Here is a 72,089-nt window from a genome sequence, read left to right as displayed (position 1 = left end):
AACCTCTTAGGTACTCATTCATGGTCGATTATGCATGTTGATGTTGAGGCCAATTATGTGTTTAATACCACACATGAATGGCACCCATTTTACTAGCTAATGCTTTACATATTGTAGCTCAATACACATCTATCATTTACTTCATAATCAAAACATAATCACATGAAAATACATACTTTGAGGTAGTATATATGTCATACCAATACATCATGTACAAACATGTATACACATATAGGTGCAAGGCCGAATCTCAAGGGTTCATACTCATCCAAACACAAATTTTACCAATCAAGTAACAAGCATAAATCATGCTCATGAATGCACCATGGCGAATACATCACAACCATACCCTTTCAACTTCGGTCATGGTTAAACAAAGAATTCAATGTCCTACTCAAGAATACTAAAAGAAATTTCAAGAGTAGTCAATCCATCATTACATGCATCATCAACAAGCTTCACATTTAGCATGCAATGGCTTTAACACAATATCACCCTTGGCCAAATACCATTTTCATGGCATAACAAGGATTTGAACCATGGCTAACATGCACATCAAGTTAGCAACCAAAACAAGCATGAATCTCATGACACAACCTCAAACATACCTTAATCTTGATGCAAGTATAGCCAAATCTCCTTCTAGTTCTCTTCTAAACCAAGCATGAAGCAAAAATCCTTCCTTTTTCCTTAGTATTTTCGGCCAAAGAAGAGAAAATGGATGAACAAAATTTTTTTCTTTCTTTCTCTACAACTCACGGCAATGGGGAGAAGATACCACACTCACACACATTTTTTTTTCATTCTTTTATCACCCATACACCATTGTTTATTATTTCTCCCTAATACACCAACAAAACATGTTTCATGACATGTTTAGCCCATACACACTTGTCATGGCGGCCACTTCATGTTGGGGAAATTTGACATGCAAATCCTTATTTTTGCATGCATTATCAACTAGTCATCACACATTTCCCCATCATACTTTCAAAGTTTACTACTAGATCCTTTCTAGTGAAATTCACATTTATAACTCTAAATCGAAACATTAAAAATGTCACACATGAATTAACACATATTATAGGCATCAAAATAAATTTTAAATTATTTTTATGCCTCGGTTTTGTGGTCCCGAAACCACATCCCGACTAGGGTCAATTTTGGGCTGTCACAACTCTCCCCCACTTAAGAAATTTTCGTCCCCGAAAGTTTTACCGGTAAATAGGGTTGGGTATCGCTCTTTCATAGAGTTCTCGGTTTCCCAAGTAGCTTCTTCTATCCCATGTTTGAGCCATAACACTTTCACTAGCGGAACCCGCTTGTTTCGCAACTCTTTCACTTCACGTGATAGGATACGAATCGGTTCTTCCTCATAACTCATATTGGCTTGAATTTCAACCTCTGATGGACTAATCACGTGCGATGGATTAGATCTATAGCGTCGAAGCATCGAAACATGAAAGACATCGTGAATCTTTTCGAGTTCAGGGGGCAAAATCAAACGATATACAACTGGACCGACTCGCTCGGATATCTCATATGGCCCAATGAACCTCGGGCTCAACTTGCCCTTACGGCCGAATCTGAGTATCTTTTTCCAAGGCGAAACCTTGAGAAACACTTTATCTCCCACCTGATACTCGATGTCTTTTCGTTTCAGATCCGCGTATGACTTCTGACGATCGGAGGCTATCTTCAGACTTTCACGGATCACTTTCTGTTCAACATCTTTAATCAAATCCACCCCGAAAATTTTGCTTTCACTGAGCTCAGTCCAAAACAATGGTGTACGGCATTTACGACCATACAAAGCCTCGTAAGGAGCCATCTTAATACTTGATTGAAAACTATTGTTGTAAGTGAATTCAATCAAAGGCAAATACTGTTCCCATGAACCACTGAACTCGAGGATGCAACATCTCAACATATCCTCAAGTATTTGAATTATCCGCTCGGATTGACCATCGGTTTGGGGGTGAAAGGCGGTGCTGAAATGCAAATTGGTACCCAAAGCTTCTTGCAACTTCTTCCAAAATCTCGAGGTAAATCTCGGATCTCTATCCGACACGATGGAAATAGGCACCCCGTGTAATCTCACAATCTGAGAAACGTACAATTCGGCTAGTTTGTCTATTGAAAAATCCGTACGTACGGGGACAAAGTGAGCCGACTTAGTCAATCTATCTACAACGACCCAAATCGCATCTTTCTTACTTGCTGACAATGGCGGTCCGGATACAAAGTCCATTGTGACTCGATCCCATTTCCACTCGGGTATCATGATCGGCTGAAGTAATCCTGAAGGCACTTGATGTTCCACTTTCACTTGTTGACATATTAAACATCTCGAAACAAAGTCGGAGATGTCTCGTTTCATACCATGTCACCAAAACCGACGTTTCAAATCGTTGTGCATCTTCGTACTCCCCGGGTGGATTGCCATTCGGCTTCAATGGGCTTCGTTCAGAATTATCGAAATAAGTTTCGAATTCTTTGGAACACACAGACGACTTTTGAACCTCAAACAATCGTCATCATCGATTTGAAACTCCGATTCCTTGTTCGGAACACACTCACCGTTTGCAACCAACTCATCGTCAACTTTCGAGCTTCACAAATTTGATGTATCAATAATGGTTTGGCTTTCAATTCAGCTACTAACACATTGTCGGATCGAACGGACAAGTGCACGTTCATCGCTCGTAAAGCGAATAATGATTTACGACTCAAGGCATCCGCAACCACATTCGCCTTACCCGGGTGATAGTCAATGACCAGCTCATAATCCTTTAACAGCTCGAGCCAACGTCTTTGTCGCAAATTTAAGTCTCTTTGAGTCATCAAATATTTGAGACTTTTGTGATCCGAATACACATGGCACTTCTCACCAAATAAGTAATGTCGCCATATCTTTAAGGCGAATACGATGGCAGCCAATTCGAGATCATGGGTCGGATAATTTTTCTCGTGTGGCTTTAATTGCCTCGACGCATAGGCCACAACTCGACCTTCTTGCATCAATACGCAACCTAACCCGAGTAGGGAGGCGTCACTATAGATGACAAACTCTTTGCCAGATTCGGGTTGCACTAGAATTGGGGCTTCAGTCAAATAAGTTTTCAGTTGATCGAAACTTTTCTCACCTTTCTCCGTCCATTCGAACTTAACATCCTTTTGGAGTAGCTTCGTCATTGGCGTGGCTATCGTTGAGAAACCTTTTACAAATCATCGGCAATAACCTAAGCAAGCCCCAAAAAGCTCCGAACCTCGAGAATATTTCTGAGGCTTCCAATTAAGTATGGCTGAAATTTTATTCGGTCGACTCGAATACCGTCACGAGATACCACATGACCCAAGAAGCTAACCTCCTCAACCGAACTCACACTTGCTGAACTTAGCATATAATCGCTTATCCGTAAAATTCGCAACACTATCCTCGGTGTTCGGCGTGTTCGGTCTCATTTTGCGAATAGACCAAAATGTCATCAATGAAGACAACTACGAACCGATCCAAATATGGTGCGAAGATCCGATTCATCAAATCCATAAATACCGCAGGGCATTAGTAAGCCCAAACGGCATCACTAGGAACTCGTAGTGACCATATCTCGCTCAAGGCGGTTTGGGTGCGTCTCAATCTCGAATTACAATCGATAATAGCCCGATCTCAAATCTATTTTCGAGAACACTGAGGCTCCCTTCAATTGATCGAACAATTAGTCGATACGCGGTAATGGATATTTGTTCTTTATCGTCACTTTATGAAGCTGACGATAGTCGATGCACAGCCTCATGGTTCCATCCTTCTTTTTCACAAACAACACTGGTGCACCCCAAGGTGAAAAACTCGGGCGAGCAAAACCTCTATCCACCAATTCTTGCAACTGAGCTTTCAATTCCTTTAATTCCGTTGGTGCCATACGATACGGAGCTATCGAAATTGGAGTGGTACCAGGTACCAATTCGATGCCAAACTCTATTTCCCGAACAGGTGGTAAACCCAGCAATTCTTCAGGGAAAACATCCGGGTATTCACAAACCACGGCCACAGATTCGGGTTTCTTTTCTGACTCCTTGTCATCGAACACATACGCAAGGTATGCTTCACACCCCTTTCTTACGTATTTCTGAGCCAACATTGCTGATATTACAGCTGGCAATCCCTTTAAGTCTGTAGACTCAACCCGAATTATCTCGTTATTCGTGCACCTCAGATCGATAGTCTTGCTTTTGCAATTTACAACCGCATCGTGCATGGTCAACCAATCCAAACCAAGAATAACGTCGAATTCGTTGAACGGCAAAGGCATCAAGTCCGCCGGAAAACAAGAACCTCGGAATACTAGGGGACTTTTCTTACACACTTTGTTGACAAGCACGTAATGACCCAAGGGTTTGACACCGAATTACAAACTCAAGAGACTCAATAGGCAAAGTCTTCTTCGGGCGCTAAGGTTTCACATATATAAGAATGAGTAGAACCGGGGTCAATCAAAGCAATCACATTAGTATCGAAAAGAGTGAAAGTACCGGTAATAACATCGGTGAGGCAAGATCCTCGGCGTGCGGCGTATGGCATAAGTCCTAGCAGAGCACGAGCCTCGATCGATGGTAGCATCTCTAGATCCTCTCGACCGCCACTAGCATTGCCCGTATTTCTAGGTGGCCTACCTCGGGTTGTGGTAGCACCCGGGTTCCCACTTTGATTTACGTTTTGTTCAGATAAGCTCGGGCAATCTTTAATGAAATGATCGACTGATCCGCACTTGTAACAGGAGCGGTCACGGAATCTACAACTCCCAGAATGTCATTTGCCACCATATTGGCACTCCGTTCTGTCTCGACGATCATTGCCAACACTGGCGATCGAAGTGACTCGCGTGCCCATAGGGGGTCGATCGCGGTCTCGTCTAGAAAAGCCCGAAGTGTCTCTAGACCGGCCTAAGCCATCTCTAAATTTCTTTGATGAATGTGGGAGGGCTTCCCGAAGACCTCTTACAAAACTCCCTTGCTCCCACTTCACTTTTCTTTTCTCCATCTTGAGCTCCTCGGCTTTACACGCCGCTCGACAAGAGCCACAAACTCTCGATTTCCAAAATGCCAACATACGACTTTATATCATCATTCATCCATCCTCGAAGCGTTTACACATAATAGCTTGGACGAAATACATTCGGCGTACCTACTAAGTCTAACAAATTTTCGCTCATAGTCGATGGCGACATAGAGCCTTGCTTGAGATCAAGAAATTCCTTTCGTTTTTGGTCGATGAATCTCGATCGATATACTTCTTTGAACTCGGTTAGAAAGAACTTCCAAGTTACTTGCTCTCTAGGCACAATGAAGTCGAGTACTCCACCAATAGTAAGCGAAATCGCGTAGCAAGGAGATAGTACACTTTAAACATTCATCGGGTGTACAAGATAGCTCATCGAGCACCGGATAGTGTTGTCCAACCAAAATTCAGCTTGCTCGGCATCGTCGCTATCCGTAGCTTTAAATTCAGTAGCCCCATGTTTACGAATTACATCATTGGGGCTTACTTGACCTTATTTGGTCGATTCTCGGAGGTATTGTAGGTCTTGGGGTTGCGTTAGTCGAGAATGGAGGTTGTGGAACAGTAGTGTTAGTTCGAATGTATTGGTTGAACCAATCATTCATCACACTATAAAAGGCTTGCTTAGCCTCATCATTCGGATTGCTAGCAATAGGTTGAGAGTCCGCCGGCACTGTCCCTTGCACGGGAGCAGGGGCCACACTCTCCTCATCATCAGCTATTGCTCGGTTGGGATTGGGATCCATTGCTATAAACAATCACAAATTCAGAATGTCAGAAATCACCACACTATCAATTTATCACTTAATGGCATGTATAGCTAGACCCCAAACATATCACGGTAGTCCTAAAATCGACTAAACCGTAGCTCTGATACCAATAAAATTGTAACACCCAGAACCCGAGACCATCGCCGGTGTCGGACACGAGGGGTTAATGAGCCAAGTCCTCTTAAAGCACCGACCAATTTGGCCTTTCCAGACAGGCTGGAAAACTGCGTCACTGTCGCCTTAAAAATCATATCTCGAGTTTCAAAACTCGGAAACTGATTCCGTAAATTTTCCCTGAATTTAGACTCATATATCCTTCCATGGATTTATTTCTATAATTTTTGGTCAGGCCAATTGGTACAGTTTATTAGTTAAAGTCACCCATGTTACAGAGGTCTACTACACTGACCTTCGCGCGTTACAACTTGAATATCTCTCTGTACAGGGCTTTAATACTGGTGCCGTTTGTTTCTAATGAAAATAGACTCAAAGGGGAATCTTCACATATAGGAAATAAATCCTAATTCATTCTGGATAATTTATAGTAAATTTTCAAAGTCGCGACAGGGGACCCAGAAACCTTTCTGGCCCTGTCTCACGAGAACTTTAATATCTCTCGGTATACTATTCATATGATCATTTCGTTACTTTCACATGAAAATAGACTCGTCAAGGTTCGATCACATAATTTATTCACTATTTAAAACCATTTCTACAAATTTTGGTGATTTTTCACATCCACGTCACTGCAGCTGGCAGCCTCTGTTTTTAAGGTAGGCTTTACCTATATTGTAGTTCCCATGGACCAACTATAGTCTAGTCATACTTAGGTCCACATATGATCATATTTAGCCATTCCAATGGCTGATCATGTGACCAACTCTCTCATTCCAAACCATAATCACATCATGAAACCAAATATAATTACAAACCACATATGGTCAAATTCCATACTCCACTTTTACGAACCATTTTCGCATGGCCGCACATATACATCACAAAGTACTTAAAACAACCGAGGGTAGTCCTATACATGCCATATCCAAAACCCAACTAAAGGAGTACCAAAAAGGGCTTTGATAGTGTGGTTGACTTCAACTTCTATGATCCCGAATCCGATTGCTAATGAGCAAAATCTATAAACAGAGAAACAAAGAAACGGAGTAAGCAATTTATGCTTAGTAAGTTTCGAGCCATAATATACACACAACCAAAGCATAGCATTCAAGTAGCTAAACAATAATTCATATGCACAATTTCTCAAAGACATGCTTACTTCACAATCCCAACTCTTATATTCATACACTAATAACGGCTTAGTCAAGGCCGATAACTCATTTATCATTGGAGCGAATACGCACATACACTTACTCATAGTGTGCAAAGCACACACGAAACGTACCTTGTTGTTGGGAATTTCACAAGCGTATTAACTGAAAATTTTTACAGCAAGTTCAAAGTTCTCGAATCACATACCTTCGAGTTTATCCGGATATAGCTACTTGTTCAAACACCTTGGGACATAGCCGGTTATGATAACCCGCACAAATGCCTTGGGACTTAACCCGGATATCACAACTCGCACAATTGCCTTGGGCTTAGCCCGATATCACAACTCGCACAATTGCCTTCGGGCTTAGCCCGGATATCACAATTCGCACATTCATACACATCTTTGTTTCAATTTCATAACAAACTTTTGTGCACAATTTACTTAATCAAGAATATCATTTCGGCTCAATGGCCACATACAAGGGCACAATTTCGATTGCTTATTACTTCATTCAATCGAATCAAAATCTAAGTTTCGATACTCGAAAACTTACCTCGGATGTTGTCGAATGATTCCGATGGCTATTCGACTACTTTTTCCTTCCCTTTATCAGATTTGGTCCCTCTTTGCTCTTGAGCTTAATTTAACAATTAAATTGATTCAATCATTTGAGTATCAAAAAGAGGAACTCAAGGCACTTAGCCCACATATATTCACTAGACATTAAAGTCACATAAGTACGAATTCATGAATCGACTCAACACACAAAGCCTTCAACATGCTTACTCATGGCGAACAACACAACCTCTTAGGTACTCATTCATGGTCGATTATGCATGTTGATGTTGAGGCCAATTATGTGTTTAATACCACACATGAATGGCACACATTTTACTAGCTAATGCTTTACATATTGTAGCTCAATACACATCTATCATTTACTTCATAATCAAAACATAATCACATGAAAATACATACTTTGAGGTAGTATATATGTCATACCAATACATCATGTACAAACATGTATACACATATAGGTGCAAGGTCAATCTCAAGGGTTCATACCCATCCAAACACAAATTTTACCAATCAAGTAACAAGCATAAATCATGCTCATGAGTGCACCATGGCGAATACATCACAACCATACCCTTTCAACTTCGGTCATGGTTAAACAAAGAATTCAATGTCCTACTCAAGAATACTAAAAGAAATTTCAAGAGTAGTCAATCCATCATTACATGCATCATCAACAAGCTTCACATTTAGCATGCAATGGCTTTAACACAATATCACCCTTGGCCAAATACCATATTCATGGCATAACAAGGATTTGAACCATGGCTAACATGCACATCAAGTTAGCAACCAAAACAAGCATGAATCTCATGACACAACCTCAAACATACCTTAATCTTGATGCAAGTATAGCCAAATCTCCTTCTAGTTCTCTTCTAAACCAAGCCTGAAGCAAAAATCCTTCCTTTTTCCTTAGTATTTTCGGCCAAAGAAGAGAAAAATGGATGAACAAAATTTTTTTCTTTCTTTCTCTACAACTCACGGCAATGGATGAGCAAAATGGATGACAGTCTAGGGATTTGGCATGAAAGAATTTATGATGTTTGCTGAGTTTTTATGAAATAAAATGAATCTTAGTTGTGTTGTAAACAACTTTTGTGAAAGAACTTCTCATGAAAACCCTAATAGGACCATTTTGTAAAGTTTGTAAAATGGATAGTAATGTTGAGAAATAATGGAAATTTTGGGTCACTATAAGAGTAAAAAGGGTTCATCTAGGCTTAAGATTCGAAGAAATTTAATAAAAATTAATATTTGAACCTAGGGGTAAAGTGGTCAATTTATGAAAGTTTAGGGGGAAAATGGTTATTTTGCCAAAAATGTGGGTTTTTGATTATATAAATTTATTCAGTGATTAAATGAGTGAATTCTTATTATTTTAGATTAAGAAATACAAAATTTGAACCTAGATCGGGGGAAGGCCAAGCAAGTAGATTAAATCTTCTAGTCGGCTACATTTTGTAATCCGAGGTAAGTTGTGTGTTAATAATACAACTATATTGCTATGATGTATGGATGAATTGACATTGCATAAATTGTTTGATTGTGATTATGAGAAATTGTAGTAAAGACTTCCGGTTGGAATAGACTTAGATATTCGTACCATAACATTGGGTGGTATGTGAGCCAGTGTAAGACATGTCTAGGACATGCATCGACATTGAGACGAGAGCTAGTGTAAGACATGTTTGGGACATGCATCAACCTCGGGATATACAAGCTAGTGTAAGACTTGACTGGGACATGGCGTCAGCTTGTTGCGTGTTAGTGTAAGACCTGTCTAGTACATGGCATCAACACCGATAGATGAGAGCCAGTGTAAGACCTGTTTGGGACATGGCATCAGCCTCGATATATGAAAGTCAGTGTAAGACCTATCTAGGACACGGCATCGACTTTAACATGCTAGCCAGTGTAAGACCATGTCTGGGACATGGCTCGGCATCTTATCCCATGTTCGGGGTTATTAAGTATCTGATAATATTTCAAATGGTTCAACGAAAGATTTATGATTTATATCAAAATGAGAAAAGTTATGACCACGTGGCGAGTGATACATGTACCTAATTGAAATGTATGAGAGATGGGCTCAATATATGCCATATGAATTGTATTGGATGGTGATGAGTAAGTTGTACTTATGTCTATTTATTGTATACATGGACAAGCTATTAAATGTTACGAGCATATTGTTGTATGATAATTAGTTGATGTTTATTTTCATGCAACTTACTAAGCTTTATGCTTACCTCTTTTCCTTTCTATTTTCTTATAGAGCCAGCAAAGTAGCTCGAGAATCATTGCCTACCTCGGAGAAGCCAGTCACACTATCACTTAAAGCACTCAGTATAGTTAGTTGTTTTGTTTTGATTATGACATGTATAGGATCTTGACTTTTGAGTTTTGTGTCATTTTTAATTGGTCAAATGTGTTGGCTTAATTTTATACTTGACTCATTTTGTATAAGGCCATGAAAAATGGCCAATATTGAAAGTTATTATGCGAATGCAAGAAAACCTTTCGTGAATGTGAAATTGTTGGCATGGTTGAATATGTATGAAAGATATATAGGCCTTAGTTATGGTTGCTTGGTTGAGAAATCTTGTTGTGATAGACTTGGTATGATAGATTGTGTTTCAGAGTGGCAATGGGCTTGGTAGATAGCCTTATATCATCCACACAGGTAGACACACGGGCGTATGTCTAAGCCGAGTGTGATACACGGTCAGCACCATAGGCGTGTTGTTTGACCGTGTGTCCCCTGCACCTCAAATTTGAAAGTCAGTATGCATGGTAGTAAATACACGGACAGAGACACGACTGTGTGTCTTAGCCGTGTGGAAGACACGGCCTATGGCCTCGGGTGTGTTGCTTGACCATGTGCTCGTAAATTATTGTTAATGTCAGAAATAGAATGTTGAGGTTTTTAGACACGAGCTAAGACACGGGCGTGTCATGGCCGTGTGAGGGAAACAGGCGTGTGTCAGGCCATGTGAAAACCCCTATAGGTTCAAATTTAGAATTTAATTCACATAGGCTTGGGGCACAAGCGTGTCCCATTATGCTTAGGTCGTCTGAACCACACGGGCTTTTGGCACGGCCAGGTTAACAAGGCTACACGGGCGTGCTGCCCTTCCATATAGGCGTGTGCCCTATTTTAAGTGACATTTTTCAAAGTTTTCAAAGGTGTTCAAATTAATTATAGATAGTTTCAAAAGCTCAATTTGGGCCTCGTAGACCCATATTAAGAATTTCTAGACTAAGATTGAAGAGTTTTAAATTCGACCAAATTTTATGATTTGAGATGATTATATGCATGAGTTTAAGTTAAGTAATGCCTTGTGCCCAGTCCCGACCTCGGACTCTGGTAAGGGGTGTTACATTTAGTACATAAGTTTGTTTGAGTAGGTTTAAAAGATTAGATAAGTAGGACAAGCTATAATTAAATTATATGCCATGTGATATATGCTATATGTATGTACGCTTTATGTTTATGAGTATGATACGCATAAGTTTGGGGTGGGCTATGTTATGATGGATGAAGTGTATATGGCAATTTGTATTGCAAATATGGTAGCTAGGCCGCAAATTAAATGTATGGCAGATCAGCTGCAAATATATGTGAGTGGCACTGATCAACTATTTAATGTCACAGTAATAATGTGCAAGTGTACATTGTCGATGCAAGTATACTAGACAAATATGAGTTTGTCGGATATCAATCCCACGAGGATGGTTGTCTTTTGTTTATCAATGTCAGTGCAATAAATGGATGGAAACGAGACAAATTGTGAGAGTAGCTATCGAAACAATAACTTGAAAACAACAGGTTAAAATATGATAATGATAAACTGGGATCCTTGTGACAGTCCGAAGTAGACCCTAGTCGAAAAGTGGTTTCGGGACCACGAAACCGAGTTTTATAAATAATTGAAAGTTATATTCTATGTTCATGATGTGAGTAAATGCATTAATTTTGCCATTTGTATGTGAAATTTTGAAACGGGACTTATGTGAAACATTGGTAAAATAGGTTAGGTAAATGTATAAAGTGATCTAATAGAACATGTATTCAAAAATGGGGGCTTGCATGTCAAATTCCCCACTTTAGAGGAAGTGGCCGGCCATGATGGTATGGGATACAAAACATATGCATTTTGTATTAATATTATAATGACTACATGGTTTTATAATAGGAAATAAGTATTAGAAAAAAAAAGATGTTAGATAATAATTAGTGGGAGGAGAAACCAAAGTTGTTCATCCTTGTCCTCCATTGCCGTAGCCTAAAGGGAGGGAGAAGAAAGTTTGGTTGCTTTGATTTTTGGCTTAGAAGATGGCTAGAATGAGGTATGTATTGAATGATTCTTGAAAATCTATGCATGTTTGAGATGATTAGTTCAAACTCTACTTATCCCATAGATTAAACTTAGAATTTTGAGGTTTGAGATTCGGTCAATAAGCTTGAAACTCATAGTAGTTTGTTTTGGTAAGCTTGGTATACGGATGATAGATGTGTTTTGGTTTTGGTTTGATAACGATGTTAATGATGGTGATTTTCGGTCATGCATTAACTTAAATTGTAAGTATGATTTATGGTATAATTTGTGTGATGGAATGGTCTTGAGATTTGGCTTGATTAAATGGGTAAAATGCTAAGTGTTTTAAAGATGATGTAATGGTTATTTGGTTTATGTGAAGTAAATATAGATGATGGTTATAAGTTGTTTTATGATTTGATAATGGTGATTAAATCTTGTAGTTAAGTGTTTAGATATATATATATATTAATAACGAATTTAGTTGTACTTGCTATGTGAGAAATGTGCAATGCTATAGGTATTTGATTATTAGATATGGTTATTTTAAGTTGATTTGTAATGGTATGATTGCATTGATGAATTGGTTTGGAAATGGTGGGAAGAATTGGCTATTATGCTTGATACTAATGCCGAATATGAGAATGTTGTACTTGAAAAATGTAGGTGAACATGACAAGTGTATTCGGCTTAGGGCATAAAGGATATGAAAATTTGGTATTTATTTTTGATTGTGTGTGTATGACCATGGATAATTGGCTGCACAAATATTATGAATACATAATGTATGTTAAATTTATTAAGCTACAAAACATTGCCAAGGTAAATTATTTGAGTAAAGTATATCTTGATGGTACATTTCGGCTAGTATAAAATGTATATGGATGTCGTATGACTATGTTTAATTTGGGAAGTAAATTGTTTGATTTAGCTCAAGAGCCTAGAGGATCAAAATTGGATAAAGGAAAGGAAAAAGTGATCGAATAGCCGTCGTAATCGTTCGGAAACTTCCGAGGTAAGTTTTAAGTGATTAAACGTTGAGTAAATTCAATCATAATAGGACATAATGAGTTGATTTAATAAGATATGATGTGGCCATGATATGTCTTAAACTCAAATGGTAAGTTCATAAGTGTTTGGACTTGGAAATTTAAGAGCAAATTGTAATAATTTGTTTAGGACAGCAGCAGTAACGTGATTTTAGAAAATCACTATAAATTGTTGGTGTGGAATTATAGGCTGAATAAAATATGTATTCAAAGCTTAATTAGTCTAGTTTCTTATAAAAGAGACCGTGTAAGCAAAGAAATTTCCTATAAAGAGATATTTAAAGTTGTGTGAGATAGTGTTAGAATGACTTCGAAATCCCCTGTTCTGTATTTAGAAAATCATTATAATTTGTAAAAAATTATTTATAAGATAAAATTTATATGTTAGACTCCTTAATGAGTCTAGTTTCAAATGAAATCAAATAGAACATATTTTGAATTCTGTACAATGAGAAATTTGATTCGTAGTGAAGAGTAGTCAGATTAGTCAAATAGTGAAACAGGGGAAATTTTAAGAAAAATCTGGTATTGATTGGCCACACCTAAAATTCTGAAAATTTTATGGGTGGAAGATATATGAGTCTATATTCAGATAAAATTAACGGAAATTGATTTTGAGTTTTGTAGCTCCAGTTATAAATAATTTAGTGAATATTGCTCAAGAAAACAGCTTGTAGTGAATATGTGAAGTTGTTGTAAACATTGATGAAACTATTTGAGTTGCTTATAAGCTATTGCTGAAATTGATATATGAGATATGTATCTGTGGTAAAGCCGAATGGCTAATGTAAAATATGTATGAGATATGTATATGTGGTAAAGCCGAATGGCAAGTGTGAAATATTTATGAGATATGTATATGTGGTAAAGTCGAATGGCTAGTGTGAAATATATATGAGATATGTATATGTGGTAAAGCCGAATGGCTAATGTGAAATATATATGAGATATGTATATGTGGTAAAGCCGAATGGCTAATGTGAAATATATATGAGATATGTATATGTGGTAAAGCCGAATGGCTAATGTGAAATATATATGAGATATGTATATGTGGTAAAGCCGAATGGCTAGTGTGAAATATGTATGAGATATGTATATGTGGTAAAGCCGAATGGCTAGTGTGAAATATGTAGGAGATGTGTGTATATTGTGGCCAAATGACCAAATGTGAAAGGTGTGTATTATTAGATATTTGATGAGGCAAATGAATTACAAATATGACAGTCGACGTGAATGTTGTAACATGTGATTAAATGTACATGAAACTTGGAAATATATTCCGGGTAAGACCCGATGACTACGTGTGGAGATTTTGTCCGGGTAAGACCCGATAACTACTTGTGGGGACTATTCGAGCTAAAGGTTTCGCTGAAGATTCGAGTAAAGCATAAGATTATCGACTTCACAAAGAGCAATTGGTAATAAATACGTTCAATGCGTTAAGTTGGTCAGGTATGTATTTTGAGATTATATTTAAGCTTGATTTGGACTAAATCACAAGGTCGTTATGTGATGCATATGTGAGTAAAGCAATAAGACTGTTCTATGATTATTGTGCGTTTGGTCAATGTGGAAAGTTAGGTGAAAATATGTAATGTACCTATGTTTATAAGAGATCACTATCAAGTGAGAATTTATCTGGCTATTATATATGATGAGATGTGCATATTCGGTAAAGGGATGGTATGCTCGAAGGAAGAGTGAAATAAAAATATGAACAACTATGTTATAATTTGATTGTTATCTGTTGACATTGCTTAAAACTTACTAAGCATTGTAATGCTTACTCCGTTTACTTTGTTTCCTCTATTTTATAGATCTCATTTGGAAGCTACAGTTCTCGGGGATCGTCGACAACTAGTCACACTATCACTATCCAACGCTTATTCTTGTTATGTTTTGAATTATTTTATGGCATGTAAAGAATAGACCAGTGGCCGAAGAATATTTTGGTTAATGTATATAAGCCATATGAAAATGGCATCTTTTGAATGTGTACTTATAGAAGTTAAATCGTATCCCTGACTGTCTTTAGCATTTACCTAAAGGAACGTTCTTTATAAAAAAATGTAAAAATAAAATAAAATATTCAAAATTTTTACTGTTCGGATATGAGTTTCAAGTCCGGTAATGCCCCTTTACCTATTCCGGCGACGGATACGGGATAGGGGTGTTACAATCCCTGACATGAATATCCAATATAATGCAAAGTGCTCACAAGGTATAAAAGGACAGCTGATTTGTAACATCCCGTTTTAGGGTCAAATTAGAACAGTGGTTTCAGGACCACGAATCCAAGAAATATTTGTTTTATTATTTCTTTAAGGTCTACAGTATGATTGAATGATTGTGTGAAAACTTCGTTAAGAAATTTTATCGATAGAGTGTCCAATCTGACTAATAGGGCTAAATTGCAATAGGTGCAAAATATGTGTTCTAGAATCTAAAGGTGTCTAATTGCTATGAAATTTTAAATTGGAGGTCCTTAAATGGTTATTAGACCATTATACTTTAAGTTGGACAAAAATGGACATGGTTAGATAAAATTTCAAAGTTTTAAGTGAAGAGCATTTTGGTCATTTGGTAAATAAAGATAAAAATAACTAATAAAAAGATGTCATCTTCCTCAATTTAGTCCCCCATGGCCGGAAATCACTAAGTGAGACATAGCTAGGGTTTGGCCAACTTCCAAGCTCGATTGTAAGCCCGTCTTTATCCTGTTTTTAATGATTTTTACGTTTTTGAGAATGTTGTAACTTAATTTAGCTATTCTAAGGACTAATTTGTCAAAGTCTAAAATTTTACCCATGTTGAATATTTGTGTATTTTGATGTTTAATGGTAGAAAATGTATGTTTGATGTTAGATAAACAACATTTACCAAGTGATTTTTGATGAAAATGTCAAATTGGGACTTATTTGTAAAAGTTGTAAAATGTATGTAAAAATGTGAAAAATGAAAAAATTGGGCTGATATGAGTACTAATAATATTCGGCTAGGCTTGGGTAATGAAGAAATCGAATGAAAATCATTTTACGAGCCTAAGGACTAAAATGTAAAAAGTTGGGCAAAAATGTAATTTCTTCCATAAGGTGTTTCTGGATTAAATTGAATAATGTGATGATTGAATGAGCTAAATGTGGTATAATAGATCAAGAAAGATAAGGTTCTGACGTAGACCGGGGAACGAATAATGTTGTGGGCTAAATCGAACTGTTAGAAATTTTATACCGAGGTAAGTTCGTATGTTAAAAATAAGCTTTAGAATAATTGTATTTAAATGCTTAAATATTGGATGAATTGTATGTTTGATTATATGAATGAGTATAACTCTACAAACGAGTTTGACGACGAATCGATAAGCAAAAAATCCTATTTGAACCTTAGGAATAGGGTAGGATATAAGTGACATGTCACTAGGGTCATTATGTGTTATGTGATTATGTGATCCGAGTGCTGGTCTTGTACGTCCTACCAGTGGTTGAGTATACCAGCATATGTTGCGGATACTTGACAGCTTGTGTGAGCAGGCTCATTGATAGCTCGAGAGTGAGCAACTATGTGATATGAGACTTGGGTAGCTTTGGCTACATATGAGGCACTTAGTGTGTAAAATTTCCCAAGTATCCGACATTATTATTCCGAGTGGTTCACGAGTACGTCAAAGATGAGAATATGTGTAAGTTCATTTTGAGATGGTTCAGGTATGTGTGTAAAGCTCATGTTTATTAAATGCTTGAAATGAGGTAAGTTTTGTGATGAAATGAATTATAAATGAGGAAAATGTGGTAAGCTCTGTGATAAAATGAATTATGATACTATGGTAAATTTACATTTAATTATGTTGTATTATTTGAATGTTATATGCATAGTAAGGTTACTTATTTCTTGCATACGAGCTTACTAAGCATATAGCTTACTCTGTTTATTTTCCATGTTTTTATAGTGTGCCAAGCTAGCTCGGACCGGAGTTCGTCGGAGTTTCGAATCACACAATCAAACTCTCATTTTGGGTATTGATGATCTTAGTATTTTGGAAGTATGGCATGTATAGGGACTTGGTCATTTTGTTATATGTGTCATTATGATTTTAGCTAATGTATTGGCTTATAAATTGTCAAAGGCTTGATTTTATATTTGACCATGTAAATTGGCTTATTTTGGTTAACATGGTTGTAAGCCTAAGTATATTCATATATATGCCAATATCTTGGGTGATATGGTCATGGTATGCTTGGTGAATGATGGAATGTGATTCATAGCATGAATATGAAATGTTTGGGAATGTGATATGTTGATAAGATGATAAATTGTGCACAATTAGGTGTCTTAAAAGTAGTAAATTGAGGCTTAATGAATGTGAAGTTGCATGATTGATTTAGGGCAGTATAAATGTTGTGAGCATGATAGATGTTGCTATTGTATTGGCATGTGTTGGTCATAATTGTGGGTGTTTTGGTTGCCTAAGTATATTAGTTTCATGCCATTGAATTGGTGTATGTGTATGTGTGAATGAGGGTGGCAAATGGCTTGGTAAATAGCCTTTATTTTGTCCACACGGGTAGACACATAGGTATGTGTCCCCTGAACCTTAATTTTGAGAAACAGAATGCTCAAAATTGAGTACACAGGTAGAGAACGGGCTTGTGTCTCAGCCGTGTGGATGACACGGCCCCAAACACGGGCGTGTGTCCTTGCCATGTAAAGTCTGCACCTATTTTATGAAAATTAATTTTCCACACGGCCTAGCACGAGGGCATGTGACTTGGCCGTGTGACCTCAATTTGTTTATGGGTTACAAATCAGAGAGTTACATGGGGTCGAGACACAGGTGTGTATGACAGCACAGTCTGCCCACACGGGTGTGTCCCATATCCACATGGGGGTGTGACCTCTGTTTAGTGGAAAAATTTTCTAAGTTTTGTAAAAATTACTAAAGTCCTCAGTTTAGTCTTGAACCATTCCCAAAACATGTTTAGGGCCTCGTAGGCTCGTATTAGGGACTTTATGGTTGAATGTAAAAGATTTTATTTTGGTTGAATGCGAAAGATTTTATTTTGGACGCAAATTTATGGCTCGAAATTGTATGATTATTTGTGTTGTAAGTTTGGTGATGCCTCATACCCTGTTTCGGTATTGAATACGGGTAAGGGGTGTTACATTTAATGGTATCAGAGCTATAGTTTAGTCGATTCTCAGACTAATGTAGCAAGTGTGAGAGTCTAGCTATACATGCCATATAAAAATTTTGATAGTGTGACGACTCCTGACAATTTAAACTATGTTTTCATTTAGTAAATGGATCCCGATCGAGAAGTGGCTGATGACGTTGAGAGTAATGCATCGGCTTCTACTCAAGGGACCGTGCCATCTGAAAGTAGACCATTTACGATTAGTCAAAGAGGAGAGGCTAGAGAAGCCTTCTTCCAAAGGATGAATGAGTGGTTAGCTGAGTTTGTTTGGACAAATCCAGCTGCCCAACATCCTCCGCCCCTACCTAACCCTCAACCGGTTCCTGTAGCTCCCCAATGTATGGATTTGGTAAGACTGAACAAGTCTCCAGTCGATAAGATTTGAAAGCAAGGGGTTAAAGAATTTAGAGCCAATGTCGATGATGATCCCAAGAGAGTAGAATTCTGGTTTGAGAACACTATCCGAGTATTTGATAAACTTTCTTGCACCCCAGATGAGTGCTTGAAATGTGCTATATCACTTCTGAGGGATACAGCATATTAGTGGTGGAATGCTCTCATATCTGTGGTACCGACAGAAAGAGTTACTTGGGATTTCTTCCAAGAGGAATTCAAAAAGAAGTACATCAGTCAGCGATTTATTGATCAGAAACACAAAGAGTTCCTAGAGCTGAAACAGGGTCGTATTTTTGTGACTGAGTACGACTGAGAGTTTGTTAAGCTCAGTAAGTATGCTCGGGAATGTGTTTCTTCTGAGACTATCATGTGCAAGAGATTCGAAGATGGGCTAAATGAGGTTATCAGACTGTTAGTTTGAATTTTAGAGTTGAAGGAATTTTTATTGCTGGTTGATCGAGCTTGCAAAACCGAAGAGTTGAGCAAAGAAAATAGAAAGGATGAGTTTGAGGCTAGAGACTCAAAAAAAAGTTCGATGAATAAGTCATTTCAATCTCCGTCAAAGAAATCGAGGGATTTGTATACTCGATCGAGTGTTTCAGCTAGGTATCCCAACAGAGATCGTGGGAAGCAATATTCAAGTTCTAAGGTCCAGACTACGTCAATAGCGAGCTTTGGTAACGCTAGGTCTAATAAGACTGAATGCCAACACTACAGTAGATGACATCCCAGTGAATGTAGGATGAATAATCGGGCTTTCTTTAAATGTGGCTCCTAAGATCATTTTATTTGAGATTGCCTTGAAATGGCTGAAAAGATTGCCTTGAAATGGCTGAAAAGGATAATTTTCAAAATGGAAGATCGAGTAATATTGCTGTTAGAGGCAGGCCAGTGAGAAATACGAGAAATGGGACTAGTAGTAGAGGTGTGTCCAAAGATTCAGCTGTGAGATCTGAAGCTAGAGCACCTATGTGAGCTTATGCTATTCGTGCTCGCGAGGATGCGTCCTCCCTTAATGTGATCATTGGTATATTTTCTCTTTATGATACCAATGTAGTTGCATTAATTAATCTTGGATTGACTTATTTCTATATTTGAATGAATTTGGTATCTAGTAAGAATTTGTCTGTTGAGTCTACTAAGTTTGAGATTAAGGTGTCGAACCCCTTAAGCAAACATTTTTTAGTTAACAAAGTTTGCAAGAGTTGTCCTTTAATCATTCGGGGTCACTATTTTCCCTTTGACTTAATGCTTTTTCCATTTGATGAGTTTGATGTAATACTTGGAATAGATTGGTTGATTCTGCATGATGTCGTAGTGAATTGTAGGCAAAAGGTTATTAAGTTGAAATGTCAAAACAATAAAACTCTTTGGGTTGAATCGGATGAATGGGGTGAATTTCCTATTGTGATTTCGTCAATGTCGACTCAGAGGTATGTAAGAAAGGGTTGTGAAGCATTTCTCACGTATGTACTGAATATTAAGTCTTCGAACTGAAGATTGAATATCTGCCGATAGTTTGTGAATATTCAAATGTGTTCCCAAAAGAGTTGCCGGCGTTACCACCGGTCAGAGAGGTGGAGTTTGCTATTGATTTAGTACTGAGGACTGCACCAATATTGATAGCTCTATATAGAATGGCTCCAACTGAGTTAAAAGAATTGAAGTCTTAGTTACAAGAGTTGACAGATAAGGGTTTTGCGAGATCGAGTTTTTCGCCCTAGGGTGCACTGGTATTATTCGTCAAGAATAAAGATGGATCCATGAGACTTTGTATCGATTATTTTCAACTTAACAAGGTTACGATAAAGAACAAGTATCCTTTACTGAGGATTGATGATTTATTTGACCAGTTGAAAGGGGCAACAGTGTTTTCGAAGATAGATTTGAGATCTAGCTACTATCAGCTAAGAGTTAAAGACTCAGATGCGCCGAAAACCGCATTTAAAATGAGGTATGGGCATTATGAATTTCTTGTTATGCCTTTTGGATTAACTAATGCTCCTGTTGCTTTTATGGATTTGATGAATAGGATCTTTTGACCGTATTTAGACAAGTTTTGTAGTTGTGTTCATTGATGGCATTTTGATTTCTTCCCAAGATGAGTCTGAGCATGTTGAATAGTTAAGAATTGTATTGCAGACTTTGAAAGATAAGAAATTGTTTGCTAAGTTCAGCAAAAGTGAGTTTTGGCTCCGAAAATTAATTTTTTGGGACATATTGTCTCTGCGGAAGGTATAAGGGTTGATCCGAGTAAGATTTCGACAATTGTTGATTGGAAATAGCTGAGGAATGTATCTGAGGTTAGAAGGTTTTTGGGCTTGGCTGGGTATTATCGACGTTTTGTTAAGGGATTCTTGATAATTGCTACACCTATGAAAAAATTGTTACAGAAAAATGTTAAGTTCAATTGGTTAGAGAAATGCCAAAAGAGTTTTGAATAGTTGAAAACCTTGTCAACTGAGGCACCTATATTAGTGCAACCTAAGTCGAAAAAGAGTTTGTGATTTTCTGTGGCGCATCATTGAATGGTCTTAGATGTGTGTTGATGCAAGAAGGCAAAGTGATAGCTTATGCCTCAAGACAGTTGAAACTACATGAAAAGAATTATCCGACGCATGACTTAGAATTGGCTATCATTGTGTTTGCTTTAAAGATTTGGAGACACCATTTATTCGGTGATAAGTGCCACATCTTTATCGACCAGAAAAGTGTAAACTACTTGATGACTTAAAAGGATTTGAATTTGCGACAACAGAGGTGGCTCGAGTTGTTGAAAGACTATGAGTTAATAATCGATTATCATCCGGGAAAGGCAAATGCGTCGCTGCTGCTTTGAGTAGGAAATCTTTGTTTGCTTTGAGAGCAATGAATATGCGATTGACTTTATCTGATGATGGTTCAATTCTAGTTGAGTTGAAAGCTAGGCCAGTATTTCTTCAACAAATTTACGAAGCTCAGAAAAGTGACAAAGAACTTTGAAGCTAAAAGAGTTTAGTGCAAATCGACTAGTGATTTAGATTTTCAAATTGGAGCCGAAGATTGTTTGATGTTTTGAGGTAGGATTTGTGTACCGAGTGACACCGACCTTATTCAGAAAATTCTTCACGAGGCACGCAGTGGTTTTCTGTCTGTTCACCCAGGAAGCATGAAGATGTACAATGATTTGAAGCAACTGTATTGGTGGTCAGGTATGAAAAGAAATATTTCTGATTTTGTATCGAGATGTTTGATTTGTCAACAAGTAAAGGCCGAACACCAAGTACCTTCAGGATTACTTCAGTCTGTAATGATTCCCGAGTGGAAATGGGACAGAATTATGATGGATTTTGTAACTGGATAACCTCTGACTTCAAAGAAGAAAGATTCTATTTGGATAGTTGTTGATAGATTGACGAAATTGGCTCATTTTATTCTGATATGTACCGACTATTCACTTGATAAGCTAGCTGAGTTGTACAGAGCTGAAATTTTTAGATTGCACTGAGTGCCTATTTCTATTATTTCAGATAGAGATCTAAGTTTTACATCTCTATTTTAGAAGAAGTTGCAAGAAGCTTTGGGCACAAATTTGAATTTTAGTATTGTATTTCATTGGTAGACTGACGGTCAATTGAAAAGAACGATTCAGGTTCTCGAAGATATGCTTTGTTGTTGTGTACTAGAGTTCGAAGGTAGTTGGGAAAAATATCTACCTTTAGTCGAATTTGCTTACAGCAACAGTTTTCAGTCGAGTAAAAAGATGGCACTATATGAGGCATTATATGGCCGTAAGTGTCGAACCCCATTGTAATGGACAGAGCTCAGTGAGAGATAGATTTACAAGGTTGATTTGGTTAGAGAAACCGAAGAAAAAGTGAAAATAATTCGTGATTGTTTGAAAGCAACTTTGGATAGACAGAAATCGTATGCGAATCCAAAATGAAAGGAAATTGAATTTCAAGTTGGTGATAAGGTATTTCTAAAAGTGTCTCTGTGGAAGAAAATCCTTAGATTCGGTCGCAAGGGTAAACTAAGCTCACGCTTTATTGGTCTGTATGAGATTATTGAAAGGATAGGGCCAGTGGCATATCAATTAGCCTTTCCATCAGAGTTAGAGAGGATCCAAAATGTGTTTCATGTGTCTATGTTGCGCTATTATTGATCAGATCCTTCACACATGATTTCACCAACTGAGGTTGAGATTCGACCCAATATGACTTTTAGTGAAGAACCGATCAAGTTTTTAGCTCAGGTAGTTAAACAGTTGAGAAATAAAAATATAGCCTTAGTGAAAGTTTTATGGCAAAGAATTGGGGTCGAAGAGGCTATGCGGGAACCTGAGGAAGCTTTGAGAAAATTGTACCCAAACCTCTTTTTCGGTAAGATTTTCGGGGACGAAAATACCTAAAGGAGGGACAATTATAACATCCCATTTTAGGGTTAAATTAAAACAGTGGTTTTGAGACCACAAATCTGAGGTAGAAATATTTATTTTATTATTTCTTTAAAGTCTACAGTATGATTGAATGATTGTTTGAAAACTTTGTTAAGAAATTTTATCGATAGAGTGTCCAATTTGACTAATAGGACTAAATTGCAATAGGTGCAAATATGTGTTCTAGAATCTAGAGGTGTCCAATTATATGAAATTTTAAATTGGAGGTTGGTAAGTGGTAATTAGACCATTATACTTTAAGTTGGACAAAAAAGGGCGTGGTTAGATAAAATTTCAAAGTTTTAAGTGAAGAGCATTTTGGTCATTTGGTAAATAACGATAAAAATAACTAATAAAAAGATGTCATCTTCCTCAATTTAGTCCCCCATGGCCGGAAATCACTAAGTGAGACATAGCTAGGGTTTGGCCAACTTCCAAGCTCGATTGTAAGCCCGTCTTTATCCTGTTTTTAATGATTTTTACGTTTTTGTGAATGTTATAACTTAATTTAACTATTCTAAGGACTAATTTGAAAGAAAATCAATGTCTAAAATTTTACCCATGTTGAATACTTGTGTATTTTGATGTTTAATGGTAGAAAATGTATGTTTCGTGTTAGATAAACAACATTTACCAAATGATTTTTGATGAAAATGTCAAATTGGGACTTATTTGTAAAATTTGTAAAATGTATGTAAAAATGTGAATAAATGAAAAAAGTGGGCTGATATGAGTACTAATAATATTTGGCTAGGCTTGGGTAATGAAGAAATCGAATGAAAATCATTTTACGAGCCTAAGGACTAAAATGTAAAAAGTTGGAAAAAATGTAATTTCTTCCATAAGGTGTTTCTGGATTAAATTGAATAATGTGATGATTGAATAAGTTGAATATGGTATTATAGATCAAGAAAGACGAGGTTCTGACCTAGACCGGAGAAAGAACAAAGTTGTGGACTAAATCGAACTATTAACCATTTTGTACCGAGGTAAGTACGTATGTTCAAAATAAGCTTAAGAATAATTTTAGTTAAATGCTTTAATATTGAATGAATTGTATGTTTGATTATGTGAATGAGTATAACTCTACGAAGGAGTTCAACAACGAATCGACAAGCAAGAAATCCCATTTGAGCCATAGGAATAGGGTAGGATACAAGTGACATGTCACTAGGCTAACTATGTGTTGTGATTATGTAATCCGGGTGCTGGTCTTATATGTCCTACTTGTGGCTGAGTATACCGGCATATGTTGCAGATACTTGACAGCTTGTGTGAGCAACATCGCGTAGCTACGTCTTGACTGACAGCTTGTGTGAGCAGGCCTGGTGATAGCTCGAGAGCGAGCAACTATGTGATATGAGACTTGGGTAGCTTTGGCTACATTTGAGGCACTTAGTGAGCAAAATTTTCCTAGTATCCAACATTATTATTCCAAGTGGTTCACAGGTACGTCAAAGATGAGAATATGTGAAAGTTCATTTTGAGATGGTTCAGGTATGTATGTAAAGCTTATGTTTATTAAATGCTTGAAATGAGGTAAGTTTTGTGATGAAATGAATTATAAATGAGGAAAATGTGGTAAGCTCTGTGATAAAATGAATTATGATACTATGGTAAATTTACATTTAATTATGTTGTATTATTTGAATGTTATATGCATGGTAAGGTTACTTATTTCTTGCATACGAGCTTACTAAGCATATAGCTTACTCTGTTTATTTTCCATGTTTTTATAGTGTCGCCAAGCTAGCTCAGACCGGAGTTCATCAGAGATTCGAATCAAACTATCAAACTCTCATTTTTGGGTTTTGATGACTTTAGTATTTTGGAAGTATGGCATGTATAGGGACTTGGTCATTTTGTTATATGTGTCATTATGATTTTAGCCAATGTATTGGCTTGTAAATTGTCAAAGGCTTGATTTGATATTTGGCCATGTAAATTGGCTTATTTTGGCTAACATGGTTGTAAGCCTAAGTATATTCATATATATGCTAATGTCTCGGGTGATATGGTTATGGTATGCTTGGTGAATGTTGGAATGTGATTCATAGCATGAATATGAAATGTTTGGGAATGTGATATGTTGATGAGATGATAAATTGTGCACAATTAGGTGTCTTAAAAGTAGTAAATTGAGGCTTAATGAATGTGAAGTTGCATGATTGATTAGGGCATTATAAATATTGTGAGCATGATAGATGTTGCTATCGTATTGGCATGTGTTGGTCATAATTGTAGGTGTTTTGGTTGCCTAAGTATATTATGTTTTGTGCCATTGAATTGGTGTATGTGTATGTGTGAATGAGGGTGGCAAATGGCTTGGTAAATAGCCTTTATTTTGTCCACCTGGGTAGACACACGGGCATTTGTGACCACACGACCTGCCCACACAGGCATGTCCCATATCCACATGGGTGTATGACCCCTATTTAATGGAAAAAATTTTTAAGTTTTGTAAAAATTACTAATGTAACAGCCCATTTTAGGGACAAATTGGAATGGTGGTTTCGCGACCACGAATCCGACGAAGAAAGATTTATTTTTATTATATTTCTATGGTCTACAGTTTCATGGAATTGTTTCGTGAAAATTTCGTTCAAAAATTTTATCGATTGGGCACTTAATTTAGCTAAAAGGACTAAATTGCAATATGTGAAAAATGTGTGTTCTAGAAGCTAGAGGTGTCTAATTACTATGAAATTTTAAATTGAAGGTCCTAAGATGGTAATTAGATCATTTGTTAATTAGATGGACAACAATGGACATGATTAGGTGAAAGTTTAAGGTTATACATTAAGGGAATTTTGGTCATTTGCCAAATAAAGCCAAAATAACTAAATAAAAGTCTTCATCTTCATCAATTTATTCCCTCTTGGCCGAAAATTACAAGAGGAAGATATAGCTAGGATTTGTCAAGCTTCGAAGCTCAATTGTAAGTCGGTTCTAGCCCCGTTTTTAATGATTTTCATGTTTTTAAGATCCTTGTAACCTAATCTAGCTACTTCAAGGACTAATTTGAAAGAAAAATGAAGTTTAAAATTTTACCCATATATATTTGTGTATTTTGATGTATAATGGTAGAAAATGCATATTTGGTGTTAGATAATCTTTTGATAAGTGATTTCTGTAAAAATGTCAAAAAGGACTTATTTGTAAAAGTTATAAAATAAGTAGTAAAAGTGTGATTAAGTGGAAAATGTGGGCTAGTATAAGTATGAAAATGGTTCGGCTAGGCTTGGGTTTTTAAGTAATTGAATACATTTCAATTTAGAAGTCTAGGGACTAAATTGTAAAAATGTGAAACATTAGAGGCAAAAATGTAATTTTCCCATAATTTGATTTCTTGGACCAAATTGAATAATGTGAATATTAAATGAGTTAAATTTTTTATTATAGATTAAGAAAAATGAGGTTCAGACCTAGATCGTGGGAAAAATAAAGTCTTTGACGATTAGGTCCAATTCTACTATTTTTTTATTGAGGTAAGTTCATATGTAAATAATGCATTGTTATGTTTATGTTTTGAATACTTTAATATTGTATGAATTGTGATTGACTCTTTGGATGTATTCAAAAAAGTTTTGACAAGCAAGAAACTGTTGGTTGAACCTTAGGAATAGAATAGGATACGAGTGACATGTCACTAGGAACCCATGTGTATATGTGATTATGTAATCTGAGTGTTTGGCTGGGTAGTCCGACATGTGTTGCGGATACCTGACAGCTTGTCTGAGTAGCATTGTGTAGCTACATCCTGACTGACAGCTTGTGTTAGCAAGCCCGTTAATAGCTCAAAAATAAGCCCATATGTATTATGAGATATGAGGTAGCTTCGGCTACATATATGGAACTTGTGTGCAAAATTTCTGAGTATCCGTTAATATTCCGAGTGTTTAAAGGATATGGTTATTTTGCAAGTTGGTCCAGGTATGTACGCAAAACTCATAAGTAATGAGCTCAATATGCGATGAACTCTTGGTAGGATTATGATTGAGTAAGTTATGATTATGAGATTTTGATAACGTTCATGCTAATCTTTATCATGTTAATTGTATGTTAAATTTGTGGTTATGATGCTAATTATTTGCATAGGAACTTACTAAGCTATATAACTTACTCATCCTCCTTTCATTGTCTTGTAGTGTCACCAAGTTATCTTAGGGTTCGAAGATCGTCGGAGACCCACTCACACTATCAACAACTATGATGTTGGATTATGGCCATTTAAGTTGCTTGAATTATATGTTTGATGAATGATATATGTGATGTATATAATGTCCCAAGTGTTGGCTTGCTTGAAATGGTTGTATCGATGCTCTTTTGGTTAGTTATTAGTTGATGTATTAATGCTTGAGGAATGGTAAATTTTGGTATGATTCGTGGATGATGAATTGGTATGTTTGAGAAGTATAATTTGGTTGATAGAAAGGTGAGAAAATGCATTTAGAAGTTATGTTAGTTGTGATGAATTGGTATGTTTTTTAATATGGAATTGAGTAGTTGAAATGGTTGTGGATAGATGGCATAATATATGTATAAATTGGCATGTTTTGGTTGCTAAAATATGTGTTGAAATGGTACCAATTTGGTTTCTATGTGTGCATGATTGGCTTTGCAAATGGCCTATTTTTGTCCACACGGGCAGAGACACGGGCGTGTGTCTCATCTGTGTGCAACACACGGTCTTGTTACACGGCCATGTGTCTCCTGGGGTACCCTTTGAATTAAAGTCAGTATACCCTACAAGTTTGGCACGGCCTAGACACACAGGCGTGTCTACTGGACGTGTGTGGCACACGAGCTGGCACATAGCCGTGTTGTGACAGCCCTAAAGTGACCCTAGTCGGAAAGCGGTTTTGGGACCGCTAAATCGAGTCACCAAATTATTTGAATATAATAATTATTGTCTAAAATATGTGAATATGAATGTGTGAAAGTTTTAAGCTTCGATTTAGTTAATTGCATGTGAATTTAGTCAATAGGACTTATGTGTGACACTTTTGAAATGTGATAGGTTAATCTATAAGGATCCATTAATGCATGTAATCAAAGGGGTGGACTTGCATGTCAATTTCCCCATTTAATTAGTAGTGGCCGGCCATGACAATAAGGGTGGACAAAATGTGATGGGTAAAACATGTCATAAACATGTTGTGTTAATGCTTTATGTTGGAAATGATAAAATAAGGAGCATGGTAATAAAATAATGAAAAGGAAAATGATGAAGAAAAAAAAAAGAAAAAGTTCTCATGTTGTTGAACTTGGCCGAATAGAAGAAAGAAAAAGAAGGGAAATAGCTTGGAGAAAATCGGCTATGGTGGTTCACTAGACTAAAGTATGTTGATGTTGTTCCATGAGATTCATGCATAGTTTTAGTTGTTAGCTTGAGTTCTACCTAGCCTATGGTTTAAATCTTTGCTATGAGATGGAGATGATATTCGGCCATGGGTGTTGTCTTCTTGGTTGGTGTTTGATGTTGTGGTGATGAGGCTTGAAGATGAGCTAAGTTTCGGCTAAGGTGGACTTGTGTTGATGTCATTTGCATGCTAAGTGTGAAGCTTTGTAGTGATACATGTAATGGTGATTGATAACTCTTGGATTTTCTTTTTAGCATTTTGAGTTAGACATTAAGTTCTTTGTTTAACCCATGACCAAAATTGAAATGGTATGGTGTCTTGATGCATTCGGCCATGGTAGGAAGTGGATGAGAATTGGTAGTAAGGTGAAGTGCAAATGTTAGTATTTGATTACTAGTGTATATATGTGTATTAGCCGAGTTTTGAACTTGAAACAAAATGGTATGTAGTCAATACAAGTAACCATATTTGTAGGAAGTATTAAGCATATAATCGGCCTCAACATGGACATTCATATTCGGCCACATGAGGTAGATGTGTTGCATGTATTCGGTTAGAGGCAAGCATATTGATGCTTTTATCTTGGCTTAGATAATCGGCTAAAAGAGAGTGTGGGCTAAAATGTTGAGTTGATTCATGATTTCGTATATATGTGACTCTAATGTCTAATGTATATATGGGTTAAGTACCTTGAGTTTCTCTTTTTGATGTTCAAATGATTAAATCAATTTATTTGTTAAATTAAGCTCAAGAGCAAAGGGGAACTAAATCCGATAAAGGGAAGGAAAAAGTGATCGAATAGCCGTCGAAATCGTTCGAAAACATCCGAGGTAAGTTTTCGAGTAATGAAACTTAGTTTACGATTTGATTAAGTCATGACGTATAATCATAAAAAATATACGGTGATATAATGACTCTACTTGAATTATATGTTGAGTTAATTAGTCTATACGTATGATGGGTAGCCGTATGTGCATAGAGATCATGTCATAAAGCAAACCAAATCATGCTGTTTGTATGTGGCTATTGAGCCGAAAATGGGAATGCTTAATAATTGACTTGTGTTTGAATTCTAGTTATGAAAATGAAATAAAGATGTATCATGATTTACTGATATGTGCATGAATATTCGAATGATAATTCCGGGCTAAGTCTCGAAGGCATTTGTTCTAGTGACTAATTCAGGGCTAAGTCCCGAAGGCATTTGTGCTAGTGACTAATTCCGGGCTAAGTCCCGAAGGCATTTGTGCGAGTTACTATATCCGGGCTAAGTCCCGAAGGCATTTGTGCGAGTTACTATATCCGGGCTAAGTCCCGAAGACATTTGTGCGAACTACTATATTCGGGCTAAGTCCCAAAGGCATTTGAGCGAGTGGCTATATCCGGTTAAAGCCCGAAGGTACTTGGTTTGGGAATGAGCGATCTTGCTGTAATAATTTCAATTAATATGCTCGTAAAATCCCAACGATGAGGTATGTTTCAGATATGCATTGGATTAGTTGATTCCTTTTAAATAGTATTCGCCGATCGATTAATGAGCTTCCGACTTTTGGTTAAGTTGATCTCTTATGTATGAATATAAGGGTTGGTAATGTGAAGTAGGTATGATTTTGAGAATGTGTGTATATGAAATTATCCGTTTAGTCATATGAATGCTATACTTCAATTGTGCCTAATTTCATTGCTCAAAACTTACTAAGCATTAAATGCTTACTCCGTTTCTCGATTTTCTGCTTTTATAGATTTTGGTTCGTCACCATCGGACTCGGGATTGTCGAAGTCGAAGTCGTCCACACTATCAAAGCCCTTTTGGTACACTTTTGGTTGAACTCGAAAATGGCATGTATAGGACTACCCTTTTGTTGTTGGTCATGTACCCTTTGGTTTTGTATAAATTTGGATAGCCATGCGAAAATGGCTTATATATACTTTGAGCATAGCATTATAATCGTTTTGTATGTTGTTCATTGAGAGGTATGGAAACGTTTGGTAACGATTAGCCATTGGAATGGTTAATCATGATCATTTTGGTGCTTTGTATGACAAATTCTAGTTGATTCATGGAAAACCATGAAATAGGTAAAGTTTACCTTCAAAATGATCTTGACAAATAGTGGTGTGGATTTGAAAAATCATTAAAAATAGTAGGAATGGAATTAAATAGTGAATAAATTATGTAATCGAACCTTGATGAATCTACTTTCACATCGAAGAAAACGAAACGATCATATGAGTATTATTTTGAGAGATATTTAAGTTTTCGTGGAATAGGGCCAGAGCGATTTCTGGATCCCCTGATCTAACTTTGGAAATTCACTATAAATTAACCAGAGATAATTAGAGGTCACTCCATATATGTATAGATTTTTGAGTCTAGTTTCATTAGAAACAAACGGCATAAGTAATGAAGCCTCATGCAGAAGATATATAAGTTGTAATGCATGAAGATCGAGCGGTGAACCACAAAGCAGGGAGACTTTAACTAATAAACTGTACTAATTGGCTTAACCAAAATTCTAGAAAACAATTTTTAGATGGATATATGAGTCTAGTTGCAGGTAAAATTTACTGAAACTGGTTTTCGAGTTTTGGAACTCAAGATATGATTTTTAAGGTAACAAGGACGCAGCTTAGCCGACTTTGTCCGAAATTTTAAAATGGACTGTGAAAATAAATGAAATAAGTCCGTAAATACCTCGTGTTCGACTCGGCAATGGTCTCTGCACGGGTGTTACAATTTTATTGGTATCGAGCTACGGTTTAGTCGATTCTAGGACTACCGTAATACGTTTGGGTCTAGCTATACATGCCATTTTGCGATTATTTGATAGTGTGGTGATTTCGACAATTGAAAATGTGTTTATTTATAGTAATGGATTCCAATCCCAACCGAAGCGGTAGTGATGATCTTGAGAGTGTAGCGCTTTGCTCAGCGCGCAAGGGACAAAGACCGCGAACTCTTAACCTATTGCTAGTAATCCGAACGATGAAGCTAGACAAGCTTTTTATAGCGTGATGAATGATTGGTTCAACCAATACATTCGAACTAATACTACTGTTCCACAACCTCCATTCCCGACTAATACCACCCCAAGACCTACAATACCTCCAAGAATCGACCAAATAAGGTCAAATAAGCCCCAGCTGATGAATTCAAAACACGGGCTCTTGAATTTAAAGTTACGGACAGCGATGATGGCGAGCAAGCTGAATTTTGGTTGGACAACACTATTCGGTACTCGATGAGCTATCTTGCACACCGATGAGTGCCTAAAGTGTACTATCTCCTTGCTACGTGATTACGCCTACTATTGGTGGAATACGTTGACTTCACAGCCCAGAGAGCAAGTAACTTGGGAGTTTTTCCAAACCGAGTTTGGAAAAAGTATATCGTCCGAGATTCATGGATCAAAACGGAAGGAATTTCTTGAACTTAAACAAGGTTCCATGTCGGTTACCGATTATGAACGAAAGTTTGTAAGGCTTAGCCGATGCACGCCGAGAATGCATTTCTTCGAAGCCGTGATGTGTAAACGTTTCGAGGATGGACTGAATGATGATATAAAGTTGTATGTTAGCATTTTGGAAATCCGAGAATTTGTGGTACTTGTCGAGCGAGCTTGCAAAGCCGAGGAGCTCAGTATGGAGAAAAGAAAAGCTGATATGGGAGCAAAGGAGTTTCGTAAGACGTCTTCGGGGAGGCCCTTTCAACAATCATCGAAGAAATTTAGAGATGATTTAGGCCGATCTAGAGACATTTCGAGTTTTTCTAGACGAGATCGTGATCGACCCCCTGTGAGTGCACGAGTCACTTCGGTCGCCAGTGTTGGAAATGATCGTCGAGACGAACGAGTGTCGATATTGTGGTAAATGGCATTCGGGAGTTGTAGATTCTATGACCGCCTGTTACAAGTGCGGATCGGCTGACCACTTTATTAAAGATTGCCCGAGATTGTCTGAACAGAACGTAAATCAGAGTGGGAAACTTGGTGCTACTACTGCTCGGGGTAGACCATCTAGGAATACGGGCAATACTAGTGGCGGTCAGAGAGGATCTAGTGATGCTACAACAAGATCTGAGGCTCGTGCTCCTGCTAGAGCTTACGCTATACGCGCACGCGAGGATGCTTCCTCGCCAGATGTTATTACCGGTACTTTTACTCTCTTTGATACTAATGTGATTGCTTTGATTGACCCGGTTCTACTCATTCTTATATATGTGAAACCTTAGCATCCAAAGAAGACTCTACCGTTGAGTCTCTCGAGTTTGTAATTCGGTGTCAAATCCTTTGGGTCGTTACGTGCTTGTCGACAAAGTGTGCAAGAAATGTCCCCTAATAACTGAGGTTCTGCTTTCTACCGATTTGATGCTTTTACCGTTTTACGAATTTGATGTTATCCTCGGAATGGATTGGTTGACCGTACATGATGCAATTGTAAATTACAAAGGAAAAACCATCGATTTAAGGTTTGTAAATAACGAGGTGATCCGAGTTGAGTCTACTGACTTGAATAGGTTGCCAGCTGTAATATCATCGATGTTGGCTCAGAAATATGTAAGAAAGGGGTGTGAAGCGTACCTTGCGTATGTACTTGATGACAAGGAGTTAGAAAAGAAGCTGAATCGTGCGATGGTTTGTGAATACCGGATGTTTTTCCCAAGAATTAGCGGGTTTACCACTGCTCGGAGGTAGAGTTTGGTATTGAGCTTGTACACGGGCTACACCGATTTCGATAGCTCCGTGTCGTATGGCACCAATGAATTAAAGGAATTGAAAGCTCGATTGCAAGAGTTGACGGATAGAGGTTTCGCTCGACCAAGTTTCTCACCTTAGGGTGCACCAAGTATTGTTTGTGAAAAAGAAGGACGAACCATGAGGTTGTGCATCGACTATCGTCACCGAATAAGGTGACAATAAAGAATAAATACCGATACCGCGCATTGACGATTTGTTTGATCAACTAAAGGGAGCCTCGGTGTTTTCAAAGATAGATTTGAGATCGAGTTATTATCGATTCATAATTCGAGATTCGGATATACCCAAAACAAACTTTCGAGCGAGATACGGTCACTACGAGTTCTTAGTGATGTCATTTGGGCTCACTAATGCCCCTGCGATATTTATGGATCTGATGAATCGGGTCTTCAGACAGTATCTGGACCGGTTTGTAGTTGTGTTTATTGATGATATCTTGGTCTACTCAAGAGATGAAATCGAGCATACTGAGCACCTGAGATTAGTGTTGCAGATTTTACAAGATAAGCAGTTATATGCTAAGTTCAGTAAGTGTGAGTTCTGGTTAAGAGAGGTAAGCTTCTTGGGTCATGTGGTATCCGCATCGGGTATTCGAGTTGATCCGAGCAAAATTTCAGCCATACTTAACTGGAAGCCTCCGAGAAATATTACTGAGGTTCGGAGCTTTTTGGGACTTGCTAGTTACTATCGACGGTTTGTAAAAGGTTTCTCGATGATAGCCACACCAATGACGAAACTACTTCAGAAAGATGTTAAGTTTGAATGGACAGAAAAGTGTCAGAAAAGTTTCGATCAATTGTAAACTCATTTGACGGAAGCTCCAGTACTAGTGCAGCCCGAATCAGGCAAGGAGTTCGTCATTTACAGTGATGCATCCTTACTTGGTTTAGGTTGTGTATTGATGCAAGAAGGTCGAGTTGTAGCTTATGCGTCGAGGCAACTAAAGCCACATGAGAAAAATTATCCAACCCATGATCTCGAACTGGCTGCCATTGTATTCGCTTTGAAAATATGGCGACATTACTTATTTGGTGAGAAGTGACATGTATATTCGGATCACAAAAGTCTCAAATATTTGATGACTCAAAGAGACTTAAATCTCCGACAAAGACGTTGGCTTGAGTTGTTAAAAGATTATGAGCTTGTCATTGACTATCACCCGGGAAAGGCTAATGTGGTTGCGGATGCTTTGAGTCGTAAATCACTGTTTGCTTTACGAGCGATGAATGTACACTTGTCTGTTCTATCCGACAATGTGTTAGTGGCAGAAGTAAAGGCCAAACCATTGTTGATTCATCAAATTCGTGAAGCTCAGAAAGTCGATGATGAACTGGTTGCAAAACGGGCTGAATACGTTTCGAAAATGGAATCAGAGTTTCAAATTGATGATGACGATTGTTTGAGGTTCAGAAGTCGTTTGTGTGTTCCAAGAAATTCGAACTTATTTCGATGATTCGAACGAAGCTCATTGTAGCCGAATGTCAATTCACCGGAGTACGAAAATGTACAACGACACGAGACGTCGCTTTGGTGGCATGGTATGAAACGAGACATTTCCGATTTTGTTTCGAAGTGCTTAGTATGTCAGCAAGTGAAGGTGGAACATCAAGTGCCTACGGGTTTACTTCAGCCAATCATGATACCTGAATGGAAATGGGATTGAGTCACGATGGATTTTGTGTCTGGGTTGCCATTGTCGACAAGTAAGAAAGATGGGATTTGGGTTGTTGTTGATAGACTGACTAAGTCAGCTCATTTTATTCCCGTACGTACGGATTATTCACTGGATAGACTAGCTGAATTGTATGTTTCTTAGATTGTGAGATTACACAGGGTACCCATTTCTATTGTGTCAGATAGAAATCCGAGATTCACCTCGCGATTTTGGAAGAAATTGCAATAAGCTTTGGGAACCAAGTTGCATTTTAGCACCGCTTTTCATCCCCAAACTGATGGTCAATCCAAGCGGATAATTCAGATACTCGAGGATATGTTAAGATGTTGCATCCTTGAGTTTAGTGGTTCATGGGAACGGTATTTACCTTTGATTGAATTCGCTTACAATAATAGTTTTCAATCAAGTATTAAGATGGCACCTTACGAGGCTTTATACGGTCGTAAATGCCGTACACCATTGTTTTGGACCGAGCTCTGTGAAAGTAAAATTTTCGGAGTTGATTTGATTAAATATGCTGAGCAGAAAGTAAAAATAATTCGTGAAAGTCTAAAGGCAGCATCCGATCGTCAGAAGTCGTACGCGGATTTAAAACGAAGAGATATTGAGTATCAGGTGGGAGACAAAGTGTTTCTTAAGGTTTCACCTTGGAAAAAGATACTCAGATTTGGCCGTAAGGGCAAACTGAGTCCGAGATTCATTGGGTCGTATGAAATATCCGAACCAGTTGGTCCAGTTGCATATAGGTTACTTTTACCCCCTGAACTTGAAAGGATTCACAATGTTTTTCACGTTTCGATGCTTCGACGTTACAGATCTGATCCTTCGCACATAATTAGTCCATCAGAGGTTGAAATTCAATCTGACTTGAGTTATGAAGAAGAACCGATTCGTATCCTAGCTCGTGAAATGAAAGAGTTGCGAAACAAAAGGGTTCCATTAGTAAAGGTGTTATGGCTCAAACACGGAATCGAAGAAGCTACTTGGGAAATCGAGAACTCTATGAAAGAACGATACCCAAACCTATTTGCCGGTAAGATTTTCGGGGACGAAAATTTCTTAAGTGGGGGAGAGTTGTGACAGCCCTAAAGTGACCCTAGTCGGAAAGCGGTTTCGGGACCGGTAAACCGAGTCACCAAATTATTTGAATATGATAATTATTGTCTAAAATATGTGAATATGAATGTGTGAAAGTTTTAAGCTTCGATTTAGTTAATTGCATGTGAATTTAGTCAATAGGACTTATGTGTGACACTTTTGAAATGTGATAGGTTAATCTATAAGGATCCATTAGTGCATGTAATCAAAGGGGTGGACTTGCATGTCAATTTCCCCATTTAATTAGTAGTGGCCGGCCATGGCAATAAGGGTGGACAAAATGTGATGGGTAAAACATGTCATAAACATGTTGTGTTAATGCTTTATGTTAGAAATGATAAAATAAGGAGCATGGTAATAAAATAATGAAAAGGAAAATGATGAAGAAAAAAAAAAGGAAAAGTTCTCATATTGTTGAACTTGGCCGAATAGAAGAAAGAAAAAGAAGGTAGACTTTTTAATTCTATTCCAACTATTTTTAGTGATTTTTCAAATTCACATCACTGCTGCTGTCGGCATCTGTTTTTAAGGTAGACTTTACCTATTTCATAATTTCCATGATTCAGCAAGCCCTTTAACATACATAGCACAAAAATATGAACGTGATTAACCATTCCAATGGCTAATCATTGCCAAGCATTTCCACACCTCTCAATAACCATATATATACAAAATGATTATAACGCTATGCTCAAAATATATAAGCCATTTTCGCATGGCTATCCAAATATATACAATACCAAAGTACTTGACTAACAACAAAAGGGCAGCCCTATACATGCCATTACCGAGTTCAACTAAAAGAGTACCAAAAGGGCTTTGATAGTGTGGGCGACTTCGACTTTGACACTCCAAGTCCGATGGTGACGAACCAAAATCTATAAAACAGAGAATCAAAGAAACGGAATAAGCATTTAATGCTTAGTAAGTTTTGAGCAATGAAATTAGACACAACTGAAGTATAGCATTCATATGACTAGTCGGATAATTTCATATACACATATTCTCAAAATCATACCTACTTCACACTTCCAACCCTTATATTCATATATAAGGGATCAACTTAACCAAAGGCCGGAAGCTTATTAATCGACTGAGCGAATACTATTTAAAAGGAATCAACTATTCCAATGCATATACGAAACATACCTCATCGTTGGGATTTTACGAGCGTATTAATTGAAATTATTACAGCAAGATCGCTCATTCCCAAACCCAAGTATCTTCGAGATTTAGCCGGATATAACCACTCGCACAAGGCCTTCGTGTCTTAGCCGGATATGGTCACTAGCATAAATGCCTTCGGACTTAGCCGGATATAGTCGCTAGCACAAATGCCTTCGGTCTTAGCCCTGGATATAGCAACTCGCACAAATGCCTTCGGATCTTAGTCCGGATATAGTCACTAGCATAAAAGCCTTCGGGACTTAGCCCGGATATAGTTCGAATAACCATGCACATATATCAATAAATCATGACACATCCATATTTCATTTTCATTACCAAAGCTCAAACACAAGACACTTATCACACTTACTAATTTCGGCTCAATAGCCACATACAAAGAGCATGATTTTGATTGGCTTTATAACATGATCTCTATACACATTCGGCTACCCGTCATAGGTATAAACTAATCACCTCAATATATAATTCAAGTAGAATCATTATATCACCGTTTATTTGTCATATTTATATGTCATGACCTAATCGAATCATAATCTAAGTTCCATTACTCGAAAACTTACCTCGGATGTTGTTGAACGATTTCAACGTCTATTCGATCACCTTTTCCTTTCCTTTATCGGATTTAGTTCCCCTTTTCTCTTGAGCTTAATTTAACAAATAAATTGATTTAATCATTTTTAACATCAAAGAGAAATTCAAGGTACTTAGCCCATGTATATTAGGCATTAGAGTCATATATGTATGAAATCATGAATCAAATTCAACATATTAGCCAATATTCTCCTTTAGCCGATTTTCTAAGTCAAGATAAAGCCATCAATATGCTTACCTATAGCCGAACATACAACATCAATCTATGTATTCATTCATGTGGCTGAATATGCATGTCTATGTTGAGGCCGATTGTATACTTAATACATTCTACAAGTATGGTCACTTGTATTGACTAAACACCATTTTGTTTCAAGTTCAAAACTCAGCTAATACACATATATACACTAGTAATCAAATACTAACATTTGCACTTCACCTTAATAGCTAGCTTAGCAAACCTTAATTTAACATATAATTGTTCATAACATAATTAAAGCATCCCTCCATTCCATCAATTCAACACATGCATTACTCAATAATATTCAAAATCATATTCGCCTTAGTACACAACTTGCTAGCCGATTTTTCTCCATCTAGCAACTAATGCACATATGTGCTCATTTGTTAGACTCTACTTCATCTAACTACTAACCCCTTTTTTTCATCCAAATAACATGAACAACAACCATATTTCTCTTCTACTTCCTACCATGGTCGAATGCTCAAGACACCATACCATGATTTTCATAATTTTGACATGGGTTACTAAAATAACTTGATACCTCATCAACACAACATCAACACCAACCAAGAATGACAACATCCATGGCCGAGTATCATCTCCATCAAGTATCAAAAAGAATTTAAACCATGGGCTAGGTAGAATTCAAACTAACATCTAAAAATATGCATGAATTTCATGGAATAACATCAAACATACCTTCTTCAAGACTAAAAGGAGTGGCCGAATATTTTACTTCCCCTTCCCCCTTCTTCTTAGCATTTTCGGCCAAGGATGTTAAAAGATGAACACATTTTTTTTCTTTGTTTTCTTCCTTCAATTCACGACAATGGAGGAGCAACCACACAAATTTTTTTTTGTTTCTCCTCCTACTAACCACTATTATTTTATTACCCATGTTCTTTATTTTATTATTCCTAACATAAAACACTAACATAAAATGTTTATAATACATTTTAACCCATAGCATGGCCGGCCACCATCCTAAGTTTTGGGTAATTTGACATGCAAGGACAACATTTTCTAACATGCATCAATAGGCCACTTTAACATTTGCCTAGCACATTTCTAAATTTTCTCACACAAGTCCTATTTAGCAAAATTCACTTACAATTAACAAAATTCAAACATGAAATTTTCACACATGCCTATATACATATAATAAGCATCAAATATAACAGTTAATTATTTTTATGACTCGGTTTTGTGGTCTCGAAACCATTTTCCGACTAAGGTCAATTTAGGGCTGTCACACCCACTATGGTTGGGGCTTTCCTGCAGAGATGAGAATAAAGGGTGAGTTCGGTAAACTTAGTGTGTAACATAACCCAACCATAGCCTAAAACAGATCAAACCTCAGAGTCAGACTTATCTGGGCCTTGGCCCAGTACAGAAATCAGAATGAAACCCATAGGCCCATAGCAGATACAGAACAAATATATCATGAATGCAGAAATCCCAACCCAGAGCCATCCATAACACCCCCGTACTAGCCTTACACCATGTGGGGAGACTACTCGACCCACTCAACTGCTACACACCACAGAAATTGCAGCGAGGCTGCCAGATATTGTGACGAAGTCACCCGATACATGATATTGTGGCTAGGCCACCGAGCGATATATATATGTGGCGGCTACAGATTGCAAATGAGGTCGCCGGATATTGTGACGAAGTCACCAAAATAGATATATGTGGCGAGGCCACCAGATTGCAGTGAGGCTGCCAAAACCTTCCTCCATCAATATAAACCCATGTCCCATGTAACAGAAATAATATGTCATGGCATACGTATACAGAAACAGAACATCATGCTTTTCAGAAAAAAATAACCTTAGGGGTAAAATCGTAATTTTGCATGCATAAGGGTATTTCAGTAATTATGACCTATTGCTAAGGTTTCATGCTCATTCTAACATTTACCAAGTAATCAGAAGTACTTACCTCGTCTTTTTACCAAAGTGGGCCTGTTGGCCCATTGGCCCATTGGCCTGTTTTCGGCCTATTAAGCCCAAAAATACCGTTGTGCACGAAAATGCACACTTTGCACTCTAATCATCCAAATGCACCATATTCATTAACAACTGTCTCATGAGCGCTCGCACGCTCGTGAGTTCACAAAATACCAACGTTTCAGTATTTTAGCTTTTACCGATTCAGTCTAAGGGAGGGTGTCGTTTACACACCTGGTTGATGACTATTGATAACGATATCTCCCACGCGATAATCCTACAATCGATCGCTAACATATTAGACTTGCGAATTAACGATAACTAACATAAATCCACGTCAACTAACCCAATCATCACACAAGTTAGTCATTTACGCACGAGGGGCAAAATAGTCATTTTACCGTCTAGGGGTAAATCGGTAGTCCTACCCTACAGGGGTATTTTAGTAATTCTACAACTTATCCACTTGGGCCTACGGACCCATTGGCACCACATGGACCATTTCAGCCCATCGCGGCCCAGAATAGCCGTCCTACTGCTAGAGTAATGAGAAATACACACCTGTTAAGAGACTGCAGTTAATTCGCGCTCCAAACACTCTTAGCTAACGCCCAACCCAAACAAGCACGTCACAAAGCGAAAGGGATCAGCCAAGAAGGGTATGCCTACTATCCTCATGGTTTGCTCTATTTAAAGCCAGCTCTCCATCTACTCTTATGTTAGCTTCCCGATGTGGGATCCCTCCATCACTAGAGTTTAAAACCAACACCAACTCTTGTCGTCCCAACATAGCAAAATAATCAACCTTTGCGTGCCAAGGGATTCGAACCAAAGTCCTCTCACATGCCAACTAACGCCACCACCACTAGGCCATCAACTCATTTGTGTCATAAATCCAACACATTAAACTTTAAAGTGCACCTACTTGCTTCCAGATTTATTGAAAAGAAAAACCAAAATATATTGCAAGAGCCATGACTTGAACCTTGGACCCCTTGCTTCCTCTATGGCATCACTTCCTTGTCCCCTAAGTGGCGCCACTTTGCCACTACACCACACTCCTTTTTGTGTCATCTTTTACCCCTTTACTCTTAAAAGCCTAAACGCCAATTGCATCACCTGTTTATAAAATTAAAATTCCGAAGACTACCACGGATTTAACTTAAGTTTGGGCCTTCCAAAGGCCCACTAACCTACTAAAATATATATTTTAACCAACCAGAACACACACAAATTTTAAAAATCACAGAAACACAAAAAACCTGAAAAATGAGGCGTTACAACTCTACCCTCCTTAAAGAAATTTCGTCCTCAAAATTTTACCTGAATCAAACAGATGAGGATATTGTTGACGCATCGCCATTTCTGGCTCCCAAGTAGCTTCCTCTCTGCCATGATTACGCCACAGCACCTTTACTAGCGGAACTGATTTCCTCCTCAAAATTTTAACATCTCGATCCAAAATCTGCACAGGTTCTTCCTCAAAAGTCAAGTCTTTTGGACCTCGATCTCTGCAACGGCAGAATATGAGTAGGGCCAGAACGATACCGCCTTAACATGGAGACGTGAAAGACATCATGAATCCTATTCATCTCTGGAGGTATCTCCAACTGATAAGCCACTGGACCCACTCGCTTAAGAATCCGATAAGGCCCAATGAACTGCGGACTTAACTTGCCTTTCATCCCAAACCTTAATATTTTCTTCCAATGCGAAACCTTCAAGAAGACCATATCACGCACAGGGTACTCAATTTCCTTACGCTTCAAATCTGCATATGACTTCTGTCTATCAGATGCTTCCTTCAACCGGTCTTTAATCAACTTGACCTTATCCTCAGTATCTGCCACCAACTCAGGTCCAAGAACCTGTCGTTCACCCAACTCGGTCCAACAACTAGGTGTACGACATCTTCGCCCATACAATACCTCATAAGGAGCCATTCAAATACTTTCCTAATAACTGTTGTTGCATGCAAACTCTGTCAATGATAAGTAATCCTCCCAACTGCCTCGAAAGTCGATAACACATCCCCTCAACATGTCTTCCAGAATCTGAATAACCCTTTCCGACTGACCATCAGTCTAAGGATGAAAGGCTGTACTAAAATTCAATCGCGTACCCAACGCCTCATGCAACTTTTGCCAAAACCGAGATGTGAATCTAGGATCTCGATCAGAAATAATCGATATTGGCACTCTGTGAAGTCACACTATTTCTGGCACATACAATTTGACTAACTTCTAAAGTGAATAATCAATGCAGACAGGTATGAAATGAGCAGATTTGGTCAACCTGTCCACAATTACCCAAATCGAGCCCTTCGACGGTGTCAAGGGTAACCCACTCACAAAATCCATGGTTACCCTTTCCCACTTCCAAAGTGGTACTTTCACTGGCTGCAAAAGTCCGGAAGGTAATTGATGTTCAGCTTTCACTTGCTGACAAGTTAGACATTTTCCCACAACTTCCGTTACCTCTCGCTTTAATCCAGGCCACCAATACAACTCCTTTAAGTCACGATACATTTTACTCCCTTCAGGATGCATAGCACACATACCTCCATGAGCTTCTTTCAGAATTGCTTGCCTCAAGTCAGAGTCCTTCGGAATTCAAACTCGATCTCGGTAACATAAAACTCCCTCACTGTTCAGTCCTGTAACACCCCGAATCCGTGACCATCACCGGAGTTGAACACGAGGTGTTACCGGGCTTACTTCACTTATTTCCCCCTTTATATTTTTTTTTCTGTTCTAGGCAGGCTAGCTAACTGCGTCACTGTCACCTTAAAAATCATATCTCGAGTTCCAGAACTCGAAAACCAGTTCCGTAAATTTTTCCTGAAACTAGACTCATAATTACATTTACACATTTGTTTCTAGAATTTTTGGTCAAGCCAATTAGTACAGTTTATTAGTTAAAGTCTCCCCTGTTTCAGGGTTCGACTACACTGACCTTTGCACATTACGACTTGGATATCTTCCTGTACAGGGCTCCAACACTTATGCCGTTTGTTTCTAAAGAAACTAGACTCACAAAGAAATCTGTACATATAGAGCATAACTTCTAATTCTCTCTGGTTAATTTATAGTGAATTTTCAAAGTCGAAACAGGGGATCCAGAAACCGTTCTGGCCCTATTTCGCGAAAACTTGAATATCTCTTAAAAATCCGACTCATGTGACCGTTTCGTTTCTTCCATATAAAATTAGATTCATCAAGGTTAAATTAAATAATTTATTCACTATTTAATTCCACTTCTACTATTTTTAGTGATTTTTCAATCTCACATCACTGCTGCTGTCAGCATCTGTTACTAAAGCAAACAATGCCTATTTCATAATTCTTCCATGACCTAACTAATAATTCATCATACACAACACAAATTATGACCACCTTATCAAAATTAAGATTTCTAAGACTCGCGACTATAGGTTTTAGAACCACACTCAACCGACCACATAGGCCATTTTCGCATGGCTTAAAGTTTACAACCCAAAGTTCAACAAAACAAAAGAGCCTATACATGCCAAATGTTCTCCTAGATCGACTAAGAAGACAATACCCAAAGATTGCTAGCCGGTGTGATGACTTCGATGATGGTCCCGAGCATGCAAAAAGAGACGAGTCCAAGAGACCTAAAATAGGTGACAAGCAAAGACCGAATGAGTATATAACTCAGTAAGTCATAAGCATTCTACAACCATCCATTAACAAAATTATCACAAAATGAAACAATGAAACGAGGCTAAGTACTCCATCCATACCGAACTATACCATAGTTCCTTGGACCTTTCGGTTCAATCTCATACCAATTCACCCAATGACATTTCATATACTATTCAATAGGGTAATTGAGGCATTTCCATACATCATCTCATTTCCGCAACAATCATGCAAACAAATGAACTTTCATCTATTCCACGATACCTTATTTATGTGACTGCAATTGTAATCATCACATAGATTTAAAACTTACCAAGCTCCACCCCGAGCATGAACATAGCGCCTATCCGCCATGAGCTCAAGGTACTTACTCTTTCCGCTGTCCATGATCAACTCGATAAAGTCACACCCTCCATATAAAATAATCGATCGAAGATATGTATTGAGTTCGCACACATAGTGCTTAATAATCGATCACGCACACTTAGTGCCATGTGATTTAAGCTCGCACACATAGTGCCATATAATTTAAGCTCGCACACTTAGTGCCATACATTTCAAGCTTGCACACTTAGTGCCAATCTCGTCACCATGCACACTTATTGCCCGCACACTTAGTGCCGAAACCAAACACTCTACACATTCACTACCTTTTTACATTCAACAATGTCATCATTCCATACACATACATTTTTATATACATTTCGTTTTATTGAACGTAATCGCATAAATATCATGCTCATTTAAATCGACATCAAACATGTGCTTAATGACTTACCTTGTATTGGATAAAATAATTCCAAGTCGACTACTCGATGACCTTCGTTTTCCCCTTGTTGGACGCCTCTCCTTTAGGATCTTGAGCTTAAACAATTAAATTAACTCATTCAACCACTTTGTAAAATATTTGTATCAAACATTAAAATTTCATTTCGTAGGATACACATGGCAAATTCTTATCCTTCTACCCCATGCTTTTGAACTATTTGGTTCACAACCTTAGGCTATCACCCTATTGCCCACTATCCAAATCAAGGATAGTATCACAAGTGTGTACACCCATATGGCCGAATGTGCAAGATTAAATTCAACACCACCTATGTGCTTAATTAGGTGGCCGAATATACCTTGTTAAACTTGACATTTTACGTCGCAAGAACTTTAATTTAAATTTGCCAATTGCTTGGCCAAGGACTCACAAGTGCCTTATCCATAACCCATTCGGCCTTACTACTTAAACTTAGCCTTTCATACACTTATCTCTATTTTTATAGAAGGCCGAATCCTTATGTGTTCCAATATCTAGCTTACTCAATTCAACACATCAAAACCATATCTAGGCCGACTTTGCTAGCACACAAGCCTTTGGTCGAATGTCCTTGACCTCTAGTCACCTAAAATTTCTTTGTTCTTTAAAATTCATCCAAGACCACATTCGCACCTCCAACTAATAATTTAGATACTCTCAAGTTCATTCACAAGTACTATTATATATCACATTAAGCATTAATCATTTTGCAACATGAATTCTATAGCATGGCCGAATACTCATGCACATACACACATAACAACAAGCACTCAATGACACAAAAATTTCCTTTTATTAAACATTAAAACTCACTCATCTTCATGCTTCATCACAACAACATCAAAACACCAACCAAGAAAGACAACATCCATGGCCAATATCATCTCCATCAAATAGCAAAAGAAATCTAAACCATGGCTAAGTAGAACTCAAGCTAACAACTAAAACTATACATGAATCTCATGGAGCAACATCAAACATACCTTAGCCTAGTTACATGTATGGCCAAACCTCTTCAACCTTTCTTCTTCCTTAGGATTTTTGGCCAAGGATGTCAAAGGATGAACACATTTTTTTTTCTTTCTTTTTCTTGGTCTAGTCACGGCAATGGGGGGCATCCACACACCTTTTTTTTTGCTATCATCATTTTCCATTTTCCATTTCTTTATTACTAGCTTTTATTTTATTGTTTCCTACATACATCACTAACATAACATGTTTGAGACATGTTTCCACCCATAGCATGGCCGGCCACTATGCATTAATTTGGCTAATTTGACATGCAAGGACAAGCACTTTCCCACTTATATTAATAGGCCACTTTAACACTTGCCTAGCATATTTCTAAATTGTCTCACATAAGTCCTATTCACTAAATTCACATACAATCAACTAAATTGAGGTTTGAAACTTTTACACATCCTTATTCACATATAATAAACATAGAATATGACTCTTAATTATCTTTATGACTCGGTCTTGTGGTCCCGAGACCACTTCCCGACTAGGGTCACATTAGGGCTGTCACAACTCTCCCCCACTTAAGAAATTTTCGTCCACGAAAATCTTACCGGTAAATAGGTTTGGGTATCGCTCTTTCATAGAGTTCTCGGGTTCCCAAGTAGCTTCTTCTATCCCGTGCTTGAGCCATAACACCTTTACTAAAAGAACCTTCTTGTTTCGTAACTCTTTCACTTTACGAGCTAGGATACGAATCGGCTCTTTTTCATAATTCAGGTCGGATTAAATTTCAACCTCTGATGGACTAATTATGTGCGACGGATCAAATCTATACCGTCGAAGCATCGAAACATGAAAGACGTCGTGAATCTTTTCAAGTTCAAGGGGCAAAATCAGTCTATACGCAACTGGACCAACTCGTTCAGAGATTTCGTACGGCCCAATGAATCTCGAACTCAACTTGCCCTTACGGCCAAATCTGAGTATCTTTTTCCAAGGTGAGACCTTAAGAAACACTTTGTCTCCCACCTGATACTCAATATCTTTTCGTTTCAAATCCGCATACGACTTCTGACGATCTGATGCTGCCTTCAGACTTTCACAAATTATTCTTACTTTCTGTTCAGCATCTTTAATCAAATCAACTCCGAAAATTTTACTTTCACCGAGCTCGGTCCAAAACAATGGTGTACGGCATTTACGACCGTACAATGCCTCGTAAGGTGCCATTTTAATACTTGATTGAAAACTATTGTTGTAAGTGAATTCAATCAAAGGTAAATACCGTTCCCATGCACCACTAAACTCAAGGATGCAACATCTCAACATATCCTCCAGTATCTGAATTATCCACTCGGATTGGCCATCAGTTTATGGATGCAAACCGGTGCTAAAATGTAACATGGTTCCCAAGGCTTCTTGCAATTTCTTCCAAAATCGCGAGGTGAATCTCGGATCTCTATCCGACACAATAGAAATCGGTACCTCGTGTAATCTCACAATCTGAGAAACATACAATTCAGCCAGTTTATCCAATGAAAAATCCGTGCGTACGGGGATAAAGTGAGCCGACTTAGTCAGTCTATCAACAACAACCCAAATCGCATCTTTCTTACTTGCCGACACTGGCAACCCAGATACAAAATCCATCGTCACTCGATCCCATTTCCATTCAGGTATCATGATTGGCTGAAGTAATCCCGATGGCACTTGATGTTCCGCTTTTACTTGTTGACATATCAAACACTTTGAAACAAATTCAGAAATGTCTCGTTTCATACCGGGCCACCAAAATTGGCGTTTCAGGTCATTGTACATTTTAGTACTACCTGGGTGGACTGACATTCGACTCCTGTGAGCCTCGTCCAAAATCATCGAAACAAGTTCTGAATTTCTTGGAATACATAATCGACCTTTGAACGTCAAGCAATCATTGTCGTCAGTTTGAAATTCCGATTCCTCATTCGAAACACATTCAGCTCGTTTAGCGACCAATTCAGCGTCGACCTTCTGGGATTCAAGTATTTAATGAATCAATAATGGTTTGGCCTCTAATTCAACTACTAACACTTCATCGGGTGAAACGGATAGGTGAGCATCCATTGCTCTCAAAGCAAACAGTGCTTTACGACTTAAAGCATCGGCCACCACGTTGGCCTTTCCCGGGTGATAATCAATGACAAGTTCATAGTCTTTCAACAACTCAAGCCAACGTCTTTGTCGCAGATTTAGATCTCTTTGAGTCATCAAATATTTAAGACTATTGTGGTCCGAATAAATATGACACCTTTCTCCAAACAAGTAATGTCGCCATATTTTCAAGGCGAACACTATGGCTGGTAATTCAAGGTCATGGGTCGGATAGTTTCTCTCATGCGGCTTTAATTGTCTCGACGCGTAAGCCACAACTCGACCTTCTTGCATCAATACACAACCTAGCCCAAGCAAGGATGCGCCATCAGAATGACAAACTCTTTACCGGACTCAGGCTGTACTAGCACTGGGGCCTCGGTTAAACAGGTTATTTTTTTTAGTCGATCGAAACTTTCTGGACAGCGTTCCGACCACTCGAACTTAACATCTTTTTGAAGTAGTTTTTTCAACGGTGCAGCTATCATCGAAAAACCCTTTACAAACCGCCGATAGTATTCGGCAAGCCCCAAAAAGCTCCTAACTTCAGTAACATTCCTTGGAGGTTTCCAATCGACTATGGTCGAAATTTTGTTCGAGTCCACTTTGACACCCGATACGGACACCACGTGCCCTAAAAAGCTAACCTCTCTCAACCAAAATTCACATTTACTGAATTTTGCGTATAACTGCTTATCTCGTAAAATTTGCAGCACTAATCTCAGGTGTTCAGCATGTTCGGTTTCATCTCTCGAATAGACCAAAATGTCATCAATAAACACGACCACAAACCGATCCAAGTATGGCTGAAAACTCGATTCATTAAATCCATAAATACTGCAGGTGCATTAGTGAGCCCAAACGGCATCACTAAGAATTTGTAGTGACCGTACCTCGTTCTAAAAGCAGTTTTGGGTATGTCCGAGTCTCGAACCCTCAACTGATAATAACCAGATCTCAAATCTATCTTTGAAAATACTGAGGCTCCCTTCAATTGATCAAACAAATCGTCGATACGTGGCAACAGATATTTATTCTTTATTGTCACTTTATTCAATTGACGGTAGTCGATGCACAATCTCATGGTTCCATCCTTCTTTTTCACAAACAATACTGGTGTGCCCCATGGGGAAAAGCTCGGTCGAGCGAAACCTCTATCCGTCAATTCTTGCAATTGAACTTTCAATTCCTTTAATTCCGTTAATGCTATACGATACGGGTCTATTGAGATTGGCGGGTACCAGGTACAATTTCAATGCCGAATTCCACTTCTCGAACCGGTGGCAATCCCGATAACTCCTTAGGAAAAACATCTGAATACTCACAAACCACTGGTACTGATTCAAGTTTCCTTTCCGTCTCTTTGCTATCAAACACATACGCAAGGTATGTTTTACACCCCTTTTTCACATATCTCTGAGCGGTCATTGAAGATATTATCACTGGCGCCCCCTTTAATTCAGTAGACTCAACTCGGACTACCTCATTATTTGCACTCCTCAAATCGATGGTTTTCCTTTTGCAGTTCACCACTGCATCATGTGCGGTCAACCAATCCATACCAAGTATAACATCAAATTCGTCGAACGGTAAGAGCATCAAATCGGTCGGAAAATAGGATTCTCGGATTATTAGGGGACATCTCTTACACACTTTATCAACAAGTACGTATTGACCCAAAGGGTTTGACACTCGAATTACATACTCAGTAGACTCAACAGGTAGAGTCTTACTGGATGCTAAGGTTTCACATACATATGAATGAGTAGAGCCGTGGTCAATCAATGCAATCACGCTAGTATCAAAGAGAGTGAAAGTACCAAAGATAACGTCGGGGAGGATGCCTCCTCTCGTGCGCGGATGGCATATGCTCTAGCAGGAGCACGGGTCTCAGATCGAACAATCGTATCAGAGGCCTCCCTCTGATTACCACCCCTACCTCCTGAAATTCTCGGGGGTCTACCTCTAGCCGTCGTCCCACTAGGTCTTGCACCTTGCATCTTACTCTTCTCATCTAGCTCTGCAATCTCTAATGAAGTGGTCCTTCGAACCGCATCCGTAATGTGCCCTCAAGCGCGACTTACCCCAACATTCACCTATGTGTCGCCTTCCACATTGGGGGCATTCAGGCTTTTCTTGACGATTATTGCCCACACTAGCAACCAAAGTAGCTCGTGAGTCCATCGATGGTCGTGCTCTAACGGAAATCCTCGCAGTCGTCCTTGACTTATTTGTGTCCTCCCTGAATTTCTTTACAGCCGAAAATGGAGCTTTACCCATCGATCTTTTACGACAGTCTCTAGCTTCAAATTCAGCCTCCTTCTTCTCCCTTCCAAGTTCTTCCGCCTTGTAGGCTTGTTCAACTAGTGTTACAAATTCTTTTATCTCCAAAATACCCACCAGTAGCTTTAAATCTTCATTCAATCCTTCTTCAAATCTTTTGCACATAGCAACCTCATCAGCCATACACTCCCGAGCATACCGACTAAGTCTTACGAACTCATGTTCGTATTCAGATACTATCATTCGGCCTTGCTTGAGCTCCAAGAATTCCTTACGCTTTTGATCGATGAACCGTTGACTCATATATTTCTTTCGAAATTCCGTTTGAAAGAAATCCCAAGTAACTTGTTCCTTTGGAACTATGGAAATCAAGGTCCTCCACCAATAGTAGGCTGAGTCTCGCAACAAGGATATAGCACACTTTAGACATTCATCGGGTGTGCATGATAGTTCATCAAACACCCGAATGGTGTTATCAAGCGTAACTCACTCTTTCGGCATCATCAAGAACTATGGCCTTGAACTCCTCAAATTTCGCTTCCTAATCAAGTCCACAGGTGGTTTACTCAGCCTCACAGGATCAATAACTGATGGCATTATGGGCTCTTGGGGTGGAGTATTTAAATTCGGGAACGGTTGGACAGCCGGATTGGTTCGAGCATATTGCGCGACCCATTCATTCATCATGGTGAAGAAGGCTTGTTTCGTCCCTTCACCTTGATTATTCGCAGATGACTGAGGTTCAACAGGCGGTGTCCCTTGTGCAGGAACAGCCGCTACACTTTCAATGTCATCTGCTAAGGGTCTCTCTACCCCGGGTTCCATTTACTAATCAAAACAAAAATTTTAACCGTTAGAAGTCATCACATTATTAAGCACTAACATTATGACATGTATAGCTAGACTCATATGCGCTATGGTAGTCCTAGAACTGACTAAACCATAGCTCTGATACCAATTAAATGTAACACCCTGAATTCGTGACCGTCACCGGAGTTGAACACGAGGTGTTACCTACTTACTTCACTTATTTCCCCTTTATATATTTTTTTTCTGCTCGAGGCAAAGCTAGCTAACTGCATCACTGCACCTTAAAAATCATATCTCGAGTTCCGAACTCGAAAACCGTTCCAGTAAATTTTTCTAGAATTTTGGTCAAGCCAATTAGTACAAACTTATTAGTTAAAGTCTCCCTGTTTCGTGGTTCGACTACACCGACCTTTGCGCATTACAACTTGGATATCTTCCTGCATGGGCTCCAACACTTATGCCGTTTGTTTCTAAAGAAACTAGACTAACAAATAAATCTGTACATATAGAGTATAACTTCTAATTCTCTCTGGTTAATTTATAGTGAATTTTCAAAGTTGGAATAGGGATCCGAAACCGCTTACGCCCTGCTTTCAAAAAACTTGAATATCTCTTAAAATCCGATCGATGTGACCGTTTCATTTCTTCCATATGAAAGTAGATTCATCAAGGTTCAATTACATAATTTATTCACTATTTAATTCCACTTCTACTATTTTAGTGATTTTTCAATCTCACATCATCTTCTTTGTCACAAGATCTGTTACTAAAGCAAACAATGCCTATTTCATAATTCTTCCATGACCTAACTAATAATTCATCATAGACAACACAAATTATGACCACCTTATCAAAATTAAGATTTCTAAGACTCGCGACTATAAGTTTTAGAACCACACTCAACCGACCACATAGGCCATTTTCGCATGGCTTAAAGTTTACAACCCAAAGTTCAACAAAACAAAAGAGCCTATACATGCCAAATGTTCTCCTAGATCGACTAAGAAGACAATACCCAAAGATTGCTAGCCGGTGTGATGACTTCGATGACGGTCCCGAGCACGCAAAAAGAGACGAGTCCAAGAGACCTAAAATAGGTGACAAGCAAACACCGAATGAGTATATAACTCAGTAAGTCATAAGCATTCCACAACCATCCATTAACAAAATTATCACAAAATGAAACAATGAAACGAGGCTAAGTACTCCATCCATACCGAACTATACCATAGTTCTTTGGACCTTTCAGTTCAATCTCATACCAATTCACCCAATGACATTTCATATACTATTCAATAGGGTAATTGAGGCATTTCCATACATCATCTCGTTTCCGTAACAATCATGCAAACAAATGAACTTTCATCTATTCCACGATACCTTATTTACGTGACTGCAATTGTAATCATCACATAGATTTAAAACTTACCAAGCTCCACCCCGAGCATGAACATAGCGCCTATCCGCCATGAGCTCAAGGTACTTACTCTTTCCGCTGTCCATGATCAACTCGATAAATTCACACCCTCCATATAAAATAATCGATCGAAGATATGTATTGAGTTCGCACACATAGTGCTTAATAATCGATCACGCACACTTAGTGCCATGTGATTTAAGCTCGCACACATAGTGCCATATAATTTAAGCTCGCACACTTAGTGCCATACATTTCAAGCTTGCACACTTAGTGCCAATCTCGTCACCATGCACACTTATTGCCCGCACACTTAGTGCCGAAACCAAACACTCTACACATTCACTACCTTTTTACATTCAACAATGTCATCATTCCATACACATACATTTTTATATACATTTCGTTTTATTGAACGTAATCGCATAAATATCATGCTCATTTAAATCGACATCAAACATGTGCTTAATGACTTACCTTATATTGAATAAAATAATTCCAAGTCGACTACTCGATGACCTTCGTTTTCCCCTTGTTGGACGCCTCTCCTTTAGGATCTTGAGCTTAAACAATTAAATTAACTCATTCAACCACTTTGTAAAATATTTGTATCAAACATTAAAATTTCATTTCGTAGGATACACATGGCAAATTCTTATCCTTCTACCCCATGCTTTTGAACTATTTGGTTCACAACCTTAGGCTATCACCCTATTGCCCACTATCCAAATCAAGGATAGTATCACAAGTGTGTACACCCATATGGCCGAATGTGCAAGATTAAATTCAACACCACCTATGTGCTTAATTAGGTGGCCGAATATACCTTGTTAGACTTGACATTTTACGTCGCAAGAACTTTAATTTAAATTTGCCAATTGCTTGGCCAAGGACTCACAAGTGCCTTATCCATAACCCATTCGGCCTTACTACTTAAACTTAGCCTTTCATACACTTATCTCTATTTTTATAGAAGGCCGAATCCTTATGTGTTCCAATATCTAGCTTACTCAATTCAACACATCAAAACCATATCTAGGCCGACTTTGCTAGCACACAAGCCTTTGGCCGAATGTCCTTGACCTCTAGTCACCTAAAATTTCTTTGTTCTTTAAAATTCATCCAAGACCACATTCGGCACCTCCAACTAATAATTTAGATACTCTCAAGTTCATTCACAAGTACTATTATATATCACATTAAGCATTAATCATTTTGCAACATGAATTCTATAGCATGGCCGAATACTCATGCACATACACACATAACAACAAGCACTCAAGGACACAAAAATTTCCTTTTATTAAACGTTCAAACTCACTCATCTTCATGCTTCATCACAACAACATCAAAACACCAACCAAGAAAGACAACATCCATGGCCAAATATCATCTCCATCAAATAGCAAAAGAAATCTAAACCATGGCTAAGTAGCACTCAAGCTAACAACTAAAAATATACATGAATCTCATGGAGCAACATCAAACATACCTTAGCCTAGTTACATGTATGGCCAAACCTCTTCAACCTTTCTTCTTCCTTAGGATTTTCGGCCAAGGATGTCAAAGGATGAACATATTTTTTTTTCTTTCTTTTTCTTTGTCTAGTCACGGCAATGGGGGGCATCCACACACCTTTTTTTTTGCTATCATCATTTTCCATTTTCCATTTCTTTATTACTAGCTTTTATTTTATTGTTTCCTACATACATCACTAACATAACATGTTTGAGACATGTTTCCACCCATAGCATGGCCGACCACTATGCATTAATTTGGCTAATTTGACATGCAAGGACAAGCACTTTCCCACTTATATTAATAGGCCACTTTAACACTTGCCTAGCATATTTCTAAATTGTCTCACATAAGTCCTATTCACTAAATTCACATACAATCAACTACATTGAGGTTTAAAACTTTTACACATCCTTATTCACATATAATAAACATGGAATATGACTCTTAATTATCTTTATGACTCGGTCTTGTGGTCCCGAGGGTCCACCTCAGTGGCTTCCATTCCAAAATCGCTTCAATCTTTCGAGGGTCCACCTTGATCCCTTCACCAGAGACAACATGCCTTAAGAAAGTTACCTCTCTCAACCAGCACTCACACTTATTGAATTTCGCATAAAACTCCTTCTCCCTCAGCACTTGTAGCACAATACGAAGATGCTCATCATGCTTCTCCTCAGTTTTAGAATAAACCAGAATATCGTCGATAAAGACGACCACGAATCGATCCAAGTATGGATGGAACACTCGATTCATCAGATCTATAAATGCCGCAAGTGCGTTCGTCAACCCAAATGGCATAACCAAGAACTCATAGTGACCATACCGAGTTCTGAATGCCGTCTTGTGAATATCCACCTCCTTAACCCTCAACTGATGATACCCAAATCGAAGGTCAATCTTGGAAAATACTGAAGCTCCTCTAAGTTGGTCGAATAAATCATCAATTCTTGGCAATGGGTACTTGTTCTTAATCGTCAGTTTGTTCAACTGCCAATAATCGATGCACATCCGCATTGACCCATCTTTCTTCTTTACGAACAACACTGGTGCTCTCCACGGAGACACACTTGGTCTAATGAAGCCTTTATCCAATAACTCTTGAATTTGGGCTTTCAGCTCTACCAACTCCTTCGGTGCCATCCTATAAGGTGCAATGGACATCGGTGCTGTTCCAGGCAACAAGTCGATTCCAAACTCAACCTCTCAGTTTGAAGGCAAACCCGGAAACTCCTCTAGAAAAACATCTTGAAAATCCTTGACGGTTCTAACTTTATCCACTGTCAGATCCTCAGTTTTTGATTGGCTTACAAATGCCAAATAAGCCTCACATCCCTTTCGAATCCACTTCTCGGCTCTCAATATTGACACCACATTAGATAGATAATCTCGCCTATCACCAAAACCTCTTCATCCTTTGTGGTCTTTAACATTATTCACTTAGCAGCACAATCCAGAGTAGCCCTATGCTTAACAAGCCAATCCATTCCCAAAATGAGATCGAATTCTCCGAAAGGTAGCTCCATCAGATCTTTAGAGAAAACTTTTCCTTGAGTTTCTATAGGCACATATCTATACAGTTTATCTACCCTAACCGAGTGACCCAAAGGACTTAGTACAGATACCCCACTCACGGTCTCCTCAGAGTGCACACCCAGCGACCCATATATAGCACATGCAACATATGAATGGGTAGATCCAACATCTATCAACGCAGTGTATGGCATACTGGAAATCAAAAACGTACCAATTATGACGTCAGGTGCATCACCCTCCTCTCAGCGACAAGCTGCATACACCAACACCGGCTGACAAGCCTCAGCAAATCCAGCACCCCTGCCAGGCGCTTCTCTTCCTCGACCGTTTCCATTACCACCTCTGCCTTGCCCACGTCCTCTCGGAAACTGTGGTCTACCCCTCACTGGTTGAGCGACCCTCTGCTCTAAAACTTGAACCTGATCTGGTTCCTAGGGACAATCCTTAACCCTATGCTCCATAGATCCGCATCAGAAACAAGCACCAAAACGTTTCTAACACTCGCCCATATGCATCTTCCCACAATTCCTACAATCCTGCGGTCTAACAACATTCATCGGTACTGCTCAAACTGGCTCCATTACCCTTGCTCTCTTAACATTCCTATTCATACCACCTGAAAGTCCTGAATCTCTCCTAAAATGGTTCCGATCTTTCTCACGATTCTGTCTTTCTGTATGCTTCACTTCCTCAGCTATCTTAGCTTTCTCCAATAAAGCAGCAAAGTTACGCTCCCTCTACGGAGCAATCAGCACCCTAAGTTCATCTCTCTGACCATCCTTGAAGCATACGCTATGCTCATACTCTGTAGTGACAATACCAGAAGCATACCGGCTCAGTCTCAGAAACTCAGACTCATACTCAGCCACTGACTTACTCCCTTGGACCAGGTTCAGAAATTATTTCCGGCGAGCGTCCAAATAACTAGCCCCAACATACTTTCCTTTGAAGGCTGTCTTAAACAGCTCCCAAGTCACACTATCAGTAGGAGTTCCTTCTCTCACCGTGAGCCACCACTGATAAGCCTCATCCCTGAGTAACGATATGGCTCGTTCAACCGCTCTGAGCGCGCTAGATCATCCATAATTTGCTCTGTGGCTTCTAACCAATACTTAGCCACATTCGGAGCTACACCAGATACGCCCCTAAATATCTCTGCTCCATTGGCCTGGAGACACTCAGAAATAGACCCCCGAATTCCATTTCTCGTACTTGCCCCAGCAACCCTTTCCAAAACTCAGAGCATTGCTTGGGATAGAGCATCGTCTCCGGCACCTCGATCATGAGACTCTACCTCCGTTACCGGTGGTATCGGTGCATCTGCTGCCGGCACATGTCCTAAAGATGAAGATTCAGCCTGAGCATTACCTCGGTCACGTCCACGGCCTCTTCCACGAGCTGCTCGTGTACTCATTTCATATTATCTAATTAAAAATTTTATGAATCAGTTTAATATTTCAGTATTTATTACAGATGTCTTATGAATAACAGTAATTCAGAGTTTGAGTTTGTTTCCTTTTGCGGTAGCCTAGCTACAGTCTCAGTCAACTTATCAGAGTTTCTATAGTTCCAGTGTTACCCTAACTAAAGTACCTTGATAAGGTTTTGTACAAGCATATAACAGATATTTCAGAAACAATCAGAAACGCTCAGAAAACTTACAGACTTGGGCTAGAGATTTGGTGTGCCACCTTCTAAAAAACCTAATTTTAGAAAACCGATTTTAATATTTAAAATCATCTATTTATAAAGAGAAAATATTGGAAACATTCTCGAAAACAATATATAATCAAGTTCTAAAAAAAACGATTTTTGACAACCTTTATTCAGTGTTCCTTTACAAACTCCCAGTTTTAGACCCGTTCCACAGCCGAGTTATTACAACTTGGCTCTGATACCACTAAATGTAACACCCCAAACCCGGCCCAGACGTTATGGCCAGATCTGACTTGTCACATAGACTTATGACATAGTATGCATTCACTGGTTTAAGTGATTGGGGTGGTCTTTGTAAAAATAGCAGTTGAATGAAAAGCCGGTTTATCAATCTTTAGGCTATCCATTTGTTGTTCTTGTTGAGTCTTGAAAACGTTCATTAATTTTTAAAACCCGCGTAGCCTAACACTAGTAGTTTCTTCATAGTATAAATATAATCAGAAAATAAAACCATAGCGGAAAAAAGAAATTTAAATAGCGGCCTTATTACAACTTAAAACCCAAAATTAAATTAGAATATAAAAATAATAAAAATAAACTAACTTAGAAAAACCAACTTTACAGATGATGTAGCCACTCCGAATCCCTCACAGCTCCAAGCCCACTATGGTTGGGGGTTTCCTGCAGAGATGAGAATAAAGGGTGAGTTCGATAAACTCAGTGTGTAACATAACCCAACCATAGCCCAAAATAAATCAAACCTCAGAGTCGACTTATCGGGCCTTGGCCCAAGATGTAAATCGAATGAAACCCATAGGCCCATAGCGATACTGAACAAATATATCATGAATGCAGAAATCCCAACCCAGAGCCATCCATAACACCCCCGTACTAGCCTTACACCATGTGGGGAGACTACTCGACCCACCCAACCGCTACACACCACAAAAATTACAGCGAGGCTGCTAGATATTGTGATGAAGTCACCAGATACAGATATTGTGGCTAGGCCACCAAAACAGATATATATATATGTGGCGAAGCCACCAGATTGCAGCGAGGCTACCAGATATTGTGACGAAGTCACTAGAACAGATATATGTGGCGAGGCCACTGAGATTGCAAATGAGGCCTGTAACGCTTCCTCTATTAATATAAACCCATGTCCCATGCAATGTAAATAATATGTAATGACATACGTATACAGAAACAGAACATCATGCTTTTCAGAAAAAAATAACCCTATGGGTAAAATCATAATTTTGCATGCATAAGGGTATTTTAGTAATTATTACCTATTGCTAAGGTTTCATGCTCATTCTAACATTTACCAAGTAATTAGAAGTACTTACCTCATCTTTTTACCAAAGTAGGCCCGTTGGCCCATTGGCCCGTTTTCGGCCCATTAAGCCCAAAAATACCGCAGTACTAAAATGCACACTCTACACTTTAATCATCCAAATGCACCATATTCATTAACAATCGTTTCACGAAGGCCAGACGTCATGAAGTTCACAAAATACCAACGTTTTGTTATTTCGACTTTTACCGATTCAGTCTAAGGGAGGGTGTCGTTTACACACCTGGTTGATGACGATTGATGACGATATCTCCCACGTGATAATCCTACAATCGATCATTAACACATTAGACTTACGAATTAACGATAGCTAACATAAATCCATGTCAACTAACCCAATCATCATACAAGTTAGTCATTCATGCACGAGGGGCAAAATAGTCATTTTACCGTCTAGGGGTAAATCGATAGTCCTACCCTACAGGGGTATTTTAGTAATTCTACAACTTCTCCACTTGGGCCTACGGACCCATTGGGACCACATGGCCCATTTCATCCCATCGCGGCCCGAAATAGCCGTCTTACTGCTAGAGTAATGAGAAATACACACCTGTTAGGAGACTGCAGTTAATCCGCGCTCCAAACACTCTTAGCTGACGCCCAACCCAAACGAGCACGTCACAAAGCGAAAGGGATCAACCAAGAAGGGTATGCCTACTCTCCTCATGGTTTGCTTTATTTAAAGCCAGCTCTCCATCTACTCTTATGTTAGCTTCCCGATGTGGGATCCCTCCATCACCAGAGTTTAAAACCAACACCAACTCTTGCCGTCCCAACATAGCAAAATAATTAACCTTTGCATGCCAAGGGATTCGAACCAAAGTCCTCTCACATGCCAACTCACGCCACCACCACTAGGCCATCAACTCATTTGTGTCATAAATCCAACACATTAAACTTTAAAGTGCACCTACTTGCTTCTAGATTTATTGAAAAGGAAAACTAAAATATATTGCAAGAGCCAAGACTTGAACCTTGGACCCCTTGTTTCCTCTATGGCGTCACTTCCTTGTCCCCTAAGTGGCGCCACTTTGCCACTACACCATACTCCTTTTTGTGTCATCTTTTACCCCTTTACTCTTAAAAGCCCAAACGCTAATTGCATCACCTGTTCATAAAATTAAAATTCCGAAGACTACCAGGGATTTAACTTAAGTTTGGGCCTTCCAAAGGCCCACTAACCTACTAAAATATATATTTTAACCAACCAGAACACAAACAAATTTTAAAAATCACAGAAACACATAAAACTCAAAAATTGGGGCATTACACTTCTTCTAAATGATGAGTGAGTGGCTCATAGAGTTCGTTCGAACAAATCCGGCTGCTCAACAACCTCCACCCCCACCAATTTCTCAACAAGTCCAAGTTCTGCCACAAGTGATAGATCCGATTCGATTGAGTAAGACACCAGTGGATAAGATACGTAAACATGGGGCTAAAGAGTTTTGGGCTATAGTTAATGATGATGCTGAGAGGGCTGAGTTCTGGCTCGGGAACACGATTAGAGTATTCGAGGAATTTTTCTGTACTGCAGAAGAATATATCAAGTGTGTTGTATCTTTACTCAGAGATGTCATTGGTGGAAAACATTGACACCGATGGTTCTTAAAGAACGAGTTACCTGGGAGTTTTTCCAATCCGAGTTTCGAAAGAAGTACATAAGCCAAAGATTTCTCGATCAAAAACATAAAGAGCTTCTAGAATTGAAACAAGGACGAATGCCTGTCACTGAGTATGAAAAAGAGTTCATACGTTTAAGCAAGTATGCTTGGGAATATGTTTCCACTAAGGAGATCATGTGCAAACAATTTGTTAACAGATGGAATGAAGATATAAAGCTATTAGTTGGGATACTTGAATTGAAGGAATTTGTCGTACTGGTTGAGAGGGCTTGTAAAGCCAAGGATCTCAGCAAAGAAAAGAGAAAAGCTTATTTTGAAGCAAGTGATTCGTGAAAGAGATCAACTAGTAAATCTTATCAGTTGGCATCAAAAAAAATTCAAGACTCGTTTTATCATTCAAATGCATCTGTGGGACATTCAAATGGAGATCGTGAAAAGCAACTTGTGAGTTCTAAAGCTCAAGTTACCTCTATTGCAAGTGTTAGCAGTGTGAGACAAAACTGACCCGAATGTAGACAGTGTGGAAAACGACATTTTGGTGATTATAGATTGAATGATCGGGCTTGTTTTAAATATGGATTGTTAGATCATTTTATCAGAGATTACCCAGAGTTAGTTGAAACAGATAATGCTCAGAGTATAAGGCCAAGTAACACTGCAGTTAAAGGGAGACCATCCCATAATGTTGGAAATGTGCGTGGTGGTAGAGGTGTGACACGAGACACTACTGCGAGATCTGATGCTAGAGCTCCTGCACGAGCCTACGCTATTTGCACTTGTAAAGAAGCATCATCTACAGATGTTATTACTGGTACTTTTACTCTTTATGATACTAAAGTTATTGCATTGATAGATCTAGGATCAACTTATTCGTATATATGTCTGAATTTAGTATCCAAAAAGACTTTTTCTGTAGAGTCTACTGAATTTGTAATTAGAGTATCGAACCCCTATTCAAGTGTGTGTTGGTTGATAAAGTGTGCAAGAACTATCCATTGATGATTCAAGATAATTTCTTTCTTGCCGATTTGATGTTGTTGCCATTTGACGAGTTTGATATAGTCCTGAGTATGGATTAGCTAACGTTGCATGATGCTGTTGTGAATTGCAAACGAAAGATGATTGATTTGAGATGTTAGAATAATAAAATTATCCAGATTGAGTCAAATGATCTGAATGGCTTGCCAGTAGTGATTTCATCGATGTTAGCTCAGAAATATGTGAGAAAGGGTTATGAAGCTTACTTGGCTTATATGTCTGATACGAAAGTGACTGAAATGAAAATTAAATTAGTGCCAGTTGTGTGTGAGTGTCCAGATGTGTTTCCTGAAGATTTATTGGGTTTACCATCGATATGAGAGATTAAGTTTGGTATCGAGTTAATGTCGGGTACAACACCGATATTGATAGTTCCGTATAGAATAGCACTGATAGAGATAAAAGAATTAAAAGCTCAGTTGCAAGAATTAACTGATAGAGGATTTGCATGACCGATTTTCTCGTCCTGGGGTGCTCCTGTGTTGTTTGTGAAAAAGAAAGATGGCACGATGAGAGTGTGTATAGATTATCGATAGCTTAACAATGTGACGATCAATAACAAATATCCTCTATTGCTAATCGATGATTTGTTTGACCAATTGAAAGGGGCTACAATGTTTTCAAAGATAGATTTCAGATCGGGCTATTATTAGTTGTGAGTTAGAGACTCTGATGTGCCAAAGACTGTATTTAGAATGAGGTATGGTCACTATGAATTTTTGGTTATGCCTTTCAGACTAACGAATGCACTTGTTGTCTTTATGGACTTGATAAATCAAATTTTCAGACTGTACCTAGATCAATTTTTTGTTGTGTTCATAGATGATATTTTGATCTATTTGAGAGATGAAACTGAGCATGCCTAGCATTTGAGAATTGTATTACAGACTCTGCGTGATAAACGATTATATGAAAAGTTTAGTAAATGTGAATTCTGGTTGCGTGAGGTTGGTTTTCTGGGGCACATTGTGTCAGCATCGGGTATTCAAGTCGATCCGAGCAAGATTTCTACAATAATGGATTGGAAGACTCTGAGAAATGTATTTGAAGTCTGCAGTTTTCTGGGACTAGCAGGCTATTACCGACGGTTTGTAAAAGGCTTTTTGATGATTGCGACTCTGTTGACGAGATTACTTCAGAAAGATGTACAGTTTGAGTGGTCAGATAAATGTCAGAAAAGTTTTGATCAGTTGAAAGTACTTTTGACTGAAGCTCTAGTGTTAGTACAGCTAGAATCGGGTAAAGAATTTGTGATCTATAGTGATGCATCGTTGAATGGTCTAGGCTGCGTTTTGATGTATGAAGGCAAAGTAATAGCTTATGCCTTGAGATAGTTGAAGCCACATGAAAAGAATTACCCGACGTACAATTTAGAATTAGCAGCCATTGTGTTTGCATTGAGGATTTGGCGCCATTATTTGTTCAGTGAGAAATGCCATGTTTATTCAGATCATAAGTGTTTGAAATATTTGATGACTCAGAAATATTTGAATTTGAGACAGCGGAGATAGTTAGAATTGCTAAAAGATTATGAGCTAGTAATTGATTACCATCCAGGAAAAGCAAATGTTGTTGCAGAAGCATTAAGCCGAAAATCTTTGTTTGCTCTACGTGTAATGAATACTCAGTTTGCTTTATCTGATGACAGCTCGATTGTAGCTGAGTTGAAAGTGAGACTGTTACTTTTACAGCAAGTTTTTGAAGCTTAGAAAGTTGATAATGAAATGTTAGCAAAATGAGCTCAATGTGATTCGAACCCTAATTCAGACTTTCAAATTGATTCCAATGATTGTTTAAGATTCAGAGGCCAAATTTGTGTTCTGAGAAATTCAGAGTTGATTCAGATGATTTTGAACGAAGTACATATTAGTTGTTTATCTGTTCACCCGGGAAGTATGAAAATATATAACGATTTGAAACAGCTCTATTGGTGGCATGGTATGAAACATGACATTTCAGAATTAAAGCTTAGCATTAATGTTTGATTTGTCAACAAGTTAAAGCTTAGCATTAGGTATCGTCTGGTTTATTGCAGCCGATTATGATTCCCGGGTGGAAATGGGATAGAGTGACTATGGATTTCGTGTCAGGATTGCCTTTATCTCCGAGTAACAAAGATGCGATGTAACACCCCATACCCGTATCCTACACCGTGACGGAATACGAGGCTTTACCTCACCTAAACTCATGCTTACAACCATTTTTGAGTCTCCAAGACTTGGACAAATTTAAAACTTTCTTAAACTTATCAACATATCCTTAATATGGGCCTTCTAGGTCCAGAACACACATCATAAATCACTCAAAACCAACTCGGGTATTTTTGCCAACTATAGAAAAAAAATGTCACTTGACATAGGGGCACATGCCAGTGTGAAAGGGGTACACGCCCGTGTGGCCAATTCAACATGGTCGTGTTGATGGCTCATGTGGCTCACGTAGCCTAAGCAATATAAGGACAAGCCCGTGTCCTCCACTCATGTGGAATTCATTTTAAATGCACACCTACAGGGGTTTTCACACGGCCTGGCACACGCCCGTGTGCCTGGCCCGTGTCCTTCACACGGCCATAACACACCCGTGTACTAGCCTGTGTACAAAAACATGAACATTTTATTTCTGATGTCAGCAACCTCAAAATGCCACACGGCCAAGGCACACGCCCGTGTGCTAGGCCGTGTCCCTCACATGGTTGAGACACATAGCCGTGTCTCTGTCCGTGTGGTTATTACCATTCATACTGACTTGAAATTTTTACGTGCAGGGGACACACGGCGGGACAACACGCCCATGGCGCTGGCCATGTGTGACACACGCCCATATGTCTACTCATGTGGACAATATAAGGCTATTTACCAAGCCTCTTTGCCACCCTTACTTACATAACCTACACAATAACCACCAAATCTGATATAAGGCTATCTCAAGCAACCACATCATCCACAATAGACAACATTCCATTTACGCATGTTACTCAACCATGAAAATAACTTCATTCCATACAAATCAAAATGAACATTAGCGATCAGGTGGGACTTAATACAAAATGAGGGATTTATCCCAAGCTAACACATTTGGCCGAGTTAATATTAATACAAAACATTAGACTAGTTCTGTAACACCTCGAATTTGGGCCTAGAAGTATTGGGCCTTGAGTGGGGGTCCGTAAGGAGGTTGTATATAGGTATTTAATTGTGCAATGAAATGAAACAATTAAATGTTTGCTTTAGTGGTTAATGGCTTTGAGAAGTGTTGGAGAAATCTTGGGTTCAAACTTGGGCTTTAGCAAAAATTTTGGTATTAAGTGAAAAAAACCTGGATGCTTGGATGAGGGCCTTTTAAATTATTGTGGTAAATAAATGACACAAGGAAGCATGTAGTCTAGTGGTTGTGGCGTCATTAAGGTTGTATGGGAGCCTGGGTTCAAGTCTTGGCTCTTGCAATTTATTTTGTTTTTTTTAAGGGAACCTAGACTTTGGCCTTTAGACCTTAGAATTAATTGGGGATAAAATATAACACAAAAAGCCTTGTGGCTTAGTGGCAAGAAGCCTGTGGAGCATCTGAGGGGAGGCATGGGTTCGAATCCCATGGCAAGCAAGGAGTATTTATTTTGCTAACAGGGGGCGGCAAGAGTTGGTGTTGAATTTAAACTCTGATCTTGGAGGGATCCCACATCAGGAAGCTAACATAAGAGTGGATACAAAGCTGGCTTAAATTAGAGGGAACCATGAGGAGAGTAAAGGTACCTTTCTTGGCTGATCCCTTTCGTTGTATGGCGAGCTCGTTTGGGTTGGGCGTCGGCTAAGAGTGCTCGGAGCGTGGATTAACTCCAGTCTCCTATCAGGTGTGTATTTGTCACTACTCTAGCTGTAGGATGGCTACTTCGGGCCGCGATGGGCCGAAAGGGGCCATGTGGGCCCAATGGGTCTACGGGCCCAATTGGATAAGTTGTTTGATTGTGTAGTAAATATTAGACTAGGCTAGGTGAATCTCATATCTGTGGCTAGATTTGGGCTAAAAGGGCCACATGAGCGTGTGGGCCCATTTGGGCCGAGAATAGGCTTTAGGCCCATTCGTATTGTTATCCCTATTTAGAATACTTTAGTTTACTAAAATTACCAAAATACCCTTAGTTTGTAAAAATACTGAAATTTCCTCGATTTGTAAAATTACTGAAATACCTTCGACTTGTAAAATTACCAAAGTACCCCCGATTTATAGAATTACCATTTTACCCCCGATTTACATAATTATCGTTTTACCCTCGACTTACAGAATTATTGTTTTACCCTCAATTTACAGAATTACCGTTTTACCCTCGATTTATAGAATTACTGTTTTACCCTTGATTTACAAAATTACTTTTTTACCCTCGATTTACAAAATTACAAAAATACCCTTGGTTTGTAAAATTACCAAAATACCCATAGTTTGTAAAATTACCAAAATACCCTTGGTTTGTTAAATTACCGAAATACCCTCAATTTGTAAAATTACCAAAATACCCCTGATTTACAAAGTTACGTAAATACCCTTGACTTTCTAAAATTATAGAAATACCATTGGTTTACAAAATTACCGAAATACCCTTGGTTTGTAGATTTACCAAAACACCCTTGTAGGATGAAATGACTAAAATACCCCTATTAGGTAAAAAGACCGTAAAGCCCACAGTAGGGTAAAGTGATAATATACCTCGTGGTAAAATGACGAATATGCCCTTATGTTCCGTATGACTGATATGCTTAAGATTTACATATATTGATATTGGATTAGTTAAGTTTGAGTGACAGGTGGTGGTTATCGTAGGCGATTGATTTTGGAAACGTTTCAACTTCAACCCGTAATAGGTGTGTACTAACCCTCGTAATAGCTTAGATTAATATTTGCTGAGAATCCGAAATGCTAAAATACTGGTATTTCGAGAACTTGTAATGTTGCGTTTAGGTATAGATGCGATAAATACGATAAGATCGGTGTTTGGATCAATGGAACAGGTAAGAACTCAATTTTGTGCACGATGGTAAGTTGGGCCTCAATGGGCTAAAATTGGGCCCAATGGGCTTTCGAACCCATTTGGGTAGAATTGATAGAAAATGGAATTTGGAAAAGTTGCCCGTGTTGTTAAGTAGGCTAAATCAACATTCGTAGGGCCCATTAGGGGTTTTGGGCCCAAAAGCCCGAATTTGATAAAGTGGGTTAAAGATCATTGTTTAAACACTCGAAAATATTGATAATTGTAATGAACATGGAAAACCCTGATATTTGGTAAAATTACGACAATACCCTTATAATGTGAAAAATGACTGTTGTGCCCTTGTGGGCAAGTGACTGACTTGGACTGTGTGGTTGACGGATTTGATTGTGAATATATGTTGGTGATATGAATGAATTGACTGTGATTGTTTAATTCAAATATGGGCATGACATTCTGCATACATGACATGTTGCATTGGGTTGGGTTTTTATATGGATGGAGGAAGTACAAAAGGGCTTATGCCCTAGTTTACCGAAAAGGGCTTATGCCCCAGTTTATTGAAAAGGGCTTATGCCCCAGTTTACCGAAAAGGGCTTTACCCCAGTTATTAAAGAGGCTAGGCCTCCAGATATATGATAAAGCACTATCTTTGCCAAGTGGTGTGTTGGTTGGGTGGGTTGAGTTATTCCCACATGGTGTGTTGGTTGGTACGGTGGAGAGTAGCGGATGGTGGGTTGAGTAGTCTCCCCAAATGGGCTTGCATACATTCATTGGTATATTTCATGTGATTTTGAAATGGGCTTGCATACATCCATTAACATTACATGTGATATTGAAATGGGCCTATGGGCCATACCGTTTACAGTAAAGGCTTCGGCCCAGTGAAATGATTTATGAAAAGGCTTTGGCCCAGTGATATAATTTATGAAAAGGCTTTGGCCTAGTAATCATTAAACGAAAGGTTTCGGCCCAGTATATGTCAAGACTAAATAGGGCTTTGACCCAGATTGTACTGATACTGTGTTTTCACTGTTTGTTTGTTATTGGGATTACACACTGAGTTTTCATAAACTCACCCCATTTCTAACTGTGCAGGTAATCCCTAAGCTTAGATGGTTTGGAGCTGCGAGGGACTCGGAGATGACAACACTATTGTTTTCGTTTCTTTTAATTGCAATAAGTAGCCGATTTATTTCTTTATAAGTTTTATCTTATTAATATTATTGGTTGGTTTTGGGTTGTAATAAGGCCATTTTAATTATTTTTCTGGGATTATTTTATTTTTAATAACTTTAATCTGTTTGTTAATAAATGGGATAGACTTAGGACGTGTTTTCAAAATGATAATTGTTTTAAAAAAAACACCACCCTACGATTATCCGATTTATCAAAGATTTCAACTTAAATAAATTACAACTCGATTTAACCAAGTGTGGCAATGGTTGTGGGCATGTCTAGGATTGGATCCATTAGAAGAGCTCGGTACTTAAGCGACCTTCATGGCTCACCTCCTCATTACAGGATTCCTACCGTGCCCATTCCCATTCGGTTTGTTAGCTTAACAAAAGTCGGTTTTAAAGCACTAAAATGAAACATGGGTTTTTAACTTCAATGTGGCACATCAGATTTGGTCATAACGTCTGGGCAGGGTTTGGGGTGTTACATTTAATGGTATCAGAGCCAGGTTGCAAAACTCGACTGTGGTATGGGTAGCAGAAAATTATTGCTATTTTTTTCTTTTCTTTATCCGAAATTGGGGTTTGAAAAAGGGTTTTCTAAAATTTTGTTTTGAAATCTCTCAACGAAACTTGACTTGTTTTTGAAAAGATGTTACTGAAGGTGTGGCACACCGAGTCTCTGGCACCAAATCTGTAAGTTCTCTAACTCTGTTTACTGTTGTAGATTGAAATGCTATATTGAGAAACCACTATAGATAGTAGCACTATACTGAAACTCACTAGTTAAGAGTAAACTGTAACGCTTGAATTTAGATTTAGTATTTATTTGGTGTGCGTTCTGGAAATGTAGAAATTGTTTGCATGTGAAATCTATCTGCTCCGATGGATAAATGTTTTGGGTATATGTTAGTATTATTAGTATCAGAGTGCGCAGCAGAAATGTGGTGGTGTAGTCTGAGAGTGGAAAATTTCAAGGACGAAATTTCTTTAAGGGGGTAGAATTCTAACACCCCGAATTTGGGCCTAGAAGTATTGGGCCTTGAGTGGGGGTCCGTAAGGAGGTTGTATATAGGTATTTAATTGTGCAATGAAATGTAACAATTAAATGTTTGCTTTAGTGGTTAATGGCTTTGAGAAGTGTTGGAGGAATCTTGGGTTCAAACTTGGGCTTTAGCAAAATTTTTGGTATTAAGTGAAAAAAACCTGGATGCTTGGATGAGGGCCTTTTAAATTATTGTGGTAAATAAATGACACAAAGAAGCATGTAGTCTAGTGGTTGTGGCGTCATTAAGGTTGTATGGGAGCCTAGGTTCAAGTCTTGGCTCTTGCAATTTATTTTGTTTTTTTTAAGGGAACCTAAACTTTGGCCTTTAGACCTTATAATTAATTGGGGATAAAATATGACACAAAAAGCCTTGTGGCTTAGTGGCAAGAAGCGTGTGGAGCATCTGAGGGGAGGCATGGGTTCGAATCCCATGGCAAGCAAGGAGCATTTATTTTGCTAACAGGGGGCGGCAAGAGTTGGTGTTGAATTTAAACTCTGATGTTGGAGGGATCCCACATTGGGAAGCTAACATAAGAGTGGATACAAAGCTGGCTTTAAATAGAGGGAACCATAAGGAGAGTAAAGGTACCTTTCTTGGCTGATCCCTTTCGCTGTATGGCGTGCTCATTTGGGTTGGGCGTCGGCTAAGAGTGCTCGGAGCGTGGATTAACTCCAGTCTCCTATCGTGTGTATTTCTCACTACTCTAGTCAGTAGGATGGCTACTTGAGACGCGATGGTATGAAAGGGGCAGTAGGCCCAATGGGCCTACTGAGCCCAATTGGATAAGTTGTTTGATTGTGTAGTAAATATTAGACTAGGCTAGGTGAATCTCATATCTGTGGCTAGATTTGGGCTAAAAGGGCCACACGAGCGTGGGCCCATTTAATAGAGAATAGGCTTTAGGCCCATTCGTATTGTTATCCCTGTTTAGAATACTTTAGTTTACTAAAATTACCAAAATACCCTTAGTTTGTAAAAATACTAAAATTTCCTCGATTTGTAAAATTACTGAAATACCTTCGACTTGTAAAATTACCAAAGTACCCCCGATTTATAGAATTACCGTTTTACCCCCGATTTACATAATTATCGTTTTACCCTCGACTTACAGAATTATTGTTTTACCCTCGATTTACGTAATTACTGCTTTTACCTCTATTTATAGAATTATAATTTTATCCTTGATTTACAGAATTACTATTTTACCCTCGATTTACAAAATTACTAAAATACCCTTGGTTTGTAAAATTACCAAAATACCCCTAGTTTGTAAAATTACCAAAATACCCTTGGTTTGTGAAATTACCGAAATACCCTCAATTTGTAAAATTACCAAAATACTCCTAATTTACAAAGTTATAAAAATACCCTTGACTTTCTAAAAATTATAGAAATACCATTGGTTTACAAAATTACTGAAATACCCTTGGTTTGTAGATTTACCAAAACACCCTTGTAGGATGAAATGACTAAAATACCCCTATTAGGTAAAAAGACTGTAAAGCCCCTGTAGGGTAAAGTGACCGTAAAGCCCCTATAGGGTAAAGTGACCGTAATACCCCTGTATGGTAAAATGACGAATATGCCCTTATGTTCCGTATGACTGATGTGCTTAGGATTTACATATATTGATATTGGATTAGTTAAGTTTGAGTGATGTGGTGGTTATCGAGGCGATTGATTTTGGAAACGTTTCAACTTCAACCCGTAATGTGTGTACTAACCTCGTAATATCTTAGATTAATATTTGCCGAGAAGTCAAATGCTAAAATACCCAGATTTCGAGAACTTGTAATGTTGCGTTTGGGTATAGATGCGATAAATACGATAAGATCGGTGTTTGGATCAATGGAACAGGTAAGAACTCAATTTTGTGCACGATGGTAAGTTGGGCCTCAATGGGCTGAAATTGGGCCCAATGGGCTTTCGGACCCATTTGGGTAGAATTGATAGAAAATGGAATTTAGAAAAGTTGCACGTTAACACGGTTAGTATTGTTGTAAAATTTGGGTTAAGTAGGCTAAATCAACATTCGTAGGGCCCATTAGGGGTTTTGGGCCCAAAAGCCCGAATTTGATAAAGTGGGTTAAAGATCATTGTTTAAACACTCGAAAATATTGATAATTGTAATGAACATGGAAAACCCTGATATTTGGTAAAATTACGACAATACCCTTATAATGTGAAAAATGACTGTTGTGCCCTTGTGGGCAAGTGACTGACTTGGACTGTGTGGTTGACGGATTTGATTGTGAATATATGTTGGTGATATGAATGAATTGACTGTGATTGTTTAATTCAAATATGGGCATGACATTCTGCATACATGACATGTTGCATTGGGTTGGGTTTTTATATGGATGGAGGAAGTACAAAAGGGCTTATGCCCTAGTTTACCGAAAAGGGCTTATGCCCCAGTTTATTGAAAAGGGCTTATGCCCCGGGCCATCAAAAGGGCTTTACCCAGCTTATTAAAGAGGCTAGGCCTCGGATATATGATAAAGCAACTATGCCGCCATGGTGTGTTGGTTGGGTGGGTTGAGTTATTCCCCACATGGTGTGTTGGTTGGTACGGGTGGAGAGTAGCGGATGGTGGGTTGAGTAGTCTCCCCAAATGGGCTTGCATACATTCATTGGTATATTTCATGTGATATTGAAATGGGCTTGCATACATCCATTGACATTACATGTGATATTGAAATGGGCCTATGGGCCATACCGTTTACAGTAAAGGCTTCGGCCCAGTGAAATGATTTATGAAAAGGCTTTGGTCCAGTGATATGATTTATGAAAAGGCTTCAGCCTAGTAATCGTTAAACGAAAGGCTTCGGCCAAGTATATGTCAAGACTAAATAGGGCTTTGACCAGTTGTACCGACATTGTGTTTTCACTGTTTGTTTGTTATTGGGATTACACATCGAGTTTTCGTAAACTCGCCCGCTTTCTAACTGTCTGAAATCCCTAAGCTTAGATTGTTTGGAGTCATGAGGACTCGAGATGGCCACACTATTATTTCGCTTTCTTTTAATTGCAATAAGTAGCCGATTTATTTCTTTATAAGTTTTATCTTATTAATATTATTGGTTGGTTTTGGGTTGTAATAAGGCCATTTTAATTATTTTTCTGGGATTATTTTATTTTTAATTACTTTAATCTGTTTGTTAATAAATAGGCTAGATTTAGGATGTGTTTTCAAAATGATAATTGTTTTCAAAATAACACCACGCCACGATTATTTGATTTATCAAAGATTTCAACTTAAATAAATTACAACTCGATTTAACCAAGTGTGGCAATGGTTGTGGGCATGTCTAGGATTGGATCCATTAGAAGAGCTTGGTACTTAAGCAGCCTTCATGGCTCACCTCCTCTGTTACGGATTCCTACCTGGTGCCCAACTCCCATTCACTTTGTTCGCTTAACAAAAGTCGATTTTTAAAGCACTAAAATGAAACATGGGTTTTTAACTTCAATGTGGCACATCAGATTCGGCCATAACGTCTGGGCAGGGTTTGGGGTGTTACAAGTTCCTTATACATGTCATATTCAAAAATATAAATCAAACTATACTGAATGCTTCGATTGATAGTGTGATCGATATCTCTGACTTTCGTTGATCCTTGAGCTAGATAGGCGGCACTATAAAAAAAAAGGAAAGGAAAGGGAGTAAGCATAAAGCTTAGTAAGTTGCATATAAATAAATATACAACAACGATTTTACCATTCATTAACATGCTCATAACACAAAAGTAGGCACAAGCATAACTTACTCATCACTACCTATATAAATCTCATATCATATATCGAGTTTGCATCTCATACATTTCAAATAGGTACCTGTACCACTCACAACATGGTTTTACCATGCTCATTAACTTAAAGTCATAATACTTACTATTGAACCATTCAGAATACTAGCAGATATTCATTAAGCCTTAAATATGGGTAAGGTGCTGATGCCATGTCCCAGACATGGTCTTACACTAGCTCATATATCATATTAATGCCATGTCCCAAACATGGTCTTACACTAACTATCATCTCGTAGCCGAGGCATGTCCCAGACATGTTTAACACTGGCTTACGTCTCGAGGCCGATGCATGTCCCAGAATGTCTTACACTAGCCCTCGTCTCAATGTTGATGCCATGTCCCAA

This window comes from Gossypium arboreum, chromosome 8 (genome assembly GCF_025698485.1).
Source record: "Gossypium arboreum isolate Shixiya-1 chromosome 8, ASM2569848v2, whole genome shotgun sequence".
NCBI lineage: Eukaryota > Viridiplantae > Streptophyta > Magnoliopsida > Malvales > Malvaceae > Gossypium > Gossypium arboreum.
The sequence above is the reverse complement of the archived record's forward strand: the minus strand, read 5'-3'. Positions refer to the sequence as shown.